Source organism: Eptatretus burgeri, chromosome 6 (genome assembly GCF_056783735.1).
Source record: "Eptatretus burgeri isolate ZD-2024b chromosome 6, Ebu_testis_v1, whole genome shotgun sequence".
Lineage (NCBI taxonomy): Eukaryota > Metazoa > Chordata > Myxini > Myxiniformes > Myxinidae > Eptatretus > Eptatretus burgeri.
In genome coordinates this window covers 39,949,106-40,021,194 of record NC_140966.1, presented here as the reverse complement: position 1 = coordinate 40,021,194, position 72,089 = coordinate 39,949,106, and the positions used below count along the sequence as shown (strand labels likewise).

At 41.0% G+C, this 72,089-nt stretch overlaps 1 protein-coding gene and 1 pseudogene across 1 annotated transcript; both read left to right on the top strand.

Annotated features, from left to right (window-relative positions):
* Nucleotides 1–28,823: 28,823 nt before the first annotated feature.
* LOC147024601 (uncharacterized) lies at nucleotides 28,824–38,355 on the top strand. The gene is made up of 2 exons (XM_085884658.1): nucleotides 28,824–37,154; nucleotides 37,314–38,355. The coding sequence occupies exon 2, from the start codon at nucleotides 37,380–37,382 to the stop codon at nucleotides 38,016–38,018; it is 639 nt and encodes a 212-aa protein (XP_085740784.1). The 5' UTR covers nucleotides 28,824–37,154; nucleotides 37,314–37,379; the 3' UTR covers nucleotides 38,019–38,355.
* Nucleotides 38,356–45,308: 6,953 nt separating this feature from the next.
* On the top strand, nucleotides 45,309–53,359 carry LOC147024600 (uncharacterized; annotated as a pseudogene).
* Nucleotides 53,360–72,089: the final 18,730 nt, after the last annotated feature.

Genomic DNA, 72,089 nt, shown 5'->3' with positions numbered 1-72,089 from the left:
GCCAGACCTCTTCCTATCAGAGTTTCCTCCAGTTTCCAAGTGCCTTTTGATGGTGTAGGAAACTGTACTCACTGACACCTTGGCTTACTTTGCAATTTCTCTAAAGGAAAGAGCTGCACTTTTAAGGGTTATGATGGTCTTTCTGTCTTCCTTTGTTAATTGTCTTTTTCTCACCATTATGATAGCAATATACTAATTACTGCAGTGCAATATTGTCCAAATAATGCTTCACAGGGTGTAGTAACATGGTCTGTTCCAACACTGCTTTTATACAGAAAGAGGGTTTGTAACTAATCAACAAAAGTTTGGACACTTGTTAGAATTGTTTGCATCAACTTTCAAGGCTTAATTTACTTCCATTGCTGCAGAACAGCTGCAGTTGCTAACCCATTATTTGTTTCCTGAAAAGGTCCTTTTTTAACAACTCTGAAATTACATTATTTTTCAGTGTTTGGGAATCTCAACTTTTTTTTAACCTCTGGCAGTTTACCGCTTAGCTTTGTACCTTTTCAGGTTATTCACTGGGCTTGAACTGCTTAAATTTCAGTAAAAACTGAAAGATGGGGGTGTTCTAAAACTTTTGACTGGTGGTGTCGAGTGAGTGTATATGTGCAAAGTAGGATTATCAAAGGTGGTTATATTCAGTTAGGGGTCTGTATGGATGCTGTAAAAAAAAAACCAGAAAACCCTGTTGTAGTGATCACCTCTCAATAAGGAACATATATAAATTATCCTTGCCTAGCAACCCATAATATAAACAATAGTTATGCTTTCAAATATTTGACCTTTTAACATTAAAAATTACAATATCTGCAAACTTTTAATTGAAGAGCTCATTCTGATCACTCATTCTTCATTTACTTGATTTATTTATCTGCTTGCAAAGTGCAAGCACAATCCACTTCATCAAATATAAATGGCTTTCACAATCCGTTTCATAAAATCTTTAAAGCTCTATCGCAATCTGTTTCACCAAATATATAAAGCTTATATTTATTATGTCTGCATGTGGGATGCGTCCCAGCATCTGCTTGCAGTCTGCAAGCATGCCCGCCAAGTAAATAATGTTTTCACGGTTATTATTTATTGAATACCATTTGGGATCATTCATGCTTGCCTTTAAGAATATTGTCGTGCATATATATATATATATATATATATATATATATATATATATATATATATATATATATATATATATATATATATATATATATATATATGAATACTGTCATGTCTTTAAGAAATGTATGCCTTTAAGAATATAAGAATACTGCCGTGCAGTTTCTTTTCACAAATAAACTTGCCACACCATTCCTCTCTAAGCAGCAGGTCCAATCACAACCATGGCTCACCTTCTTCCTCGAACATGCAACAGGATAATGCCGAGTTATCCTGAGAGACGCACTCCTCTTCTTCTCTCTGACTCATAAACATACAATTTTGTCATGCCGCTGCTATTTCGTCATGCTGATAGGAGAGCCAAAATGAGACCCTCTGTCTCAAATGCATATCTCGCCCCACTATCTGCTCTCTCACGTCACACTGACCAATCCCAAGCCTCAGGGCATGGCCTGCTTGCCAGTTGTTGTTGTTAAAGCGTCATTCCTTTTTATAGCCGGTTTTGTAAATGCAAAAATGCAGGAAGAGGTCACAGGGGGCAATCAAATATTGGGAGAAATTAGCCTTAAACCCTACCTAATTAACACAGCACCACCCCCATGTGGTGACACATAACAACATTAAGCTGACAGTTTTCCATACTAAATTTACATTGAGTTGTCTCCTTCCTGTCCACGGACCATGCTGCACTATGCAATCCTACTTTTACTCTGAAATTCCTCCATCTACCCCACAAACATAACAATATGTTTCACTCTGATCACTGTAGGTTAACTTTTTGCCAACTTAGCATACATCTGACTCGGTGTTTCAATATATTGATAAGTTGATAAAAGTAATTGTACCACAGAAAAGCTTTTGTGGAAAATGTCAAAGTAAGGCATTGTTACAATGAAGATTGGAAAATTATCTATTTATAACAACAATATAATGTGATACTGTACGTATTACCTACCCCACCGAAGGTGGATGGAAGTTATGTTTTCACCCCTGTTTGTCTGTCTGTCTGTCTGTCTATGATGATGATATCTCAAAAGGTTGTGGTCAGATTCGGACGAAATTTGGTGGAGATGTTGGGTGTGTGATAAGGTCGAAAAGATACAATTTTGGTGAAGATCTGAATCTGGATCCGGACACGAGAATTTTTGAAGTGATTCTTCATCATTGAGTGATCGGGCCAAAACGATATATAGCACGATATCTCAAAAGATTATAGATGGATTCAGACGAAACTTGGTGGGCAGGTTGCGTGTGTGACGAAGGCGAATTGATTCGATTTCTGATTCACTGGTCACGTCACCTCACTAAATATTTCTGATATCGAGCAGTATGCAAGTCGAATTTACATTATTGAATTACGAATAGGATTTAGTCTAACCAGTTGTTATTGCCAAGTCTTCCTTCGATGTCCTCCCGATCATCATGAACTCCGGGAATTTCATCGCCATTTTCCTCTGCTTGTCCTGCTTCGGGCTCGAACTGGTAAGGCCGTCCTTCATTTCCAGCTGCCTGAACTTCACCTCCCGCGACTACGTTATCCGACAATTCTCCATGTGGTCCAGACCAAAATCCTTCATTTCTCACACTCACTGTCGTTACCAGACAAATCAAAGTCCATGTCATCCATTATTCAAAACCAAACGTTCGATTTTTTTTTTTTTAAAGCAGAAATGAACGAAGTGTTTGAGTCGACCAATCGAATGTGGAAACACACAGAAAGCCAATACAATCACATGGACCACCAACCCGAGTAATTTACGTGCAGCCTTTGTAATCCTGTAGTTGACGTCATGTGGGTTACGCCCCTTTCAGGAGAATTTTAAGGGGCATTCCCGAAGAGGTTTGTATTTTTAATTTTACATTTTACAGAATCAGTATTGTGAAAAAACATTGTCATATCTGAAATCATGATGAAAAACTCCTATAGGACATATATAAATGAAATTTCAGTACTTTTGCATGTCAGGGGACCTTTAAATAAATAATGAGTCTTGTAACTAAGCTGATATAACTATTTACTTTAAGCAAGCAAGGTTATGTTCCCTCCTTCTCCATACATACACAAGAAAATGTGAAATTTCCAAAACATTAAACTTATCTTTTTCTCCTGTTTGGAGAATTATATTGAGTAAATAAAAAAATTAGGAATGTGCCAAAATTAACCAGCTTCATTGAGCGATATGAATGAATGCATTCACTGCTCGACCTCTCGCCATGTCCCCCGGAGGGACTGCCAATCCATAGTGTCTGCCAAATCTGTGTCTATCTGCTCTACAGGGAATCAAACCAAATCTGGTGAAAATCAGACGTTTTAAAAAAAAAACTTAGAACGTTTGTAGTATGACCTCGTCTGGGCGGCGTTTGTGTGAATCGTAATTAACGCTCCGCCGCATGTCTGCCTTCCCTTCCTCTCACCTCACACAATCTTCCCTTCCCCCACCCATCCTCGCTTCCGCACCCCTTCTCTCTCCTTTCCCCTCCACCTCTTCACTCTCCCCACTCTTTATCCCTCACCCCTTTCTCCTTCTTCCCCCTTCTTTTTCTCTCTCCCCTCCCCCCTCCCCCCGCACCCTCCTTCCTAAATATTCCAGTTAGCAAAGCGACGGGTGGTGTTTGCTAGTTTATAATAAAGTGAAGTGTGACTTTGGTCTTCCTTTTTTCATTGCAGCTCTTTTGGATAGATGTCATCAGGAAACGTATTGGTTCACGAGTCAGGAAGTAACAGTAGGGTGAGTATACTGATTCTGGCTCACTTTTCCCCATGTAAGTGAATAGGGGATTTTCAGCGATTCATATTTTTTTTCCCTAAAAAATAAACCCCCTTTTTAGCCCAAGGTATATTTATTTGTCTCCCCTTTTAACCTAGGGGCACTCTATTCAAATAACCAATGCAACAAGAGAAAGATTTGTTCAAGTAGCAAAGTAGTAATGTGATTTGTTAAAGGTGATTCTGAAATATCTGAAACATGTAAGCCGAGGGACACTCTTTTTCAAATAACCAATGCATATTGTTTAGCTCACTCATTGAGCCTATAAAGATTTGTTCATTCTGAAATTCCTTCAATAGTTTAATTTTCTTTGCACAATAATCCCCATCTAAAATATTTAAAAATAAAACTTTTGAATCTTTATATTTTTCAAGATACCCCTTTTGTGTCATTATGAAATGATATACTTCTCTCATTGATCTCATCTGACAACCCCCTGAGTTGCATATCATTTTGAGATTGTAGTAAATTATTTTTCCATTGTTCAATTGATAACCATCAAAGTTTTCAGTCCATTTAAGGATATTTATTATTTTCTTTACATCCTCTAACTTATTGGTTTTTAAATTGATTCGCTTATTTGTTTTATTTACCTTTGTTTTAGTTATTTTTTCAATAAGACTTATTTGATATTTTTCACATTCATTATGTTTTCCATTTATATACCAAGACTGAGATTTTCTCGACTCTTTAGTTTGATTAATACTTGGTTCGACCATTTATATATTGTGAAAAACGCGGCGGTAGCCCTTAAAAACCCAAACCCATCTTCCCATCGTTAAAACTTGTGTTCCATATGGAACACAATCTATTTTATTCACTCTATTATACAATATCCATATGGAAAACAATCTATTCCATTATCTAAAATAAATCTCTTATCATCAAAGGCTCCTAATGCCTTTTTATTTACTTCTTCACGATATATCTTATGTTTATAACTTCTTGTTGTATTCATTTTCCTATATTCTTCTTTCTTATTCATCAAACAATTATAATAATTTCTAAAAGTTATTGATTTCTTTATTACATATTTCTTTATTCCCTTTAACCTTTTATCAATCTGATCACCATACTTATAAGCATATGCCTTTGCTCTCAATCCAAAAAACTCACTCATTACTTTTCCACCCAACTCATCCTTAAACTTACCAATAACCTTTTCATTCTTTTTTTTAAAATAACTCGCTCTTCTTACTGAAATGACTTGTATCATATACTCCAATATTTTCTTCATATCTTTATAAACATCATCAGTTTTTATATCCAGAATAAAACTATCAGTGTCCATAGACAACAATGAAACATTTTCACCATACTCTTTCTTTTAGCCATTATACAAATAATCATACATCAATATCTTTGATAAATCAAGAACTGCTGTTCCAATATAAATTCGTTTATCCATTACAATACTTTCCTTTACCATATGAATAGCAGAAAAGTTCTCTGAAAAAAACCTCTTCTCTCTTAAAACTTGGTTTATTTATCAATCTCGAAGCTTCTTTCCAAGATGTTGCAAATCTAATGTTTTGTCTGTTTCTAACATTTTCCATAGTCTTTCCAAATACAGCATTATTCATTAATTTATAAAAGTCCCCTTCAAATTTTACTTTTGTATTTGCTCTCATATCTGTATTGAATTTAATATACTCTTCCATCCAAGGACTTTGTTTAAGTTTTAAAACTCTATGAATTTTTGCTACTCTCAACCCAGCAGATAAATATTCTCTCAAGTTCCTTTGATGCAAAACATATCCCTCTTTATCATATTATGTTGTTAATAACTTTTCTGTTGATTTACCTTTTGATATTAAAACTTTTATGATAATCACTTAACCATTCTTTCTTTGGGGTTTCTTTCTCACATGCAAAATGAAGGTCTTTATGCTTATTATGAAGATCACTCGGGTATCTCAAATCAACTTCAAAATAATAACCTTCTTCTTCCTCATTCAATTCCTCTTGAGAAGAAATAACAATATTCATCAAAACCTTTTCATAATCCTTTTCTTCCACCCACTCTAAGTTACTATAAGGCAGAGATTGAGACATTGCCCATCCATACAAATTATTAGCATCAAAATACATCAAATAATTACTATCTTTTTCACCCTCATAGTTTGGAAGATATTTATTATTTGCTTTAGCATATCTTTTTGAACATACTTGTGATATTCCACCTCTCTTCGACTTCTCAATCATCAAAAGCATATCGACATCACTGATTAAATCTATATCTTGTTTTGTCATTTTCAACATTGCACTCCAAGCTAAACCAGGAGCTGTGAAATCGTGGGCAGGATCTAATCCATAACAATTTTTATGATGACAGAGTGATCTAAAAGCTTCAAACACATCAGCGAACAATAAAATATCTGTTTTTAGATACAAATCATGATATTCTCCAAGGTTCTTTGTCTTAAATATTTTCCAAATTTCTTGTGCGTGTTTATATTCCTTATCCCTTATCTCTTCTTCATAAAGGTTATTATAGAAACTTTCTTTTGAAGGAAGTTGTGTTTCTTTAAATCTCATAAATGAATCCATATAATGATAAGGATAAATTCCCTTACTTGTAAGAATTTTCTCTTTACTTTGAATTTCATTCCTTGTTTGAATTTCCTCTCCAGTTAGAATTCCCTCTTTAATCAGAATTTCCTTTTTAGTTAGAATTTCATTCATTGTTCAAATTTTCTTTATAATTAGAATTTCATCTTCAGTAAGAATTTCTTCATTAATTTCCTCATTAATTAGAATTTCATCTTTACTTTGAATTCTCTCTTTAATTTGAATTTCCTCTTAAGTTAGAATTTCCTCTTTTGGAAAGAATGAATTAAGATTTGGAAAAGAGCCCGTGGAGCTTAGATTTGATGCTTGGTTGGTTCGTGGTGTTCCCATAAACTTGTGAGAATCTAGAAACCTAATACGAGTTAAAGGTTTTGTGAGTATCATTTTTGTAAATGAAATATACTTTTGACTTGTGTTTTTGAAAGTTCACTTATAAATAGATGTGTATCATAGTTGGTGCTGTTGTGAAGAAAGACTGGAATAAAAGAAGGTAACTTATAATTAAGATTACAACAGGAATGAGCGGGACCTCTATATTTACCAGTAAGATGACAATGATCCCTAACTTTAGACTCCTCAATTTCCTCCTCACAAATATGACAGATATTGTTCTTTCTAAATTATAATTTTTCTTCTTCGGTTAATTCCATCGGTTCATTTGTTTCTTTCATTAATTTAGTTGGTCTTATACAATCCTTTTCTACAAACTCTTGTAAAGCTTTTTTTCCAATATAATGTTCAAGTTTATTATACTTTTCTCCAACAGATGATTTGATATAATAACAGAAACAACAAGGAATATGTTTTTGATGTTTATTCGTATGTGATTCTTTTGGATAAGGAGAAGCAGAATTTATCTTTTTAAGGAAACATTCAAAATCAGCGTATATCACAAATGGGTGCATGATAGATTTATTATAATCTTCAAAAGAAATGTTTTCACCAGGTGTAGGCATTGTAATTACTGCTGATTTATGATTACTACAATATTTTGAATGTTGTTCTAATCGTTCTTTTGTATGAAATGAATTTAGACATCGCTTACAAGGATATATTTTGTTTGCTGTTCTGAATACCTGAGAAGAGATTAATCTTGATAAATTATTGATGTATGTATCATGTGATTTCTTTCCAACACTGAAATATAAAAGATCAATGTGTGTTTCTTCATTTTTTATAGTTTGAAATTTTTAATATTTGAACTTTGTTTGTATTCATTAATCCATATACATGAATAGAAAGATTATTCTTTTTCTCAAATTTAGGAATATCTGTTAGTGGCATTGTTATTTTAAAATCTTTAATGTCCAAGGTATTCTCATATTTCATATATTGTTTTGCTCTTTCTGAATTACATTTTGGTGGATGAAAGTGAGCAAGAACAGACCAGAGAAAACATTTATTATCATTGTTCTTAATATTAACAACTGCGTTCTTTAGTTTTATTTCTTTTGGTAATTCAATAAAAGAAGAAGCTTTTAGAGGGTTTGATTTTAGAATGTGTATATCTAAAAAGATGATTTTTAAAAATATTAAATCCACTTCCTACCACTGTATTGTCAACATCCTCCTCTTGTCTTGATAGTTTTTCATAAACCCCACTATTCAAAAAATCTTGAAATGATGTTATAAAATGAAGATCTGTTCTCATGTAAGGAGTTTGTTCTTCATCTTATCTTTTCATATTCATTTTCACTCCCATATAAAACTTTAAAGTTTTCATTTCTTTTAATGTCTTTTTAATAACTTTTTCAACATCAGGTTTCACTATTTCAATTGATTCAGCTACTGATGATGGACCGGGTTCTCCAAATTGAAAAATCCTTATTTTTACATGCCCTTTAAATGCCCCATCAGTGTTTTCAATATAATAGTCTCCCTTTACTTTAAACTCATTTTTCTTGTGTTTTTGTGATTGAAAGCGATTCTTATAACTACTCTTCAAAACATAATTTGAGCAGATATCACAATGTTTTCTTTCCAACTCAAGAGGAGATATTTGATGAAATAGATTCAATGTGTGTTTGTTGGTTCGGAGGTGTTTTCTATAATGTTTATATTTGTGATTACAAACATCGCAGTATGTTGTATTCACCATATTTATAAAATAAAACTTTGCTTAAACTAAAATTTTCTTGATGAAAATTTTGTTTAATTTATAGGTGAAATTGTGCTTTTATAGGTGAAAACCATTTTATCCTCCAACTTTTTCACTTCATAAATACAATGTTTCAAGACACAAAAGACTAGTTTCAATCAATCTCTTCATTTGTTAAAGATACTGAGAAATATGTCAAGGATGTAAAATTGAACAAAGATAAATATAACAACTATTGGATAAAAACAATTATAGCGAATAATATGAGTTCTTCAATTTCCTTCAGTGGAAGGGCTTTTAGTATACCTGGAAGAACATCAATTAAGGTATCTCGAACAATAGTTTCCCCTCTCCTTCTGGCAATATATTCAAAACTAGAAAAAGCAATGAAACAAGAAAAAGTATGAAAAAATAAAAACCTTATGGATGAAGCTTTTGAAAGAAACGATAAGACCATCTGAAATATGCAAGGAGAAATTTGTATTTTTTTCAACAACCCTAAAGATATAAATCCTGAGGAAATAAAGGATGTTAATATATCAGGTGAAATGACATTTCGTTCAATTGTAGTTAAGGATCATTTTAAAATTACCTTTAATCTAAAAAAATGTCGCAGTTGAATCTGTTAATGAAAAAAAGTAGATAGATATCGATGGTAATGTTTTTTTTCTACGAATTAAATATGAGTCAATATTCAACTGAAGATTTTGAAGATTATGAGAGTGATTATGATACCGAGAGTTTGCATTCAAACGATAGTAATGATACCGAGAGTTTGTGTTCAAACGATAGTTATGAAAGTATAGATGATTCTGAAAGTATCGAAGATGATATCGAAGATGAATTTCAGTTGTAGTAAAATTTTACTTTATATGTATGAACAGTTTACTCGATTTTGAGCCTCTTGAATTCCCTGATTCTCCATATGACAAATTTGAGAATTATCCTACGTGTGAAAGACTGGGATTAACACAGAGTCAAAAACCTAAAAACAATGTATATTCTGTGATTATCTTCTCATTAATGATAATAAAAAATATAAAAAGGAAAATAATTATTTGAGATTTACACCAAAAATGAATTACTTTACAAGATTGATTCGAGAAATGAATGTAAAGGATGAGGGTGATAACACACCTTTCCTTACAAGGGAAAAAACTGAACGTATTCGAGAAATGTTCAAAGGATTGTTGTTATATATTATTCATGGATGTGGTTTTCAGGGAAATATCAACACAAGATATTGCATAAATAAAATAATGGATTATCTTGAAATTAAACCTGAACTGAGGATAAAATATTGTTTCTAAAAAAGCCAATAATAAATTAAATAACCTGTTTATAAATGAATGATTTTTTACCCATTTGGGAAAATAAGATAAAATTTAACAATCATAAAAATCTTCCAAATTCATCAAGCTGTCTCATAGTTGGTTCAAGCGGATGTGGAAAAACCTGCTTACTTTTAAAGATGCTCCTCACTCCCAACTTTTTAGATTATGATAATTTAATAATTTTCACTAAGTCGAGTTTTCAACCAGAGTATCAACGACTCTCACAAGGTTTTAATGCTGGTCTTCAAAAAGAAGATATAATCGGTTTATTTAAACATCAAAAAAGGCCTAAATGATTATAACATTGAAGATATAATACAACTATTTTGTGATACACAGAGATGTAAAAAGAAATCAAAACCGATAACTTCTATTCTTAGTGATAATACGGATGATATACCGTCTCCCCAAGATTTGGATAAATCTAAAAAGAACCTCGTTATCTTTGATGATTGTGTTAATGAGAGAAACCAAACGGTAATGGACACCGACTGCACAAGAGGGAGACATTCTTCTTGTAATTATATTTATCTTAGTCAATCGTACTTTCAACTTCCTCGTCGTTCCATCAGAAACAATGCTTATACTTTTATTTTATTCAAGTTAAATTCAATAGATATAAACAATTTTTGGAGGGACAATTGTTCTACATTATGTAGTAAAAAGGAATTTGGGGATTACATGAAACACACGACTGAAAAATATAAATATATTGTTGTGAAACAAGATGAGATATTAAATGATATTTTTCAATAAATAAATGGATGCGAAAGAAAGAGCAAGAAGATTTTGGGAACATCAAGAGTTGGTTTCAAAAGTTGTAAAACAACAGGAAGACATAAAGAAGAAACGCAGACAAAAACAAACGGGTGAAGAAGCATTTGAAAGAAAACAAGACAAATTTTTTAAACCACTTTTAAAAACTTCCCAAGAAAAAATTATAGATGTTTCCACAGTTCCCACAATAAACTATACTCCTAGAAAGCTCCAAATGTTAAAAGATTTCAGTCAAATGATGGAGGAAGAATTAGAGCATATAGGAGAATTAGAATATGATGATGAAGGATTATTTCAACAACTGGAAGAGATGAATCGACCCCTTGATTATATTGTGAATGCTCTTCAAAACAATGAATATTCAGCGGATTCAAAAACCAAAGCAGGACTCATTCCAACAGAACAACCAGCAATATTTCATCTTGTTCAAGAAAAGGTATTGATATTTAATGATAAATTAAGGTTCTTGAGTTCTGCTCCAACCTCCTGTCAAACAAACTCTGAGATTAATGTTTCTTCTCACAAAAGATGGAAGACAAGGTTCAACTGTGAGGGATGACTCAAAGTATATTGATAAACCATTGGATCTGAAAAATAATGATGATAAAGTATATATTGATCTGCTGAACTTTGTTGATTATAGGGTTATTCTTTCTGGTAAAAGTAGGAAGAATGAGAAGGAGAAACACATTATTCAGGCTTCAAGTATCAGTGGTTCAGGTGTTACTTTTCTTCCAAATGACCCATCACAATTAGTTAATAGACTGTTATTGTTGTTAGGCAGTAAGATGGCTGGAAATAACAATTGTTTTAATGAAGCATCAGCCATTTTCGACCAGTTGATGAACATGAAAATAATTAATAAATATCAATATAAAGACATTTTATCTCATATTAAATAAGATGAGAAGCACAATCCTTAGTTTCAATTTCACAACAAGCGACCACACATCTTCATTCCCATACCCACTACAACTTGACACGACAAAAGAATATAAGGCATCTTTATTGTCCATGGAAACTTATAATTCCTAATTTAATAAAACCGAGAAAAATGCAAGTTTAGTTATAATCCGGGAAGTGGATACAAAACGATAACAGTCTCACCCGGAGCATATGAGATTTCTCAAATATCTTCCGAAATTGCTCGTCTTATGAAAGAACAGGGTGATGAAACAAAAAATATTGTTATAGACATTCAAAAACATACTTCAAAATCAACGACTAAACGTAAAAATAACGACAAAGTTGATTTCACAATTGATAATTCATTTAGAGAGTTATTGGGTTTCTCCTCAAAAAAAATTGAAACTAATGGGACATTTTACAGTGATAATGTCATTCAAATATCCTCAGGAATAAATTCGGTATGAATTCACTGTGATTTGATTGATGGTGCTTGTAATGATGGAATAAAAACAAATACAATATTTTCATTCAGTGCATACTCAAACCCAATTGGTTATAAATTCAATATGGAACCCAAAAATTTGGTTTATCTCCATGTGTCAGGAAAAACGATACACAGAGTAAATTTTAGGATAACCGACCAAGATAATCATATGATTTCTTTTAATGGAGAAGTTATATCCATCAGAATTCACCTACGTGAAGTTTTCCAATAAATAAATACGATGATTATTGTGAGGAAACACGAGTTGGGAAAATATTAAATAATTACAGGGGATGGGATGTTCCTTTCCCCATACTACAAGGGCGAAGGTATGTATCTTGGTAGAGGATACAATAAACCTACGAGACAAAGGGGTGTCCGACATCAGTTTAGAGGAGATGGGATAATTGATACTCTAATGGGTATTGGTTCAACAATTCTTAAACATAAAGACCTAATTGGTTCAACTGTTTCTGCTGTGGGAAATGTAGCAGGTGCTGTAAAGAGCATAAAAGATGCCCACAAGGAATCTCATAAATTACAAGCAATAAAAGAAATTAAGAAAGGCAAAACTCAGTTGTCTCCCCAAGAACGACAGAAAATAATTTAAATACTTGGGTCAGGGTTTCAAAAGTTTTAACATCTTTTTTCCTCAATAAATACAAGTATGGAAGCAATTGATAGTATCTATGATTTGGATGATACTATTATTATCTAAAACTCCACTAAAAAAGATTACTTCAAGGTAAATGCAAAAACTGGAACAGACTGGAATGCAAATGGTGCAAAAAGTTTTGAAATAAATAATCAACAAACCTATTTGAATCTATCCAAAAGTTTCTTGTTGTGTAAATTTAAATTCACTAAGGCTGGGAATCACACAAACGCGACACTCGTAAATGATTTCTTCTGGAAAATGTTTGATAGTGTGTGTTTGTACATTGGAACACAACAGGTTGAAGCGGTTGATTATGTCTCTGCTGTTTCAGAAATGATGAAATTTACACAAATTCATTCGGTGATAGAATGGGAAAGGGGGCTGTCGAAGGTTTTATTCCTGATATGTCAACGGGAACAAACACAGACCCTGGATACAATCAAAGGAAAGGAATGTATCATGATGATACAAAAGCAGGTAACAGTTTTACTGTGGCAGTTCATCTTAAAGGTATATTTGGATTTTGTGATCATGATAAAGTTCTGTATGGTCTTAAAATTAGATTTCAACGACAAAGGAATGATAATGAAAATATATTACTTTTTGGTGTTGCTCTTGCTTTTGGTGATCAGAATAAATTTGTAATTGATGAAACGAGTTGGTATATTAGTGAATATACTCCTAATCTTAAAACAGAAGAGATGTTGAAGAGAAGACTTAACTCAAAGAAACCACTCGGTGTATCATACCTCAAACGAAGATGTCAACACGTTAAACTCAACCAAACCACTCACACATGGAATTTGGGTGTTCTGGAAGGAAAGCCACGATATCTGTTGATAATTTTAAAAAAGCCAGATGGTGATACTGCGACTGATAAGAATAATGCATTGAGTGATTATGCGAAGGTGAAACAACTTCTTGTTTCTCGAGATCGAACATTTTACCCACGAGACAGATTGGAAACTAATTGGGGAAAAAATGATTATGCTGAAGCATACAAGTCTCACCAAAAGGTGTGTGAAAGTAATGGAAATAAAGAACCTATTTTGGATATGACAGCATTTAAAAGTTTGTATACAATCTATGCGTTTGACCTGAGTGCTCAAAAGGAAACTATAAAGTCTAATCGAGTGGATACTTCCCTATATATTGAAAGAGGAGAGAGTGAAGAAGTTGATGCAAATTGGTTGCTTTTGGAAGAAACAGAATTACAGATTAATACAGATAATGGTGTTATGATTAGTCTCACATAATTTTTTGTGAAATAAATGAGTGGCAAAGTACCAACTGGGGTATATGTTAATCAAATTAATCTTCATAAACTAGCATCTTTTGTTCAAAATCAAAATCCTTGGATGATTAACGTCAATACAATTCAGAGAAAAGGAGCAGTAAGAATTTATGTTTTGCTCACAAGAGAACAGGTTAAAATCTTGAACGATACTGGCTCACTTAAAATTAAAATGACAAAACTAATGTTGAAAAGATATTCAATAAGAGAGACGAGTGGAGGATTTCTCCCATTTCTAATTCCTTTATTTGCTGGTTTAAGTGTGGTTGGAGCATTGACGTGTGGTATTTCAACAGCGGTGAAAACTGCCAACGAAAGGAAGGCTCAAATCCGGGCTCAAAAAGAATTGGAAAGACATAACAAAGAGTTGGAGAGAGAAATTAGTGGAAGTGGTGCAATTGTAGATTTTGCTGAAAAACTTGAAGGTCTGCCTGATAAAGTGAGATTGTTAGTTGGAGATATGCTTTCTTCTATCGCACAAGCAGGTGTAAAATTAACTAAAAGGGGTAATGGATTATATCTTTCTAATAAATAAATGAGCATAGATGAGTGGTTTAAAGAATTTGGAAAGAATACAACATCAAATTTACAACTTGTCAAATATTGTAAGAAATTAAAACTTCATAATGTGGTTATTTGTCTGAGAGATGAATTAACAAATGTGCCTAAACATACAAAGAATATTATTGTGAACTTAGAAGATAATAATGGGAATGGTTCTCATTGGGTTTGTATTTTTAATAATCAAGACAAATATTATTTTGAGAGTTTTGGTCTTCCACCACCTGTTGAAGTCATAAAATTCTTTCAGAATGGTGTTTATCAGACATTTCAAGTCCAACAATTAAATTCCAAGTGTTGTGGTCAATTATGTCTGTATGTGTTACTTCAACTCAACAAAAATAATTTTTTTATGACATTATTTTTAATCTAATATAAATGACTTATGTTGGGAAAGATGGTTCTATCTTTGGTGTATCCCAAGAACTGGATATTGATTTATCAAATTATTACACAAAGGCACAAGCTGAACGACATAAATATAATATAACCAAAAATATTAATATGAAAAATGCTTGTAAATTTAAAAAAATTATCCAAGCCCGACTGACGCGAATGACTTGGTGAGATTAAGCGATTTATCACAATATATATCCTTAAATAAAACGGCCATGTATTCCAAATATGCAGAAGTGTTGATTTTATCTCCAGGTCATACAGAATTCACACTTAGAATTAAAATAAATTTTTATAAAGAAGAGCATATCGTTTGCATGAGAATAGAACAATGGGGGTATGATATGAATGATTTAGGGTATAATTGGTCATTTAAAATTGACCTTGAAGACCTGGAACAATTAAATCAGTCTCGTAAGGAAGAATATTATCCACTTGGTATAGAGAATGAGTTTTGTGGAGCCACGATTAGTAAACAACAAATAAAATAATTTAATAAGGGTGAATATAATAATGGTTTTGCCCGAGTTTATATCATGAAAACAGAAAAAAACAGGATTACATATAATAAGTAAGGTAATACAAAATTATTTAACTATGGGGATGTGTTTCGTGTCATAATATTATTCTAACATATATTTCCAATATATAAATGAGGGCAAGAAGGCTTCAAGAAAATTATCATTTCTGTGTCCAAGCATACCTTCAAGAAAAGGGTATTCGGTATTTTAATAAATATGTTCTACAACATAAGAATGAGGTATTTTTAATAAAAGATTGTCATTATGCTGATGTTGATAAACCGACAACTTTAGATTTAATTGGAATGTTAAATAATGAAAAAATTATAAAGTTAAGAAAACGTAAGGCTCTTTTAGAAATTGAAAAGAAATTTTATTGCTTTGCTGTTGTAAAAAAATTATTTTGGATACAGGAATAACAAGAAATCCTGATGAATATATGTATGATATTCTATGGGGTGTAAGCGATTCAAGGATAGTCAGGGATGAGGAAGTTGAAGAGAGAGAACAGAGAGAAGGAGGAGAGGGAGAAGAAAGAGAAAGAGGAAAGGGAGAAGAAAGAGAAGGAGGAGAGAGAGAGAAGAGAGAAAAGGAGGAGAGGGAGGAAAGAGCGAGACTGAATAAATATGAAAATATGGAAACCAGTGAGATTAGAAAAAGATTGGTAGTATTTCAGAAAATAACTCAACCCACCGAGGAGGAAAACAAAGAATTGAAAAGTCTATTAGCAGTATTTTCGACAAAACCATTGACATCGTTTTCATTGAGAGGATATTGATGTTATTTAAAGTTTTTATTTTTTATTTTTTCTTCAATAAATGGAGGAGAGAGTGAAGGCATTTCTCATGATTCTTTATGTTTTAAAAATTAAGATTCAAATGTGCATGTTGGAAACCAAAAAGGTTTTTGCACTCTGTTGGAATTTTTCTCATAAATAAATGAGTTATTGTCTCAAATGTAAAAAGAAAACTAATACTAAAAATATCTTATATTTTAAAAGTAAAAATAACAGGGTTATACAAAAGGGTATATGTTCGGTGTGTGGTTCAGAAAAAAAATCAATTTATCTCCAAACACAAACTCGGAGGAGATATACAAAATTATTTATCAGGAAGTAAATTTACAACTACTGGAATACCGGGGGAATTACATCTACCAGGGTATTCTTTCTGTGGTCCAGGCACAAACTTGGATAAAAGATGAGATGAGGCAGACAATCCTAAACCATGGAGCAAACCCATCAATACGGTTGATGAAGTGTGGCTGAGGCACGATATTGATTATGGGAATATCACAACGTTGGAAGAAAAGCATGAAGCCGACAGAGAAATGTTGTATAATTTGTCTCTGATACAAAATCCAACCTTGAGAGAAAAAGTTGATCGGTTCATCGTGAAGAAGATGATCAGTGCTAAATTGAAACTTGGACTTGGAAATTCAAAAAACTTATAGGCTCTAATGATGTCATTAAGATTGAAGAGCAATTTGCTGATGAATTACATAAACCAATATTCACAAAGTTTCAGAGAAGGAAGGTTTATTCCAAGGAAGTAGATTATATCTGGTCCGCTGATTTGATTGAACTCAATGATAAGGGGTACAAGTATGCTTTAACCGTGATTGATTGGAGGAGTAGATACGCGTGGGTTGTCCCTTTAAAAAACAAAACAGGTAATACTCTTATGTTTGCCTTTAAACAGATATTTAATAAAAGTAAGAGAAAACCTAAACAAATTGTGGACTGATGAGGGTAGAGAGTTTTATAACAAGGCATTTATGAATTTTCTAAAAAATAACAGTATTACATTATACAGTACCTTTAATGAAGGGAAGGCAGTTGTTGAACACTTTAATCGTACCTTAAAAGAGAGACTATATGAAAAATTCACACAACTCGGTTCACAGCAATGGTCATCTTTTATTCAGGATATTGTGGATAAGTATAATGACACGATTCACATGTCAACAAATATGAAACCATCAGAAACATTTACAAAATTAAAATATGAAAAAGAGATTAATGTCAGAAAACCTAAGTTCAAAGTTGGTGATATCGTAAGAATATATAGGTGGAAATCTCATTTTGAAAAAGGTTATATTAAACGATGGACGAACGAACTTTTTAAAATTGTTGATGTAATAGATACGGTTCCTTGGACTTATAAGATATATGATTTGGAAGGGGAAGAGATTTTAGGTTCATTTTATTCACAGGAATTACAAAAGACAAAACTAAGCAGATAATACCCATGGGAGCAATGGGTTGTTCCTTCACTCCCTCCTACTATACACCTTTGTGGACACTAGAGGGCCAAGTCGTAGGTGTATAACAGTATATAATGTGTGTCAAGGGGGGACGTTCTTAGATCTGTGAACCCCAAACACAGAATCCTCAACTGAATAGTCAATGCTTAACTTTTGCTTGTTGATGTGTGTGTGTGTGTGTGTGTGTGTGTGTGTGTGTGTGTGTGTGTGTATGTGCGTGTGCGTGTGCATGTACGTGTGTGTGTGTGTGTGTGTGTGTGTGTGTGTGTGTGTATGTGCGTGTGCGTGTGCATGTACGTGTGTGTGTGTGTGTGTGTGTCCCAACCCTCACATTCAAAATCTCAACCCCAACCCTCACATTCAAAATCTCACCCCCAACTCAATCCTTGCCCAACACAATGTCTTTTTCAAAATGAGATTTCCACCTATATATATTTTTTACATTTTTTTTTTCTATTCTTCCAATTCTGTCTTTTAAGGCTTTCAGGTTTTATGACATAGAAAGGGGGAGTGAGCCTGCACTTTCTTCCCAGAACTAACAATATATATTTTTATGTTTTTTTTTGTCTTCTTCCAATTCTGTCTTTTAAAGCTTTCAGGTTTGATGACGTAGAAAGGGGGAGTAAGCCTGCACTTTCTTCCCAGAATTTTCTTGATCTTGCTCCCATCAAGCACCATCCGACAAAGAACTACATCGATAGGTTTAGATCCCAAAGAGTGATAGCATTTCAAGTCTCTAAAATAAACCCAACTTTCCAAGTCTTCAAGGTATAACCACATTCCTGTTGAGTTTCCAAGATATGCATCACATTGTGATTTATCAAGCCAGAACCCACATTTCAAGTCTCCAAAATAAAACCAACTTCCAAAGTCTCGAAGGGATAACTCATTTCCTGATTTTTTCAAAATTTGTCAGTCTCCAAGGTAGGTCCCATATTTAGAACCATCTTGGCAGAACCCTTTTCCTGAGTCTCCAAGGTAGTTATTTAAACCATCAAGGCAGAACTCATTTACTGATTTTTTTTCAAAATTTGTGAGGTCTCCGATGTAGGTTTCATATTTAAAACCACCAAGGATAACTCATTTACTAATTTTTTCAAAATTTGTGAGTCTCCAAGGTGGGCCCCATATTTAGAACCATCTTGGCAGAACCCTTTTCCTGAGTCTCCAAGGTAGTTATTTAAACCATCAAGGCAGAACTCATTTACTGATTTTTTTTCAAAATTTGTGAGTCTTCAAGGTAAAACTTGTATTCTGGCTCATCAAGGTATAACTCGTTCAGTGGGTATTGTCTTGATAACTCGCAATGAGTACTATTGCTGTAAAACTCTTTTTCAGGAATTTGCTGGTCTCCAAGGTATAACTCTTTGGTTGGGCCATCAAGGTCGAGCTCGTTCTGTGGGTCTTGGTCGCTCATAAGGTCTTCAACCAAGCCAACAATTTCGCCCCAAGTTCTATCAAAAGCAGTATTTTCATATTGTATTTCAGATACAATTTCCTGTGAGAGAAAATAATAATGTATTAAGTAAGTTATTTAATTATTAAATGAGTCGATGCTTAAAAGGAACTGAAAATAGGAAAATAAAAATCTTACCTCAACACATAAAAGGTTTGAATCCAGTTCATCAACTTGAAGGTCTAGTTCCATACAAATACTCGATCTGCAAGCAAGCTCATCCCACTCAAGGCCTAGCTCGTTCTGTGGGTCTTGGTCGCTCATAAGGTCTCCAAAGTATAACTCTTTGGTTGGGTCAGCAAGGACGAGCTCGTTCTGTGGGTCTTGGTCGCTCATAAGGTCTTCAACCAAGCCAACAATTTCGCCCCAAATTGTGGCAAAATCGATATTTTCATGTTGTATTTCAGATACAATTTCCTGTGAGAGAAAATAATAATGTATTAAGTAAATTATTTAATTATTAAATGAGTCGATGCTTAAAAGGAACTGAAAATAGGAAAATAAAAATCTAACCTCAACAGATAAGAGGTTTGAATCCAGTTCATCAACTTGAAGGTTTAGTTCCATACAAATATTCGATCTGCAAGCAAGCTCATCCCACTCAAGGACAGTACAGCACTCCATTGTACATTTTTTTTTTTTTAAATGGAGTCTGGGTTGAACCTTTTATAGAGAAAGACTGGTGCGGGTGGTTTCCTTTGAAAATTCCCTGGGCAAGCCCAGGCAAGCTTTCGTTCAGAAATTTTCAAAACCATAACATTGTAGAATTTTCTCGTGATTTCTTTGAGTCAGAGATGAACTGGAAATGATGTAAGAGCAGGCAGGGCGTAGTAAAAGTGGGCTTGGCTTATGAAAATATCTCGTGAAAAGTGGGTGGGGCTTATGAAAAAGTGGGCGGGGCTTATGAAAAGTGGGCGTGGCCTATGCAAAAAATAATCTGAGGCTCAGGAGGTGGTCAGATGGGATCATTAAGAGAAGTATATCATTTCATAATGACACAAAAGGGGTATCTTGAAAAATATAAAGATTCAAATGTTTTCTTTTTAAATGTTTTAGATGGGGATTATTGTGCAAAGAAAATTAAACTATTGAAGGAATTTGAGAATGAACAAATGTTTATAGGTTCAATGAGTGAGCTAAACAATATGCATTGGTTATTTGAAAAAGAGTGTCCCTCGGCTTACATGTTTCAGATATTTCTTCAGAATCACCTTTAACAAATCACATTACTACTTTGCTTCTTGAACAAATCTTTATCTTGTTGCATTGATCATTTGAATAGAGTGCCCTAGGTTAAAAGGGGAGACAAATAAATATACCTTGGGCTAAAAAGGGGGTTTATTTTTCAGGAAAAAAAAAATATGAATCGCTGAAGATCCCCCATTCACTTACATGGGGAAAAGTGAGCCAGAATCAGTATACTCACCCTACTGGTGACCACTATATTCGTTATTGGTGTGTGTCTGTCTGTCTGTCTGTCTGTCCCGAGCATAGCTCTGTGGGTTTTGATCCGATCTTGATAAAATTTGGGTGGGAGGTTTATGTCATGATCTAGTTGTGTTTTCCTGAGAATGGGCATGGTGCGCCCATTATGGGCGGAGCCACGCCCAAAAAACGTGTTTTTAGGGGGTAGCCACTTTCAATTTACATCTTCTCCGAGGGGGTTTGTCGAATCTGGCAGGGGTTTCGGTATTTGGTTAGCCCAACGGCACCTGCATAGCCACACGGAGCTCGATTTTTCATTTTTGTCCCAAGGTCAAGGTCACGAACTTAGAAAATTGCGAATTTTGACATAAAAATCATCCGACCGCCCAAACTTTCAGAGCTAGGATGACAATATTTTTAATGCATAATCTTGAGGTCATTTCCCACCTTAAGTCTTGAAACCATTTTGCTCTATCTCGAACACCTTGCGCGTGGCGCCCCCTTCAAGTTTGTTTTTACACTGATTTCATCAAAGTATGGATAATTATCCGAGGAGTGCGAAATGCCATATAGCCTATATGATGTTATATTGTTCCTGGAATGTTCCAGAGGAAGTTTTGCACCAATGGTCATAATCCTTGACCTTTGACCTTTAAAATTCACAAAGGTTAAATTTTCAAAGTTGTGGGAATCGAACCGGGTTTTCGACCTTCTTCGATGAACTAACTCCAATAAGCTATAGCACGTATCCTGTTTCCTTATTTTATTGTCCACAACATTGTTTTGTGACCTTGAAAGGTTATGCAAAGGTCAAATTTTGAAAGTTGTTGAATGAAACCGTGTTTTCGACATTTCGCAGCTAATAACCTGTCACTTGTACCACATCATGTTGATCATTTTTATAACTTGGTCAAACATTTTCACATTGTCTCATCCTTGACTTCTGAAACAATCTACATCGTCAAATACCGCTCGTGAACCATTGCCGTCTCCAGACTTGTCAAATATAAACTCATTATTAATTGCCAATACATCATGAATGACTTTAAATATATTTCCACAACCTTCTCACAAACGTTACTCTGAGTTTATTCGTGCTCATATTGTGGATCGGATCAGACTTGTACATGTATAGGAGCGGATTTGCAATGAAAGTGGCTGGATCTTCGGTTGTGGGGTCTACTGCATTTATTGGATTGATCAGCAGTTGCTATTTCCACTTCATCAACACTACGTTTTCTCGACCAGATCCATTGTGACTTTGTTTTGTTTTCATCTCTGTGTCGTCATTTGTTTTCTGCAATTTTTCTTGTTAAATCGTACCTTTTTAGTGCTGTATTGTCGAATCCTTGTCCGTGCGACTCATTTCTACTCGCAGGAAAACCGGCTTGCACATCCTGTTTGTTCTGAAGATGCTTTCCTCGTTCTGCTTCTTTTCTCACAAGTATTGGCCTTCCAGCCTCCTCAACATTATCCCTTCCCCCTCATCAATTCAAAAAATTAAAAACAAAGAAAAAAATATATATATTTTACTCCAAAATATGAATTTCAATCTGTTTGTAATTCATTCTGCCTGTATTTCCTATATTTCATTCTTTATCTCTTCCTTGTCTCAATACCTCCAAACTGAATCTTCTTTGAATAAAATGCTTCTCCCTTCTTTCTTTAAAAGTTTTTAAATACATTTTAAATTTCAGCCTTGATTTCACATGCCTGCAAGATCTTACTAAATATGATTCAAATCTTTTGTTCCTCTGTTTTTTCCCCACCTGTGGAACAAACTTCCACACTCTCTTCAATCCCACTCTTCCCTCCAGGTCTTCAAGACAGCTGTTCACCACTATCTCAGATCATCCCCATCCAAAACCATGATCTTTTCTACCCCAATTAACTCCCACCCCACCCCAAAGCAAACCTCCTCCCAAATTCCCTGTTTTGCCTTTCTGAGAGTTTGCTTCTGTATCCATCTTGTCTAGCCTATGCATCCTCCCTTACCTCTCTTTCCTCCCCATATCCATGAATTGTCCAATTGTCCCTCTATTTTATCCCCCAACCCTGAGTTCTCAAGGATGTGTGGTTCTAAAGGATGTGAGGGTTTAAAGGATTCTGAAGTGTTAAGAGGATCTTAAAAGGACTAAAGGGTTGTAGAAAGACTGAAAAGGTCTTAAAAGGACTAAAAAAGTCTAAAGGGCATAAAGGGTCAGAAGGGGTCTAAAGGGCATAAAGTGTTGAAAGGTTCTTCAAAGGACAAAAGGGTCATAAATGGACTTAAAAGGTCTGCTGGTATAAATGATGTAAAGGTCTAAAGCAGGGGTCTCCAACCTGCGGCCCCTTAGACGGATTTATGCGGCCTGCGGTGCCATATTAAGTTTACATTACAATGCGGCCCGCGATACTGCCAATTTGTCAGGGTCAATGATCAAAGCGTTCTGTAATTTTTATGATGATTTTGATTCATATTAGACACATGTGTTTTTAACACGATTATTCATTTATCATATTCGTTGGCAAGAAAAATATATTCAGCACTAATTTTTGTTTAAATTTCCGCATATTAATTATATATTTTTTCGGAATTTAGCGTCCTTTTTTGGGTGCGGCCCTCCGCCCCTCACCACTTTGGTTTTGTGGCCCTCCGCCCAAAAAGGTTGGAGACCCCTGGTCTTAAGGGTCTTAAGGGGTCTAAAGTTTCAAAAGGGTCTTAAAATGACTAAAAGGGTAAAATAACTAAAAGGGACTAAAAAGTACTGAAAGGACTGTCCCTTCTCTGCCACCCCTCACCCACCTCAACTTTCTGTCCTCCCCCCCCCTCTTTCCCGTTCTTCAAAGCAAGAGCACATTCAATTAAGAACTTAAAATTTCATTAAGAGACTGAATTAAATTATAATTAACATCAAATGAAATTAAGGGTTTAAATTAAATGAACTACTAAACATCGTTTTTTGTTGAAGTCACAATCTCATAAAATGACAATATTGCAATATGTGATGGGCAAACGAACATAGATTACATTTTGAGTTAATTAGTTAATTATCTCACCACCTGGATGTAAATTTTAAAAAGGGCTCCTTTAGTTGTTGCGCATCGAAGTCATGAATCATCATGATGATTTTCAAAATGATCCGTTGAGTCGCCTTAGAGGGATAGGGAAACGAGAAATTGTTCATGTCGGACCCACTGACTGACTGACTGACTGACTGAAGGACATTGTTACAGCTTTAACAGCTCATCTTGACTTCATTGTCCACGAGTCAAGAACACAAAAACATATTTTGTAAAAGAAAATCATTTTTAAATTACATATAAGTGGATCATTTTGTGAGGTTAATAAGAATCTATATATTAATACTGAAGGACCAATTTTGTGCTCCTAGCGGTTGCGTCACGTTTTTCTCAGTACTGTGACCTGGACTGAAAGAAACTTCGTACCTGTAAGAGTGCATCGCACATAGTGGCAATAGTCAAACTTCAACTCTGAAGCATCTATATATTAATACTGAAGGACTAATTTTGTGCTCCTCCTAGCGGTCGTGTCACGTTTTTCTCGGTACTGTGACCTGAGAAGTTTTGACACGGTGTACGTCAAAGTAGACACGTGCACAAATCAGGGGACTTATTCACAAGGAGTAGTGTACACCAAAAATGTCGTGTACAAGGACGTTTTGTAGGCCTCATCAGGTAAGGCCATGGAGTACATCGACTGGGATCCAGCTCTTACAAGAGCCGCCACTGGTTGTCATATTGGGCTCATGGAACGGAATCAGTCTGTGACAGTGTTTCGGCGAGTAATGAATATTAACGATAACAAATAGTTTACGAATAAATATAAACTTCAACATTGCAAGAGATTAACTTTACCAGGTTGAAAAAAAAATTCACCTTGTCGAGTTTTTCATCATTGTCAGCTGTAAATGATTCACAATCATTTACAAATTGAGCCAAAACTTCGATTAAAATGTGATTAATCAAGAAAGCAAAATAAGTGTAATAATTAATCATTTCAAATCATTGAAAATAACCTCTTTAATTACATTCATATAAGTGTAAAATTTTCTTCTAGCCTCAGGAAAATATACAAAGTTCAGTAAGGATAAAATAATATTCCAAATATATTCAGACATGTAATATTAAGACCAGTTTGGAAGTTCAATAATCATAATAATATTCTAAATACTGCACATGAAAATAGCGAATGGAGAAATCAAGTTAGACCAAGTTACCTTCTTCGAAGTAATGGTTGGCCACCTTTAAGCCATAAATCAAGCTGGAAAAGGATGATAAATGTGCACTTACATGACTGTCGCATTTTTGTTTTTTGTGCCATGGGATTAAAAGATGCTGAAGTGTCCAGTTATATGGGTGGTAAATTTATTTAATGGCTGAATAAGACCCTTTAAATCAAAGCACTTGCATTTTTTTGTGGTTGAGTTTGTACAGAAAAACTCATATACAACCTGCTCTTCGGAGCTTTTCGGAGCTCTTTAGCCTGTCCTCCTTTAGTCACCTCACATCTGCCTGGAAAATACTAACATTATTTCAACTTACAAAAAGAGTGTAAAAACAGATCCCTTCAATTACAGGCCAGGAAGCTTACTTCCAATTTTAACTAATTAGGAATCCATCCATCATCGCTGCCAGCATTGTCTTTCCTCCTCACAATAAAGTGATTTCTGACCATCAGTTTAAATACTTTTCCAGTCACTCAAATATACATGCTGCTGATTCTCTATCAACAATGGTTGGAGGCTCCACATCTTGGACAACAACGGTTGAAGGCTCTACATCTTGGACAACAATGGTTGGAGGTCATTCAACACAGTCTGACATCCACCATTGCTTGCCAAGCTCACTGCCTGTTCTATGCAAGACTGTCTTCATAACTGGCTTTCTGGCTTCCTCCCCTCATGCAGCCACACATTGCTATCAAAGTAGTCATTTCCTCTTCTCTTTTCTTCCATTGGAGGCTGGAGTGTCCTAAGGCAGTTTACTGAGCCAAATCCTGTTCCACATATGCATAGACACCCTCGCTGATGTTTTGAAAGCTCTCTCTTCTCTTTTGCCGTTAACTCCACATTGTGCTGTGCAGTACGAAAACCCACTGACAAGCAGAGAGAAATCATGTCACTCACTGCTTATCTGAGGGAGACAATGTGCGAGTCTAACAAATGGAGCATGTCTTTCAATCTTGGAAAATCCCACAATCTCATCCTGTTGCTCAGTTTATAAAATGAACCCACTTATCTATTTAGATATTCAGCCACTTTAGAGGTAAGGTATCTTGAACTCTTAGGCCTCACCATCAGTTGTAACATATCTAATTATCTGACCCTGTACAAAAGCGAGTATCAAAAACCAGCCACAGACTGAGCCTCCTCTGGCATGCAAGTTAATCTTGAAAAATCAGACCGACTCAGCCTCAATAGTTTTCATTAGTTGCTTAATTGAGGACAGTGCTGATATTCACTGTGGCCAAGCATCGCATATGACTTTAAGATACTGCATAACTTAAAGCTCTCAACATTATTGGTATCTCCCATGACGATTTCAAAGCACTAGACCAGTTGCTCTTACATCAAAAATAGATTGGTAGACTTTTTTTTAACAATCTCATATCCTCCAGTCCTGCTTCATCAACTGAATCCTTTGACCCTCCATGGCTCCTCCAGGACATACGACTTCTAACAGTAAGCGCCTCCTGGTTAAACTTCCAAAATCCAGCCTTTACCACCCACCTCCGCTCTTTTGTTCCTCGTTTTCCCATTTCTGGAACTGCCTTTCAAAGTCGGTTTATCCCATCCTTATCTCCAGGGCTTCAAACCATCTCATTTCATCCCCTGTTCCTACCTGCAATATTTTCTACCTCCATGAACCATACCTAACCCAAGCCTCTTACCTCCAGATTACTGTGTTTCCTCCCCTCTGCTTTCCTCTTTTCCTGTTCATTCATTGCCTTGCTTTTTTCATGGACCTGTGCCCCCACCTCCTCACTGTCATTATTTAAAGATCATGATTATTTAATTATCTTCATGAAGTCAAGTTTTTAATTTGAATGTTATTTTTTAGGTCAATCTTTGAAGGTTTGTCTATGAATAAAAGATGTCATCGGTTTAATAAGATTACAAAGCAAATTAAATATATATGCAATGAGAGGGCTCTTAAATTTTAAAAGAACTTGTTCAGCCAATATTAGGGAAGAGAGTAAAATTAACTGTGTTCTTAATCATAAGTAATGATGATATTCCTCAATCTCAAGATTTAGTTAATTCAAAAAAAAAATGTCATTGTCGATGATTGCGTGAATGAGAAAAACCAATCTGTGATCTATTCCAATTACAGCCAAGGGAGACATAAAATTTGCAACTGTACCTATCTATCATTATCATATATTCAGCAACCTCATAAATCATGAAGAAAAATGAAAATTAATCTATTTTATTGAACCTAAACTCTACAGACATACAGCTTTTGGAGAGATAATTGTTCAACATTATGCGATTAGAAAGATAATGAACAGGGTTGGAAACAAATGAGAAATGCAATGACATCATTGTGAAACAAGAAACAGTATCAAAAGACATTTTCTGAGTGAAAATTTCATTATTAATGAAATTCCATGGATGCAAGAAAATGAGAAAGGAGGTTTAGGGAACATCAAAAATTAGTCTTTGCAGTTTCAAAACAAATCATTGACATTAAGAAGAACACAGACAACATACAACATATTATGGTAATAGGTGTCCAAAACCATCCTTGACTGTTGCAAAACATCAGCCGAGGCGCTCACTTTTTTTTCCCCTTCCGCCCTCACTGCCGCTCTCAATTACATCTCCAGGTGCTGCATGATGTCATCGCCAGACGATGATGCGTACCAAAAGGGTGTACTCAGTTTTCACTGCATTTGTTGAACTTCCCTAAAGTTTCTAATTCCATATAAAGGTGATGCATGATATCATCACCAGGTGTCGAAAGAAGAGAGTACTCAGTTTTTACTCCATTTGTTTTCTTGTTTGTTTGTTTTTCTTGTTTGTCTGGGTGATAGCTCAGCTATCTTTTGATCTAAAAGCTGAAATTTGGGGACCAAAGTGAAGATGTGCTTTGGCAAAAACAGCATTTATTATTTTTTATTAATCAATTGATTGATAAATTACTTACTTTTACTTATCCAGAGATAAACACCTCCAGGACTCGTTTGGAGGCAAGCACTGCCCAGAGATAAACACCGTCTGGGCACATCTGGAGACAAACAACTCCCGGAGATACGAGGTGTGTTCAAAAAGTATCCAACCTTAATTTTTCGTGCGTAAACAAATGAAGCTAGGGAGGCGTGGTTTAGTGCACTATGTAGGCGATCCTAATCCGTATGCGTGAATATTTTCCCGCCTGCAGAAGCTGTCAGTCGCCGACAGACCGCTGATGAGTGAGGAAGTGTAAGTGAGTGCCGTCGGATTTTCGTTTTTGACAAAATAACGGATCACTGTGGTCTCATCGCCAGTGATTACTGTGTTGAATAAGTTGGAATCCCTGTTCACAGTCTTCAGCATGTCCTGTGCGATCTCCAAACGGAGTTGCTTCTGCTCGATCGTTAGCAGCTTTGGCACGAACTTCGCTGAGATTCTCCTTAAGCCCAAATCCTCAGTCACAATGGAATGAACGGATCCAATGCTGACGCCCGCCTCGTCTGCAAGTTATCTGATCGTGATTCGATGATCCTGCATCAGCAGGGTCTTCACTTGGTCAATGACGATCTCATTTTGGGATGTTGAGGGCCTACCAGAACGTGCTTCACTTTCCACTGATGTGCGACCATCTTTGAAGCGGTTGTACCACTCTTTTATCTGTGTGGTGCCAATTGCTTCATTCCCAAAGGCCTGTTGAATCTTGCGGATCGTTTCCACTTGGGAATCACCAAGCTTTACACAAAATTTGATGCAGTAGCGTTGTTCAAGTTTTTCCGTCATTTTGTCAAAAACGAAAATCCGACGGCGCTCACATACACTTCCTCACTCATCGGCGGTCTGTCGGCGACTGACAGCTTCTGCAGGCGGGAAAATATTCACGCATACAGATTAGGATCGCCTACATACGTGCACCAAACCACGCCTCCCTAGCTTCATTTGTTTACACACGAAAAATTAAGGTTGGATACTTTTTGAACACCCCTCGTAAATACCATCCGGACACATCTAGAGAAAAGCATGGAGATGCTCCCACACCACTGCCTCCACTCTCTCCACTGCCTGCACTCGCCGCACCCTCTCCACTGCCTGTACTCACTTTCTCACCACTATGCGCACTCGCTGCCTCATCACCAATGCCTGGACTCACTGCACCCTCACCACTGTATGAATTCTCACCACTTCCTGTTCCTGCTGCATCCTCACCACTTCCTGTTCCCCACTGCACCCTCACCACTGCCTGTACCCACTGAACCCTCACCACTGCCTGTTCCCGCTGCACCCTCACCACTGCTTGTTCCCACTGCACCATCACCACTGCCTGTTCCCACTGCACCCTCACCACTGCCTGCTCCCACTGCACCCTTACAACTTCATGCACTTTCACCACTTCCTACACTCGCTGTATTCTCACCAATGCCATTCTCCTCAGCAACCTCACTCAACAACCCCAACCAAATATTATCGAGAAATTCCTCACATTCTGCTATTTGCTGCAAATTATCTATCCGTTTCTTTAACCTTGTAATAACTATCCTCAAGTGAGCGATTTCCTCACACTTCCTACTACAGTGAGTATACCTTATGCTCCCCCTATTCTTGGTATGGCCCACATTGAGCATCAATCACATACTCCTCTTCCTTTCTCCTTTGCTCTCTATTTATACTCCACCCCCCCCCACCATATTCCCAAGACCCCAACTGACTTAAATGCTTGCCTTAAATGCAAAACTTAAACACTAGGCTTCACCTGGATTCTTCCAAAAAGTAATGCAAATACCCGCTAAACTATTATGAACACAACTACAGCTTTTATAGATACAAAACGCACAACCCCTAACACAAATGTCGACAACAAAATTTGCAAAACAACACACAAAAAACACTTGTCTTGATCTGGTCTACAAGCTTACACAGCCACATGCAAATAACCGGAAGTGACATCGCCCCCAAAAAAACATCCAAATTCACGAAGTTCATTTACATGAGTCTCATCAATTTCTCTTATTACCTCTACCACCGAAGGTAAAGGAGGTTATGTTTTTACCCCTTTCTGTCTGTTTGTTTGTTGTTGCAGACGGATTTGGATGAAATTTTGTGGACAGGTTGGGTTTGTGACAAGGATGAACTGATGAGATTTTGGTGAAAATCTGGATCCGGATTGAGCTACTAGAATTAAAAAAAAAAATTCTTCACCATTGAGAGGGAGACAAAAATTATAGAAAGCATGATATCTCAAAAAGTTTGGACAGATTCGGACGAAACTTGGTGAACATGTTGGGTGTGTCGAAAGGACAATTGATTCGAATTTGGTGAAGATCTGAATCCGGATCCAGATCCGGATACGAGAATTATTAATTTTTTTATGTGCTTCCTCACCATTGTGAGATAGGGCCAAAACTGATAGCATGATATTTGAAAAATGTATTGGGCCGGATATGTTCTTGTGGATCAGGAATTGTATGTGGCGGATGTATGCGCTCTACGGAGTGCTCTTCTCGTTTATCAATTTTTATTGTCAATTTCTCTAATGCTGATTGCCCTCTTGCTAACATCTCCCAATCTACAGCACCTAGCCCTCTCCTTATACCCTCAAGGTTTGTCATCCTGAAATCCAATAGCCTTCCTCTACTATCATAATCTCCAACTCAATTCTTGCACACATTATGCTTTGGTCAGTTGATCCTAAATCAGTGCTTCTTAAACTAGTGAATGGTTCACCCTCAGGTGAATGGAGTGACTGAAAAGTGAATGAAATATTAAGGGTGAGAACGTTATAAAGCCATGTTTGAAGATCGGCACTGATCTCATACATGGCGGAAAAACAGCAGTCAGTAAAGGTTGTACAAATTCCTCTCTCCAACGACACAATGAAAATCCGACCTACTATGATCGCTGGAGATCTGAAGTAGCAGCTGATAGAAAAACTCTTTGAAGCACCATTTTTCACTCTACAGTTTGATAAATCAACAGTTATAAAGAACGGTGCACAACTCATTGCATATTGCAGTTTCCCAGACCAAAAACTGCACAAAAAAATGGAGAGCATTATCTCTTTTTGCCCACCAGTCACAGTTGATGTAACAGCTGAAGCAATTTTCTCGAAGCTAGACGAAATTATGAGGTGCAAATGACAACAGACAAAAGCTATGACAACAGACGGTGTTGCAGCCATGATGGGAAGTAAAAGAGTCTGTTCTGGGAAGATCAGAAGATCTTCAGAAGTCTGGGAAGAAAAATAACCTGATCTGGAGGAATCACCAAAGAGCATAATTGTCCAACCATCTGCAGTTGCTCTCTCGATATTTTGAGGCATATTTTCCTCAGGACGGTGTGGATAGATAGAACTTCATTGTGACTTCACCCAAAAAGCATCTTTTGAAACGTATTCCTACTATGGACACTATCGGGTTGGATTACTTGAATTTTCAGAATACTAATTAATTGCCATGAAGACCCTTGAAGTACTTGTGATAATGTCAACTACTTACTTGTTTGCACAAGGATTTTCGACCTTGGTAGAATTGAAAAACAAGAAACAAAATTCTCTTCTAGTCATTGATTCGGTAATGCGGGGTGCTTTGGAGATGGAAATTGATCCTCGATTTTAGAACCTTGTCACAGAAATGCAGGAATATTCTAGTAAATGATGTTGCAAACATGTTTAAAAATGTGAACTGTTATGTGTGATACTTGCCAAAAATTCATTACCTTTGTTTTGGTCAAATCATAAAGAGGTGAAGTCGGGTGTGAATTAAATTTTGTGATAATGACTCAAGGGTGAATAGCATTGAAAAAGTTTAAGAAGCACTTTCCTAAATGGTCTCCTCCCTCCACCTCCTCATCCTCCACCCTATTGCAAGCATTACTTAAAAGGAGGTTTAACACTATACTCCCCTTCTGTGGGCTTATCTATAAACTGAGTTAAAAAGCAATGCTGGTCTACATCTAGGAAATACCCATCTGCATTGCCCTTACCTTTGTTTCTGAACCCATATCTATCCCTGGCAAGTTAAAATCCCCCATACTCAATACTCTTCCCTTACACATGCCTTTCTGAATTCTTCAAGCACCGTACCCTTCCTTCCTCCCCTTCCCTCACAGCAAAACACTCATGAAAGCATCCTTCGAGTATCTTACCGTTTTCCAATCCATAATATCTTTCCAAACCGAATCCTCCACATTAATTATCTCCTTCCTTAAGGCCAAATAATAAAAATACCAGTTGATCGTCCACACCTGCTTCCTTTTTTGAAGCCGCCTCCTTTTTAAAATTATTATTTATTATTTTGTCATACATCCTGAAAAATATCTATATCTTTGTGCATGACTCTTGCACCATTCTTTGAATTGATCATTTTCCCATTTAGTGTACATGACTCTTTTAGAGCGTCACCCTATTTTTTTTTGTTCTATATGCCAAGACCTTCAAAAAAAGTTTTGGTAACACCTCCAGATCAAGTACATTTTCTCTGTCGGGTCCATCTTGGATTTGCACTTGGCTCGCAGCAAACTATAATTGAACCAAAATGCCCATATTGGGTTTAGATGGAATAAATCATTAGTATACATCCATAAATTATTAATTTTGATTTACTTCAATTACTTATGCATTGCTTAACACATTTTAGCATGATTTATTCTCTTAAAACTTGGTTCACAGTAGAAAATGACCATATTTTATGTAATTTTAGTCAAAAATAGTCAAAAATAGCTTTCAACTTGAAAGTAGCTCAAAGTTTGATGGTCTCTGAATTACTTAATTGTGTGTGTGTGTGTGTGTGTGTGTGTGTGTGTGTGTGTGTGTGTGTGTGTGTGTGTCATTGTCGGGGGAGGGTGGTGACTCACTCCTTGCACTCACTATATCCTCACCACTGCCTGCACTCGCTTCAGCCTCGCCACTGCCTGCACTCGGTGCACCCTCACAACTGTGCTTTCACACAACACCTGATGCAAAATCAAGACAACAAATACGAAAAACAAAAAGTAAGCACTTGTCATGTTCTGCCGCACGGAGCACTAAAAATTCCACGTTCACTCAACAAAATCTGACTTGATGGTGGATTTGATAAATGATGGAATGCTACTCTAAAAAATGATTGGTATTGGTTTTCACAAATGCCAACATTTGTGTCCCTTAAGGCCCGGTCACACCTTGACGTTTTAGCCAACGTATGCCGATTTTTGAATTTTTTTTCTAAAACGCTGGCACACGTTGAATACGTTATGGGTAAGTTTTGATAACATTGAGAGCACGCTGAAAAACACTGCCATACGTCGTTGTACGTTGGCTTTAAATGTTGTACTTTTTGGTTGTCCTCAAATTTTTTCATGCTTGAAATTTCACGACGTATGCCGGCGTATGACTCACACGTTCCGCTACGCTGGCCACAAGTTGTATGCACGGTCTGCGATCGTTGACAGACGTCAACACATGCTACTTGTAAGTTAATCATAAGTTGAGACACGCCAAGGTAATGTTTAGCGTACCCAAAACTTATTTCTAACCTATGATTAATGTGTTGTTGGCACGTTACGCGATCGTTGCCACACATCGACAGACGTTACTTTTAAGTTACTCATAGGCTGAAAGACGTCGGTACAATGGATCGTCCTTGCGTCAGCGTCCACGGCCACGGCCAGGACACTTATTTGCAGCATTCTTCAAACTTTTCTTCGGCATGACGAGGATGTTCACACTTCGATGTCTAGCTTGGCTATGATTCCAATTGTCCATCGGCAGCGTCTATTTAAAATAGTCGAGTTTGAGCGTTTTAACACGTTCAGAAGAAACGCTTCAAATTTCCAAACCCCAGCGTCAAAAAACAAAGGCGAGTGACAGCAATTTAAATCGTTCATTGTAAACAATGAAAATAGCTGAGTGGTACCATTTAAAAGTCGTTGAGTGTAAAAAAAAATCCAATTGTTGAGCGCAAGCGTCTACTTTCAATAGTGGGGTTTGAGCGATTTAGCACGTTCAATAGAAACGATTAAAATTTCCGAGCGCCAGCGTCAAAAAACAAAGGCAAGTGACAGCAATTTAAATCGTTCATTGTAAACAATGAAAATAGCTGAGTGGTACCGTTTAAAAGTCGTTGAGTGTAAAAAAAATCCAATTGTTGAGCGCAAGCGTCTACTTTCAATAGTGGAGATGCAGCCATTTAAATCGTTGAGTTTATCATTTAAATCGTTAAACGCAAGGACGATCCATCATAACCCACACCCTCCCCCTCACACTCACCTACTACTGCCAACATGAACAAACTACTACTAATACTGATACTGATACTGTTACTGCTGACATGGACATCGACTCAAAAAGGACTCGAAAACACTGTTGGGTTCCCCTTTTATGAGCAGCATTTTTATATACCAATTCCCAAAACCGCTGGGAACACGTCTTTATATGGCAGTTGTAAGCTAGAAGCACGTTAATTTTTTTTTTTTTGTCGACCGGAAGACGTCATTGGAATATGTCTACATACGTCGATGTGTGTTGGGACTACGTAAAGAATTGGTTCAAAGCACGTCAAACATAAGTTAGAAATAAGTTTCGCGTAAAGGCCCGGTCACACCTTGACGTTTTAGCCAGCGATGGCAACGTATTAAAATGTATCTAAAACGCTGGCTTACGTTGAACTTTTGATGTTTTTTTTTAAAGATTCGGACGTATTCATAGCGACTTGGTCTTATGTATAACGCATTGGTAACAACACAGAACGTTTCGTTGTGTTATAGATAACTTATACCAACGAATGCTGAACCTGTTGTCGGCCTACACAACCGCTGCCCAACGACAGTCTAACTCAGGCATAGCGCGTTGCACGCATCACCGACGATGTCGTGGCGTAGCCTATTAAAAGGCTGACGCACAACGATTCGAATCATAACTGCCGTAGAAATGGAAGGGTCAAAATCGCGGTCACACCTTTGCGATCTTGCCAGCGTATGCCGACGTAACAAAAAGTGTGTCTAAAACTTTGGGGCACGTCGAATACGGTATGGGTAAGTTTGGTATGCGCGAGTAGAACGCTAAATACGCTATCATACGTCGTAGTAAGTAGAGTACGTCAAGAAATTTTGAACATGTTCAAATTTTTACGACGTACTCGGCGTATGACACACGTTCGCATGTGATGGGGATAAGTTTTACACACGATATGTGGACGCTTACAAAGGCTACTTATAAGATACTCATAAGTCGAAACACGTCGCGGTAATGTCTTTTTTACGCGAAACTTATTTATAACTTATGTTTGACGTGCTTTGAACCAATTATGTACGTAGTCCCAACCAACATCGACGTATGCACACGTATTCAAATGACGTCTTCCGGTCGACAAAAAAAATAAAAGAACGTGTTTCAAACTTACAACTGCCATATGAAGACGTGTTCCCAGCGGTTTTGGGAATTGGTATATAAAAATGCTGCTCATAAAAGGGGAACCCAACTGTGTTTTCGAGTCCTTTTTGAGTCGATGTCCATGTCAGCAGTAACAGTATCAGTATTAGTATTAGTATTAGTTTGTTCATGTTGGCAGTAGTAGGTGAGTGTGAGGGGGAGGGTGTGGGTTATGATGGATCGTCCTTGGATCCGCGTGTCCACGAGTAGGAGACATCTTTTCACCATTGTTCGAAGTTCTTCGCGGCTAATTTTTAATGGGACTTTTTTCAACAATGAGCTATTGCTTGTTTTTACGATTTAGGTCTATTCATAACGGGTTGGACAAATGCACAATGAACTAATAATGTGCGTAGAGCGCTTTGATTACTTATAGATACGATATACCAACGAATAATTATCGTGAAGCCGGCGTTCACAAACTATGCCCAACGATAGCCTAACTTATCCATATCGTGCGGCAGTTTATCTTTGCCGGTGACGTAGGGTTTGTTATTCGTAGGCTGACACTCAACGATTTAAATGGCTGCATCTCCACTATTGAAAGTAGACGCTTGCGCTCAACAATTGCATTTTTTTTTACACTCAACGACTTTTAAACGGTACCTCTCAGCTATTTTCATTGTTTACAATGAACGATTTCAATTGCTGTCACTCGCCTTTGTTTTTTGATGCTGGCGCTCAGAAATTTTAATCGTTTCCATTGAGCGTGCAAAATCACTCAAACCCCATTATTGAAAGTAGAGGCTTGCGCTCAACAATTCGATTTTTTTTTCACTCAACGACTTTTAAACGGTACCACTCAAGTATTTTCGTTGTTTACAATGAATGTTTTAAATTTCTGTCACTCGCCTTTGTTTTTTGATGCTGGCGCTCAGAAATTTTAATCATTTCCATTGAACGTGCTAAATCGCTCAAACCCCACTATTGAAAGTAGACGTTTGCGCTCAACAATTCGATTTTTTTTACACTCAACGACTTTTAAACGGTACCACTCAGCTATTTTCATTGTTTACAATGAACGATTTCAATTGCTGTCACTCGCCTTTGTTTTTTGACGCTGGCACTCAGAAATTTTAATCGTTTCCATTGAACGAGCTAAATCGCTCAAACCCCACTATTGAAAGTAGACGTTTGCGCTCAACAATTCGATTTTTTTTACACTCAACGACTTTTAAACGGTACCACTCAGCTATTTTCATTGTTTACAATGAACGATTTCAATTGCTGTCACTCGCCTTTCTTTTTTGATGCTGGCGCTCAGAAATTTTAATCGTTTCCATTGAACGTGCTAAATCGCTCAAACCCCACTCTTTTAAAAAGACGCTGCCGATGGACAATTGGAATCATAGGCAAGCAAGACATCGAAGTGTGAACATCCTCGTCATGCCCAAGAAAAGTTTGAAGACTGCTGCAAATAGATGTCCTGGCCGTGGCCGTTGACGCCGACGCAAGGACGATCCTTCATCACCAAAACCCTCCCCATCACGCTCAACCTCCGACGGAGAGGATGCTGGCTCCAACGCCTCTCGGGCATCGTCGGTGGCATCGATAGTTGCGTGCGACGCCTCCACGTCCCCTCCACAAGCCGTTGCGAAGAAGAGGGCCAAGAAGACAATGTATTGTCTCGATTTCGAAGAGGAGCAGCTCATGTGTGACTTCCTTCGCGACAATCCATGCATCTGGGACATCAAGAAGACGGACTACAGAAGGGTGGACAAGAAGGTCAAGGTCTGGGAGGATCAAGGCAAGGCCATGGGAAAGTCTGTGGAGCACCTTCAGGGGTGGTTCAAGTCCCTGTGAGACACCCACACCCGTCTCGACAGGAGCAAGAGCGGTGACGGCGCCACCGAACTGGCGGAGAGGGAGCAGTGGGTGAAGGCAAACTTCGGCTTCCTCAAGCCTGTGGTCCGTCATCGTCCTTTGCCCGTCAATAGTGTAAGTGTAAATACATAGTATCATGGATACTATTTTTTTCCCCCATGCCTTTAATTGTACTAAAGATCTGTAAGGAAATTCTTCATATATTAATGCAAAGCATTACATTTGCCTCAAATTTTTGCATTGTCATTTAATATACACTTGTTGTAATTGCAGATAAAGAAAACCATAGCGGCACACAGCGGGGACCTCGCCGCTGCAGAGGCAGTTTGTGCAGAGCTCATGGTCCATGAAGACAGCACGCCTTCCCCTGTCCCACATTCATCCGCACAGGGCAAGGGGAAGCGTGCACACGACGATGACCAGCTGCTGCAGTCACTCGAGGAGAGGGTACACGAGTCTGGGGAACTCCTAAAAAGTCTCGCAAAACCTCAACCCATCACAGCCGCTGCAGCGTACGCCAAATACGTGCATGACATCCTGCTCGGTATGTCCAAAAACAAGTTTCGGGAGGCAAGGGCAAGCTTCAACGAGATCCTCAATGTGCTGCTGGATGAGGACAGTGAAGAGGAAGAGTGCCCGACGGCTCACAACGTCCCTGCTCGTGTTTTAAGGTGCAAGTTTGCAGCAACAGCTAGGCACCAGCCACCCCGCCACATGTGGGGAAACAAGCCATCGACTGTGTCAGCATGGACCTCACAGACTACCGGCGATGTGGACCCACACATGCAGCATCCGCAGTGGCAGCTGATGACGCCTCATCCCCCTCAGCATGGCTTTTTGCTTCCTCCCCCTGTGAGTACACAGCAGGCAAGCTCCGCATCTGCATCTGATGTGCAAGAACTGAACCAGTCCCCAAACGAGTTGGACACATTCGCAGTAGGAGTAATGTCGACATCTCTGGCTTCTCAGGACTGCTGAGCTTGACCAGCGATCTGATTGTCACAAGCACCCCTTGTGTGGAGGTTAACAAACCTCCACCACCTGAGAAGAACAAGTAAATAGAGTGACAGTGTCGTGGTTTACTTTTCAAGTTTGGCAAATACATTGTTTGGGCCATATTTGTGCCATTTTTTTTATATACGTTTGACCACTGTACTCTTTTTCAATTTTTCCACAGAGCACTGAATAAAAGTTGAGCAAACTCTTTCTATTTTGGTTGGAATTGCTTCATTAATATTTAATTCATAAACAATAATGCTAAATATGAATCCGTTAGGCGCCATCGCTGCTCGCTCTACTTTGGGAGCTGGGCGACGCCACTTGTCCTTTTCATTTACATGGTACCAAGCTGTTTAGTACAATAAATATGTTCATCACAACCCTCCTAGTTTGCGGCCAGAAACCCGCCTTGTGGAATACTAAACATGTATCCAAAGGGACTGTAACAAATGTCAGCCATAGTGATCCCATTTGCCTATTCGCTAAAACACTTTTTATTAATAGGAGTTTGTTACACTTTCTCCTTGTTCACATTTTAAGTCGCGTCTCGCTTGCGAGCCGTGGTTCATGGAGAGCTTGGCGCTGTTCTTCTTCTTGTTGTGAAGACAAAACCTTTACGTCACGGCTCTTTCACATACACGATCCGGATCTCCAAAAATACCAGACACATATACACATTGTCACATTGAGGTTGCCTTTTGATAGTGTCTAACGTGGACTTTTAAATACATTCGGAAATTTGCTTACAAGTTTGGGGAAGTTCGTGTTACAATTAAAAAATTATTCCATTTAAATTGCGTAAATATACTTACAACTTAAAATTAACGGAAAACGCCATTTACGGGCGTGAGGCGACACCACGTGACGGTTTTTTGTAGTTGTTGTTGTTTTTTCTTTCCTTCAATTATATAAATAAATGTTTTTCCCTATTGTCCTGGAGAGGACAAAACCTTTAGGATACGGCACTTGGAGACATTTGTCCTTGTTTATTTTAAAAAGACCCCTCGGAGGTGTACTTGTGGAGGTTTTTTTTTGTATTTTGCACACTTCACAATAACTATATGTTTTTCGATAAAGTATATGAGCTATTCCGAAGCAACGGAGGTGTGCAGAGCAACCATTAAATTTTGTGCACGAACGAACAACATTGCACACCATTCACCCAAGTGTCTTGAACAGCATAATGTTCTTCTTCAACATATTAACAATTTAGCATTCGTGAGGCTGTTAGAAATGTACTGGGCCATAAACTATATCCTCCTCGTCGTTTTGGGTGGTTAAGCCTATAAATTGGCATGAAGGGCCATTTGTAGATTGCGCACAGACTCATTTTTTTTATTTTTTTTGAAAAGTTTTTCTTTTCGGAAAAATTAAAGGGGTCGCTGGCAAGACTTTGATAGGACCCGTGGTGCTTTATTGGAAAGAACACGATTCACACATATATTGAGCGTAGGTAGCAAATTTCATAGGAATCCTTGAAGTGGTTTAGCTGTTAGGCTTGACAAAGGATTTTGGGAAAGGCAGTCATGGAAATACCCTGAAAAAGGGTGCTGGAAGAGCACCCAATACGTTATGTTGTCTTCCCTTATGTATTTGTCCTTTGTAATAAATAACAGAAACGATGTTCATTTCAAGAGGAATGTTAAATCCTCTGTGGTCCTTTATTGCATGAACTTTTGCATCAACACATATCTATAGCATTTTTTGTTGCCATGGAATTGAACCAGCAGGGGAGTTGACCCAGTGCTTGAGGAGATTCCTCTGTTTTTTCGCATCCTTGGAGGCAGTGTTGTTACCAGTAGCTGTCTGCGTATCCTCCAAGTGGCGTCCCTCTCGCCATGCTCCTGGAACAACGTCGCATTTCCCATTGTCTTCCCGGTCAAGTTGCTGGTTGTGTAGTCCGGGGTACCTTGGAGTCAAATTATATTTTATTCACTTATAAAGCACAGCTTTTATAAAAACACGTATCCAAATGCGCTGTGCAATAACAAACAATATAATGATTCATATAACATCGAAGGTAAGTCATACATTTTTCGAAGGGTACGCTAAAAAGTTCTATTGCATTCTATACTGGTTAATATATGCTATTTAAACATGGATTACCTTGTCTGCAAGAGGTTGTGCAAGATCAAGCATGCTTTCACAATGACCTGCACATTGGAGGGTTGATGCTGCATTGCACTAAGCAGAACCTGGAATCTGTTCGTCAAAATGCCGAATGCATTTTCTGCCACCCTCCTTGCTCGGCTAAGCCTGTAGTTGAAGATGCGCTGGTCATTATTCATACCCCGGAAACTGTATGACTTCATCATGGTGGTTCTTAAGGAAAACGCATCGTCGCCGACAAAGAAGTACGGTACGTCCTCGTTGTCGTGTGGAAGAGGCTCAGGGTCAGGGAAGCCAAGTGTACCGTCTTCCACGCATTCCTTCAACTCAGAGTCATTGTAAGTTTGCGCATCTGATGCGGATCCGGCACCACCGACATCTGCCCAAATGAACTTGTAGTCAGCATCTACAAGCGCCAGAACAACAATGGAGTAGAATCCTTTATAATTGTAGAAAAGTGATCCACTCCTTGGAGGACAGCGGCAGGCCACGTGCTTCCCATCAAGTGCCCCACATGTATGGGGGAAGTTCCATCGTTTGTAGAACTTGTCGGCTATGACGCGCCAACCATCAGGAGTTGTTGGGCAAACAAGTACCTCATCCACATATTCGTCAACAATAGCTTGACAGACGTCTCTTACCACTCGGGACAGGGTGTTATGAGGGACCCGCCATCCGAACTTCATCGAGCGATACTTGCATCCAGAGGCAAGGTGACGCAAAGTTAGTGCCAGCCTCATGCCAGGCTCAAGCGGAGCCCTGAAGAAGGTGTGCCGCTTTGCTATCCGTGGACCCACTCTGGCCAGCAGCTCGTCAAACATGGCTGGGGGCATGCGGAGAAAGTTGGTGAAGGCTGAATGGTCCTCCTTACGGAGTTCCACCATGAGCTGGTTATATAAACCAAAATGCCGTCGCCTCCCAATCCATGGTGTCACCCAGTGCCTTCTCCTCCGTTCACGTCTTGTTTTCTTGGTTCTATTGGCACGCAAGTGGTGCAGTGCCAAATTGATGAGGGTATGCTGATGTTGGAGGACAGGAAGGTATTGTAGTGTCATCGTTGCTGGATACTCCATCTCTCGTAATGTCATGGACGTACTCACTATGTAGTCCGCAACACTGACGCGTTCCTCCTGTGAAACCTCTTTTTATTTACCAGTTCCCCTAATCACTGCCATTACATCATCATCTGGTATCAGTACGTTCGGAACTCGTTCCTTATGTTCTGTAGTCGTCCGGCAAACGCCAAATACATCCACATACGTCAGTATGCGCAAGAGGTGCGTTACACACAGGCGCAAAGTACATCACTCATTGGTTTGATAAAAGCCTCTTTTGTCCTAAACAATAACTCGGCATGATTTGACATGTAAGTAACTTTTAAGCAAGGAGTGTCGAAGTGTGTCAACGATCGCGAAGCTTGTTGGCAACTTGTCGCTGATAGGTTATAAATAAGTTTCAGGCACGCTAACCATTATACCGACGTCTTTCAGCCTATGAGTAACTTAAAAGTAACGTTTGTCGACGTGTGGCATCGAACGCGTAACGTGCCAAACAACACGTTAATCACAGGTTAGAAATAAGTTTCGGGTACGCAAAACATTATGCCGGCGTGTCTCGACTTATGATTAACTTACAAGTAGCATGTGTTGACGTCTGTCAACGATCGTAGACCGTGCATACAACTTGTGACCAGCGTAGCGGAACGTGTGCGTCATACGCCGGCATACGTCGTGAAATTTCAAGCATAAAAAAATTTGAACACAACCAAAAAGTACAACGTATAAAGCCAACGTACAATGACGTATGACAGTGTTTTTCAGCGTGCTCTCAATGTTATCAAAACTTACCCATAACGTATTCAACGTGTGCCAACGTTTTAGAAAAATTTTTTAAAAATCGGCATACATTGGCTAAAACGTCAAGGTGTGACCGGGCCTTAAAAAAGACATTACTGCGACGTGTTTCGACTTATGAGTAGCTTATAAGTAGCCTTTGTGGACGTGTGTAAGCATCCACATATCGTGTGTAAAACTTATCCCCATCGCATGCAGAACGTGTGTCATACGCCGAGTACGTCGTAAAATTTTGAACATGTTTAAAATTTCTTGACGTACTCTACTTACTACGACGTATGATAGCGTACTTTAGCGTTGTACTCACGTATACCAAACTTACTCATACCGTATTTGACGTGCCCCAACGTTTTAGACACATTTTTCTTAGGTCGGCATACGTTGGCAAGATCGCCAAGGTGTGACCGCGATGTTGACACTTCCATTTCTACGGCAGTTATGATTCGAATCGTTGTGCGTCAGCCTTTTAATAGGCTACGTCACGACATCGTCGGCGATGCGTGCAACGCGCTATGCCTAAGTTAGACTATCGTTGGGCATCGGTTGTGTAGGCCGACAACAGGTTCAGCATTCGTTGGTATAAGTTATCTATAACATAACGAAACGTTCTGTGTCCGTTACCAATGCGTTATACATAAGACCAAGTCGCTATGAATACGTCCGAATCTTTAAAAAAAAAACATCAAAAGTTCAACGTAAGCCAGCGTTTTAGATACATTTTAATACGTTGCCATCGCTGGCTAAAACGTCAAGGTGTGACCGGGCCTTTACATTTTACAATAACCCAAGTCATAGCCAGAAAATGAAACTGCCACCTCGTGATCTTCAAGGATTTAAACCCTGTTGAGAGCAAGCATGGTTGTGTTTGGTTTATGTCTCAGTGTTTTCATATAATGGCTGTTCTCTGGTTTATGTGAAAGGACTCTTTTCTAGACTTCACATTTCTGACTGTGTAACAGCATCTTTTTTTCAGGAAGAGATAAGTTAAAGCATGAAAGACAGTTTCTTTCACTCAGTCACATTCAATTGTTTGTTTCGTATATGATTGGAGAGATAAAGTAATTTATTTTGATGGGACTGATGAACCATACTGTGTTTTGGAGCTTTGGTTCTGCCGGCTGAGGGTCATGCTGGGTGGTTTTCCATCCCTTTCCCAGCAGTAGTAGGGCAGGAATTATGTTGATGTAATCAGAGCCAAAATGAAAGCTCCATTGTTTGTTATCCCTTATAATCTCGCATAATCGTACCATCAAGCTTTACTCAAGCACTTCGCAACATCATGATTCTCCAATATGAGTAATGTTTTTCTTCCCTAAAGGCAATTCTTCAAGCATTCATTGGGCAATGTCACAAACTGAGAAAACCATCAGTGGAACAGATAATCTGTATCCTGATGATTGGAGGCTGCAGATTCCAAATATGATGATCCAGCTTCTATATATGCACTATGCTGTCATATTTAACCTTCATCGTCTGCTCCGAAGCAGTTTCCCGACTTCAGCTGACCTTTCTATTCTGGATAAACGTAGTGGCTTTCGACATGAAAGAGTGCAGAAGGACCTTTTCCGTGAATATTGTTGCTGCAGGTTGTAAGGGTTTTATATTCCAGACACGTAAAAGGCGAGTGTCCTTCACATGATATTCAATATCTACGGAATCAATGTGTTGTGACACATTCTGGCTATTTATTATTATTTTTTGCAACAATGCGTGCGATGTTTTTCCTTTACGTATTTAATATTTTATGTTCATGTAAGAAAGAAACAATTCTTAATTTTGTCGTTGGGACCATCTATAAAATATGTGCACAAAATGGTAGAAATGTTGATCTCCCCCTGAGCTGGACTCACTGGCCACAATGGCCCAATTCTTTCAAACACATGTGTTCTTCGAAGCTGTATTTTATTGGCAACTAGCAAATGCAACCCGTCACTAACACTCGGTCAAGAGGCAGCAGTTTATCCAAGAATCCACTATGGTCTGTAATAAATTTGTAACTAGCTCCACCACCCCTCGCATCTGACAAAAATGTATCACACACCTGGGTGCAATTCCAATGAGAAACTTGACCCTTTTATGATGCTTGTAGGATGAACAAGTGCCTGCTCTGGCAAGAAGATTTGATGGTGGTTCAAAAAATTTTTTATGAACCAATCATGAATGACTGCTACTTTCAATCCAAAATGTTTCTGAAACTCCATTGGCATCGTTTTATGAAGCTCTTCCTTGTCCGGCCATAATACAAAGTCCTTCAGGCGTATGACTGCAAGAAAAGTTTGTGACACTGTTGCCTTCAACACTTTAAACCTGTATGCCAAATCCTCCACCGACAAATCAAGTCATAGTTTCATGAGCACAAGAACAAGTTTATGGACCTACCAGATTCACCAATATAATCCTCAAGAAAACTTAAATGAGTCATCAAAACCACATAGGAATACAAGCCTGTGTAGAACTTCAACCTCTCATCATTACTCTCAAAAACATCTCACTTTCATGTGTCTCACGTTGAAGGTCCTGTTTCTCAAAGGTCAGTCTGTTTAACTCATCGGACACTAGTTTGTCCATCTGTGACTTTCGACTGTCACCAGTATCTTCAATTGTAAGATTTTCATGACTTTTCTCATGCATTCCCATCTCATAAACTTGACACGGTGTTTCATTTTCCTCTTCTTCTGGTGATCTTGGATGGGTATATGACAATGTCATCAAGGCATCACAGCAGCGTCTAACTTCTCTTTCTTCTTCTTCTGCTCTGTAGCTCTTACATAGCGGACACAACCATCGCAAGTCTTCTCACACCTCAGTGATAATGAAGGAGCTTTGTTTGGATTGTTAGAATCATACAGCGGCTTTCCTGCAACAACAAAAAGAAGTACATGAGAAAATATACTAAACTGATGTACAAGTATAATGAAACTATCAAACTGAAAATGTGATTTAAAATTTTTAAACTGGCACTAAAATAAAATAATAACAGCCCAGACAGAGATCGCATGAACCACACCACGGGAAAGGGGTCTTAAAACCTTTGTAACAAATCTAGATCCAGACCAGTCTATTAATCTGTGCAGCTTGGTCAAGGTCAACATTGTTCACTAGTCAGTCAGTCAATCAAACCTCCAATAAGCTTTCATTGAACAGTGTAGACCTTGATCAGACTGTGAGCAGACACAGGCTGGTCTGGGTCTACTCTGGTGGCAAAGGCAACAAGACCCATTTCACCATGGTGTGGCTCACATACATATTTATGTCATTACTTTCTGATGATTAATGCATTAAACCAATAGAAGTATTAAATATAGATATGGAAGAGAACTGTGGCCAGCATTCCAGTTTTTCATGTTTATGCAGTAACATGTCTAACAACTTATTGGAGCACTGCAACATGTGGTGGATTGTTTCCCATACACCTGTTATATTGCTGTCCACAGCTGTGGTCATACGGTATGGTACTCCACTGGGCCATAGACCCCATACCTCACCTCTTGAGAACATGGCTGAGAAATACTGTAACACTCAAAACTTAATATCTATATGAATATGTTTTTTAAAAACTAGAAGGGCATTTGGTCAGGCACATACCTCCTCCAGGCTGATTAGTTTACCTTTTGTATCTCACTGATAGGCCGGATCTGGATTCGGACCTCAACTAAAAATTTGATGAGCTTGTTCGTTTCACTTAACCCACTCACCCACCAAGATTCGTCCAAATTCATAACTTTTTGAGATATCACATCGTACTATATATTGCTTTAGCCCTATCACTCAATGGTGAAGAATCACTCAAAAAATAATTATCAGATCCAGATCCAGATTCGGATCTTCACCAAAATCTAATCATTTCGTCCGTGTCACATACCCAAGCTCTCCACAAAATTTAGTCCAAATTCGTCCACAACCTTTTGAGATATTTTGTTCACAAACAAACAAACAAACAGACAGGGGTGAAAACATAACCTCCATCCACTTTCGGTGGCAGAGGTAATAATGTTTAAATTTCTTGCCAGATTGAAAATGATCAGAGCACATTCTTGTCTGCTTCAAAGTAACTAATTTGTTAGCCTTGTTCAATTGAGACAGCCATAACAATCTCCGTTTCTCTGACAGCTCATCAGTCGCTTTTCCTTGATGGCTAATCATGGCAGGAATTGAATACTGTGATTTTTTTTGTCCCGATTAGATATATTGTGACAACCAACAACACTGCATGTATTCACCATTGTTAACGATCTCCTGCGGCTATAAAGATTAGCATATTGTGCTATCGATCAGTTTGTTTGCCCATAAAGATGGCGGTACATGTGAAGCACCCAGATGTGTGATGTCATGTGAAGTCCATCAATTGCAGGGCAAACAGTGCCCTAATGGACATATGCATTATATTAGCCTGTTACAAACACATTTACATGCTACCAACAAGGGGAGCAAACCTACTTGTCATTTTGGTAAAGTTTAGATGAAGATCCAGTTGGAAATTGCTCTCGGCCAAACAGCGTGTTGCATTGGAGATGGCGTAGGATGACTCAAGAGAAGGAGATAAGACGATACAACAAACATGATTATGGGAAATATGTAGATAATCTACCGATATAAAAACCCAGTGTGTATTTGTGTATTTGTCTGTCCCCCTTCATAAGAGCGATTTAAGAAGGATTTTAAAGGCCAATCTTTCAACATGACTGTGTGGGATCACTGCATTCTATTTTTGAGGATTAAAAACAAACAAACTCGAAAAACATTTTTCATAAAAGAATAATTAGATCTCTTCTGTTGGAAATGTAGACAGTGACTTGCGATTGGGCCTCAAGAGCGGTGTACAGAAGCGTTAAAAAAATTAATAAATACAAGGCGCAGAGACATGAAATTAACTGCACATGATGTGCAACACGCACAGAGTAAAACGAGTGTTCATTTATGTTCGGAGGATGTCTAATAAATAAAGAAGATAGTAACACACCCGACACTAGGCCGAGGCTTCAGACGTTGACACGCTCACGAGGCTGTACCATCAAAATGAAGCATCCCAGAAGATAAAGAAATTAGGATCACATTTGTACATGTCGTGTTTTTAAATAACGCTTCCTGCTACGAAATATCATATCTTCCAGTCTCCTTGACTATTTCAAATAAAATCATTCCAACCCATCATTTTTCACAGGCTTTTGTACCAGTTATTTTATAAAGTGGAATAGAAAATCCAAGAAACCAGCACCAAATATGTACATTTTGATGAGATCTAGAACTGCAAAGATTGTTTCATGAAAAACTTTATCTATCAAGAAAACTAGCATAGTACCTGCCCTATGGATGATCTTGTCCCAAGCATGTAACATGTTCTTCTGATGCATACCTATATTTGGGCAGTGTGTAGGCAACTGACAGCTCAGTGTAGGCAAAAAAATAAAACCCAGTTATGTGCATGAAGCAAAAACATACATACTGCTTATAATTCAAAACACCTCACTGCACTGGAAAAACGTGGGGACAAGAATACTGGACTGTAAATGGTGGAGACTTGTAATACCCTCCCACGCCTGGAGGCAGCGCTACATGATACACATTTACTTTGAAAATTTGTGTCCCCCCCCCCCCCCCACCTCCCAAGACCACTGGCAAACATTAAAAAAACACCCCTATAAATTAATTGGGGTCATGCTGATCCTCTGTAGTAAGCCTGGGCATAATTGGTCCAGAACTGTAGGAGGATTAGCATGATAAACAAACACACAAACACCGATCCATGAATTATACTAAGGATACTTTCAAATATCTGACTATCTCTGGAAACCATCGATGATTCAAAGCAAATCTCATATGCATGATTGATGTATTCATGAACTCCTTTACACTTAGATAAATAAGGAACTACTGTTCATATGTCCTGGGGGCACATATGGGGTGTATCATGGAGTACAATCATACTCCATAAATAGGGATGGCACAGGAAAAAATGGAAGTGCACAAAAAAATGCAGTTAAAAAGTACTAAAGAGCGAGTCCCTAAAATAAGTCCACTAAAAGTCCCTAAATTAAGTTGTCAATCAAGGAAGCCAATATGATCACTAAAACTCCAGTCCAGGCTAAAATACAGACAACATCGGTGGGCTGTCAAACCGAGACAGTAGATCAGGAATGCCAAATCAAGATCCAAGTGGTAAAGTCGATATTAATTTTTCCGAAATGGCTTCATTGGATTGATCATGGAGGTCATACATTGTGCTGCTCAAGTGAAAAGGAGGTCTGAGAAAATCAACATAATATCTTTACAGCCAGTAAACATCTGGGTTGGGAGGGCTTTTCCTCTTAGGATATTTACAAGATATTTAGCAATACGGGTAATAAAATTAGAAAATTATGAGGCCAAACAGCCTCAGGACTCTTCAATGGAGTAATGTTAACAATTCAGTGGAATGATAAATGTCTCGTGGCTCATGGGTCAGAATTTTAAAAGTTTATTTTCGCATTGACAACTAAACCTGGCATAATATATTTACAAGAAACATGGGTCAAAAGTCAAAATCAATTTCAGATTCCGGGGGAAACCTTTATACATTGGGACTTAGTCAGTGGGGTTGTGAGTGGATGTAGGATTCTTATTAAACTTTGTATTCCCTTCATGGTAATAGAATGCATGGTCGAATTTGAGGGTAATATTATTAATATTCATGGCTCAAGGGGAAAGCTCACAATTATAAACTTCTATAATCATTGCCAACAGTTGGTGAACAACATGTTTCAGAAGGTTTTTCGAAGGTGCGTTGGGGTGCTCCTTTTATGTGGTTACTTTAATAGGCAAAACATTATTTGGTGCTCCAAAAGCACGGATAGAAATAGCAGGTGTATTGAGGAATTAATTGATGAATTTGATGTGGTTTTATTAAATGACGGAACGGGGACTTGTATTAATCCGTCTTCGGGGAAGATGTCCCTTTTGGATCGCATCTTCATTTCATTCTTGGTAGCAGCGAAATGTGAATGGAGGGTTCGCGATGACAATCTGAGTAGTGATCACTTCCCAATGATCAGTGATCTTAAATTAGAAAGGGACTCTGTGGACTCAGAAGGACCACCTTGTTGGAACTTTTCTCAGGCAGACTGGGCTCGTTGTTCAAGTCGCTGTTCTAAGGAAGTAAAGGAAGAGATGGTTAATTGAAATATTGATAACTTTAATAGGAATATTGTCCAAATTTTTAATGACATTGCGAGTGATACAATCCCAATCTCCTGAAGTTCATGTCGGCATGAGAATTAAAGTTCCCCGGTGAAATGAGTGTTGCAAACAAGCTATCTATGAAAGGAGGGCCACTGTTAAAACATTAAGAAGAACCCTAAGGATGGAAGACACCATGAAATATAAAAGGAAAAGGGCATATGCTCAAGTGATTATCAAACGAGCCAAGACAGCCACTTGGTAATAATTTTGTGCATCTATTATTCCCGACACCACTAGTCCGGCAGCCAAAGACCAAATTTTCCCCTAACCCCAAAATGTCTGATATAGTTTTTTTCTCTGCTGATTTTTTATCATTGGGGTATATATAATGAGATCTAGGGTGCTGTGGACCAGTCACCCTTGAGCAATTTTAAATATTCAAGATGGCGTCCAAGATGGCTGCCGCGAAGGACCAAAATTCGAAAATTCCCATTATTCCAATGTTTTCTGCCAGAGATCAATGATTTTTTTGTATCAAGATATATGTTTTGGGGTCCAATAATTTCGATAGAAAGGGTTTGAGAAGTATTGGATGTACCGTTGCTATGGTAACTAGCAATATGGCTACCATTAAGTCGGTAAAAGGTGGTAACAATGGCAAAACTGCCATAAATCTCAAGAAAATGTTTGTTAGAGCATTGTTTTTATTTTCTAGATATATGCTAATGACCATAATGTATTGGATGAAATAGGTTTGATGAGTTACGATTTTCTGTTGCCATGTAAACCATCTAAAATGACCATTCGGATGTTTGAAATAAGTGTAAAAGATATATAACATAAAACCGTACATTTATGGCCTCAGTTAAATGTTTTCTTACCCTTCGATCATGATGGGATGGATATAATAAATAAACTGTTTGATGTTGCCATGGTGACCACAAAGATGCTACCATAATGGGCACTGTAACGTTTTGATAAACATGTTTTTTTCTACTAATATTACATTGATTACCATTATGTTTCAGATATTCTGATGACAATGGGAGTCTAAAGTTGGAATGACATGATGTGACGTGTACAGAGCATTCTTTCTCTCCCTAAAATTGTCAACATTAACACTTAATATTTTCTTTCTTTGATTTAATCTAGAGCTAACCATGGAGCAGGGGTGCGTTTTTAAGTTCCGGTATGGCACTGTGATGAGAAGACATCGCTCTCAGAGACTACTGGTATGGCACGAATAGAAACGATTATCAATGCGAGCAAAGTTTATGGTGGTGTAGTAGATAGTAGAAAAATCGTGCAAATTATGATACAATCATCAAATTTGGCATTTCTGGTCTGCAGGGCTTTCTGATCAAATTTGCCTGATTGGCCATTTGAAAATCCAATTTTTGAAAAATTTGAAAGAAAAAAAATAACTTCAAAAAAATTTGAAGTCATAACTGGCTGAAATTCTTGAAGTGCAAGTGAACATCCCAGACAGAGAACCAAGGGGAGATGCAGTCATCATTGATGGCTCAGCACTTATCAATGCCCTACCTCCACGCACTTCAAAGATAATTGATGACTATGCGAAAGAAGACATCATCCCAAAGGTGGAATCCTATGGTGCCAGGTACGAGAGGGTGGACGCAGTGTTTGATGTGTACAAGAAGTCAAGTCTGAAGTCCGTGGCAAGGTCGAAAAGGGGGCAAGGAATCAGAAGAAGAGTGACAGGAACCAGTAAGACCCCAAGTAACTGGAGAAGCTTTCTTCGAGATGACAGCAACAAGACTGAGCTGTTTCACTTCCTTGCGGAAAAGATGTGTGAAGCACAGACGATAAGCACAGTCATTGTCACAAAAGAAGAAGATGCCATCAGCAACACAAGGAAGTCACTGGATGCTGTGTCTCCATGTTGTCATGAAGAAGCTGACACTCAAATATTTGTACACGCCACGGATGCAACGACAGATGGTAGCAAGTCCATTATCATAAAGGCTAATGACACGGACGTACTAGTCATAGCAATATCTGTACTGCCATCCTTACAGGAACTAGGTCTTGAGAGCATGTAGATTGCCTTTGGACAAGGAGCCAAGGCGCGATGGATTCCAGTCCATGAGGTAATTTCTGCAATAGGGCCTGAGAAAGCTAGAGGGATCCCATACTTCCATGCGTTCACTGGATGTGACGTCTTGTCTGCCTTCCACGGTAAAGGGAAGAAAACTGCATGGCAGACTTGGAACGTCTTTGATGATGTTTCTGAAACATTCACCAATCTCAGCCAGCATCCAACATTGATTCGTGATCTTGACTTTTTCAATTTTTTTTTTCTTCAAAATTTGGATTTTCAAATGGCCAATCAGGCAGATTTGATTAGAATCCCCTGGAGAACAAATGTGGCAAATTTGATGCTTGTATCATTATTTGCACGATTCCTATCAAAAATTGCTGTTATCTGCCCCACTATGGGGACACCTTGCATGTAGAACTTGAAACACAGCTTGCTGAAAATGAGAACTTGAAGATCTACTTCCATAGAAACTGCGTGTCTCGGTATACATCAAAAACCAACCTTGCCAAGTCTAAGAATAATGAGGGTGCCCCTCCAGCCAAAAGATTACGACGGTCATCGTCAGTGTTTGACTTCAAGCTTCATTGCCTGTACTGTGACAAAGCCTGTGAAATAAACAAGGATCCAAAGAATCCTCAAAGATGGAGACCAGCCTTCCTGTGTTGTTCAACCCATACTGAGTATGGTGGTAAGCCCTACAAAGAATATCTTCTTGACAAATGTAATTCGCGTAACAACCACTTGGCAAATGAAGTCCAAAGTCGCATTGAAGGTGCCGTCAGTGACTTGCATGCAGTTGACGCTCGTTATCACAAGGACTGCATGAGCTTGTTCTCACTAGAAGTGACCCTGTGCCAGCTGAGATTAATAGTGGTGTCATCATCAAGTGCCAGGACATGAAAACAATGCAGGAGGAGGTGGATAACATGATTGTTCAACAAGTGGCAGAGGTGAAGGCTAAGAAAGTGCTTGTGGTTGCAGACGACACTGATATCTTTGTTCTTCTGCTTCACTTCTGTTGCCAAGGTGGCATACCAGCTTCAACCTCTGTCTTGATGGTTTCGCCAATTCATGGTCGTGCAGTGATTGATATCAATGCCACCGTTGACCAGCATCGTGAAATCATCCCAGACCTGTTAGCAACACATGCACTCACTGGTTGCGATACAGTGGCAACATACTTCGGAATTGGAAAGGCTGTGGCACTCAGAGTCCTGAGAGCTGGCGTTCATGCCCTAAGCTATATAGGTGACACAAGTCGCATTCTGTCGGAGGTCACCTCACAGGCAACACCATTCACTCTGGCCTGTTATGGCCAGACTAAATGTACGTCATTGACAGAGGCACGCCAGAAAATGTGGGTAAGCAAAGTGGGCCGGAGTGTGGTTGGTGCACCAAAGCTGGCTACCTTGCCTCCAACAAATGAGGCATTCAAGGAAAATGTGGCCTGCGTTCACCTTCAGGTAGCAGTCTGGAGGAATGCACTGCAACCAGATCCACCTAGAATGCATCCAACAGCATTTGGATGGTCACGGGAAGATGGCTCCAAAACATTTTCCCAACAACTCTTTCCAGTGACATCCCCCTAGCACCAGATGATTTACTGAAACTCGTCAAATGTTCTTGCAGTAGTGAGATCCCATGCAAGACACAAAGATGTGGTTGCAACAGTGCAAACCTTGCCTGCTCAGTGTTCTGTGCATGTCAGGGTGGCCAGAGTTGTTTCAACGAAAGAACAAAGCAGATTCTACAGGCAGACGACGATGACGAAAATGACTAGATGTCTCTCAACTGAACCCAGGGACGTATACACATCTGTTTCCATCTGCAAATACCCAATGACCCATTGTGTCAGAACATTAATTTTGTGACACCACTCGAAACTGAAATGCCTGCAAGCCAAATCTTGAACCTGTGCAGATAATGAGGGCTAAGATACATGTAGATACATCTTGACTCCTCTGACAGCTGAAGATAGATTGTTTTCTAACATGAACATTCGTGTGTGCTCACGTAGTTTCTTTAATGGTAGTTGTCACCTACATGTAATCTATGGTATTCTCGATGCAATTCCATTTTTGATATTCCTTGCAATCTCTGTGGTCAATTTGGTAGCATTTCCTGTGGTCATCTTGTATGGCCCTAAATGATAATATCCAGGAACAAATCGTACTGCTCTTTGTTGTTCATCTTTGTTGTTTAGTTTCGGCCATCAAAGCGGTCGTTTTGGAAGCTATTTGAGGTGGTTACCATGGCAACAGAAAATCTTAAACTCATTCATCCTTTTTTATCTAATTTATTGTCGTCAATGTTATATTGCTAGGAAATACAAAGAATGTTCTATTCATATTATCTTGGACGTTATGGCAGTTTTGTCATTTTTACCGCCTTTATGATAGCCATATTGCTTATTTACCATAGCAACGGTACATCCAATACTTCTCAAACCCTTTCTATTGAATCCATTTGACACAAAAACATATATCTTGGCCAAAACATCATTGCTTTATGGCAGAAAACATACAAATAATCGGCATTTTCGAATTTTAGTCCTTCGTGGCAGCCATCTTGGAAACCATCTTGAATATTTAAAATTGCTCAAGGGTGACAGGTCCACACCACCCGAGATCTCATTATATACACCCCAAAGATGAATCATCAGCAGAGAAAAAAAAACTATATCAGAGAATTAGGGGTCACTACCCTTGGCTGCCGGACTACACTCTTAAAATCATTTGGAAAAGAGATAAAAGTATGCAGGGAATCAAATTTGGATGGAAATCTATTCTGACACTTATTTTCCTGAACAAAACTCTCTGTTCAAATGCAGACAAGGTGGAGGCCCTTGGCCAACATTTTTCTGGGAGTTTTGGTGACAATAATAGAGTTGAAGCACATATTATTTAATTTGCAAATCAATATCAGGACATCGTCAATGATGGTCAGCATCTAAATTCCCCTCTTAAACTGGACTTCACTCTTTGGGAACTTAAGCAGGTCATTCAAAAGGCTAAGAATAGTTCCTTAGGTCCAGATTAGTTTATCCTTTCTCTTGGTCAAGCACTTGGATGACAGGGTTTTGAGAATATTCCTTACACTATTTAATCAGGATTGGGAGTTAGGAAAACTTCCTTGTGATTGGAAACACTCCATTGTAGTCCCTATTTTTAAAGATGAGAAAGAGGGTACAGCTCCATCCTCACATTGTCCGATCTCCCTCACTTCGGTTGTCTGCAAATAAATGGAGAAGATGGAAAATAACCGCTTGGTCTACTTCCTGGAAAAGAAAGAACAACCTCCTGTATAAATTTCAGAGTCGGTTTAGAAAGGGACGGTCTGCTATTGACCTTATCACTACACTGGCAAACGAGGCCAGGAAATCTCTAAATAGTTAGGAGTCGCTTCTGGGGGTGTCCTTGATATTCATAAGGCATATGTGACTGTTTGGAAAGAGGGCCTTCTTTATAAGATACACAACCTCGGGATTAAACACCTGTCTGTCCGTCTGTCTGTTTATTACTTACGAAAAACATTTTTTGCTAAGTATGTTGGTCTGTAGCGTTTGTCTATCTGTCTGTTTGTCTATCTGTCTGTTTGTCTGTTTGTAACACGATTTTTGGCCACAGTTTTCAAACAATCATTCTGAATTATTTTATGTGGAGGTGACTGGCCAAGGACAGCAATGCTTAGTTTTGGTGAAGATCCGAATCCGGAACCGGATCTGAGAATTTTTAGGGCGATTCTTCACCATTGAGAGATAGGGTCAAAAATTATATATCACACAACATCTCAAAAGGTTCTTGATGGATTCGGATGAAACTTGGTGGACATGTTGGGTGTATGACAAGGACAAATCGATTAAATTTTGGTGAAGATCCGAATCCGGATACGGATCTGAGAATTTTTCAAGTGATTCTTCACCATTGAGAGATATGGCCAAAAATGATACATAGCACAATATCTCAAAAAATTATGGACGTATTTGGATGAAACTTTGTGGGCAGTTTGGGTTGTGAAAAGGACGAATTGGTTCAGTTTTGGTGGAGATTCAAATCCAGATATGAGAATTATTTTTGTGATTCTTCACCATTGAGAGATGGGGCCAAAAACTTTGTATAGCATTGTACAGTATCTCTCCAACTTATGGGTGACTTGTGACAAAAGGAGGTGGAAGAGTTGGTTAGGTGACCAGAACAATTTTGGTTAAGGTCCGGAATTAGATCTGACCTATCAGTGGCATACAAAATGTAAACAATTTAGCCTGGTGGAGGTATGTTCTCCATGGAGTGACGTTCCATTTCACCAAGTAAAAACGGGTTCTACAGGATTGACATATCAGGATTGACCTATCACTGATATCAAAATCAAACCTATCCAGACCCTGCCAACCGGCGGTCAACCATGTTCCGGACCATTCCCTCCAGCTCCGCTCGGGTGCCAAGACCAGTCCCAGCTCCAGGCTCACGGCTGTCCACGGGGCCCACCTGCCGGACAGTTATCGCATGGCGCTCGGACCCTCTGGCTGGCGGCTTCGCTGCCTCCCATCGGGCGGCAGTGTCAGCTACCTTCTGAGGGGTTTCCGGCCGAAATGTCGTCAGCAGGGCCCCGGTGTCGGTGCCCGCAAGAGCCTGGATAAAATAGTCCAGGGAAAGGTCTTCCTGGTAGGGTGCTGCCATGTTCGCATGCGCGATCCCCACTGCATGGCGAATGTCATAAGCTAAATCCCCCATTTTATCATGAGGCTGCCGTTTTCGCCCATCGAGCTGAGCTTTAACAAGCTCACTCTGCTGTTTTATTCCGAATAGATCACTTAGGGCCGAACGGAGGCCTGCCAATGTCATTGCTCCTGGGGGAATTGTGGTCAGGACCTCAGCCGCCACGCCACGCAGTGCCGCCACGAGATGGATCCCACTCTCGTCCATGCTCCAGCCATTACCCCTGGGCACGTGGTCAAATTGGGCCAAATACGCCCTCAGGTCGGTCTTCCCATCGTACGGAGCTAGCAGCACCGTCCGGCCTCCCGGGTTCCTAGCCCCACTCACCGGTCCTTGAGGGGCAAGTGCAGGGGCGGACCCTCCGGATTCCGGCGGTGCTCTACACCCGCAGAGCCAAAGCCACTCACCTGGACAATTCATCAACCCCGTCTGGGTCGATGCGTGCCCCGCATCATCTTGTGCACTCGACCATGTCATATTACTTGCACTCTGCACATACTCCGGCGCAATCACACTGGGGGCTTGTGTTAGCCCAAGACACTGCGGAGCTTCTGCCCCCCCCCCCTCAAACTTGGCATGTACCCTTTCCCATCATGCTCCTGCTTCACTTCGCACAGCCTTACCTTCACTGGACCCACCTGGTCACGGTCTACTTCGAGGGAGCGTATTCTCTCCCTCTCTTCCTGAAGGAGGCCATCCTGCTCCTTACATCGGGTCTCAAGACACTCCAGAAGCTCCACCTTAATGTCCCTTACCTTCCCCTCTATCTGTGTTTGCTCCTCTTTTACTTTATGTAATTCATCCTTTACCCGTTCTATCTCCCTTTGTGTCTCTGTTAATTTCCCCTTTCCTATGCTAAAACACTCCTTTGTCTCGTCCTCGTGTTTCTTAAGGCCTAAGTCACATTTGCTCCACGGCGACGATACGGCGGCAGTACGCCCTCTGAATTGACAGAAATGTACGGCGGCCGCAGAGTTTCTTAGGTGGGCTCAGGGTGGCCCTACGCCGTATGGCTATATTTTACAGGCCGTAGGGTTGCTGTGGAATTATAGCGCGGAGTTATAACTTTTTTCATTTCTACGTTCGCCGTAGCAATTCAACAAGCCGAAACAAAAGAACTGGTTAAAAAAAAACCCATTCGTTACCATCCGTCTGGCCGTACGTTCACCTTAGGGCCCCCCTACGGTCGCCTTGTGGGCACCTTGCTTCTGCCTTGAAAATTCTATGGCCGCAGCAGGAACGCCCTAATGTCACTGTGCGACATCAAATCAAAGACCGTACAGAACCACCACGTTTTCAGTCTCCACAATTTATAAATACCCCGTGCGGCTACCCGAAAAATAAAAACCTATGTGACTGCTACATTGTGTGACCGTGGAAATACTGCGGCCACCGTATAACTGCTTATGGCCGTAGATTTTGGAGACCCCACGGCCGCTGTGGCAAATGTGACTTAGGCCTTAATTGCTTCTCCATTTCCTGGTTCTTCGTCTCATTTTTCTGTCCCATCTCTTTAACCATTTTCGTCATTTCTTCGTGTCTCATTTTACACTCTTCCTTTACGGCCTCCAATTCCCCCCTTTGTTTCCTGCTGGCCTTGTTTTAAATTTTGTATTGCGTTTGTGTTTTTCCCAATCTCCACTCTTAATTGCCCTTGTCCTTTCTTTATTTCCATCATCCCCTGTCCAAGTTTATCCACTTCTCGTCCAACCACCATTATTTTATCCGTCACTTCTTCCTTACCCGTCTTCATTGCGATCCAAACACCTTCCACACTCTCTTTCAACTCGGTTATTTATTCACGTACAGTACTAATCTTATCCGCCATTTTCCGGTCCATGTTTTCCATTTCGCCCTTTAACTCTGCCAGCTCCGCCTTCATTTCCTCCTGATCCGCCTTCAGTGTTTGCATATTCCAATCCATTTTTTTCCATATCACCTCTCAGTGTTTGCATCTCTCCTCTGTTGGTTTCGCCCCAGTTCCATGCTTTCCATAATTTGTTTCATTATCTCCATAAACTGGTCCGTGTCAAATGGCTTTGGCGGAGTCGATCTGCTATGATCGGGTGTAGAACCAATGGGGATCACAGGGTTCTCTGTGAGGGAAATTTGATGCAGGGGGTCCTCAAGCATTGTTATAGACGCGGTTGCCCCCATTACCTCTGGGTATGGCTGCAGGGAATTATCTCCCTCAAAACTGTTGTCCTGAGCCACGGAGTCCTCCAATATTGTACTCTCAAAACCCACCTGAAACAGCTCATCTTGGTACACCATGGTCCATACCGATAAATAAAATTTGAATCCTGCTCTTAATTTTGGGGGGAGGGGGGGTTGCGAAGCACACCCCTGGCTCGAATCCCATTCCAAATACCAAATTGTTGCGGGTTCGAATCATGCAAAATTTTTATGGGTGAATCCCACTCCTGACACCAAACTGTTGTGGGTTCGAATCCCACAAATTTTAATATGGTTCCATCCCACTCCTGACACCAAACTGTTGCAGGCCGGGGGGGTCTGGTGAGAAGACCACAAGGTGGGGGAAGGTATGTCTATTCCCACTAGACTTCCCGGAATTGTAGGCCGTCGCACACGGATAATTCCGTAACGTGGCGGGTCGCTTAACCGACCGTGGACACCAATAACTCAACCGCATGACCTAGGGTCCTCCCTTCTATGGGTTAATCTGGTTACCTAATTAATCACGTGGTTTAATTACCGGGGAAACACGCTCCCGGTACGCCTCGTCCGAACCGGATCACTCTACCGGACCGGATAACTTTACCGGATCGGATGCAGGCGAGCGATACTGCCAAGGACGTACCGGCTAAAAGGAACGGATCGTTGGGAACAAAGTCCCGGCTAAACTTGGATTCAGACCATGCTGGATCAATGGAAGAAAAGACAAAAACGAGCAGGGAACATTCCTAATGATAATTATTTATTTACAAATAGGCGAGAAAAGCTATGTGGCACAGTGAAGATTTATTGGGTTGTGCTGTGCAGGGATAGAAAGAAGCGTGGTGCGACAATAAACAGGAAACTTACACAAGGGGACAAAGAGCAGACTTAACGCGGAAATAATAACAATAACAATGATAACAATATTTGACAGTCTTACTTAAGCAAACAGGCGCCAGCACACAGACATAGAAAACCCGATGAAGAGGGAGTTTTGCAACCGGGGGGGCGGGGGGGGGGGTTTGAGGCTATGATCGGTACCTGTGCGCCCGATGGCACGACGTGCCACCAATACGTTTTTGGGGGGGTGCTCCGTGGTGCGGTCCCGGACATTGAGCGCATTGCCTCTGGCCCAAGCCGCACGTGTGGAGACTGTGATCATGAAGGAGGAGCTTGAGTGGAGAAGGGGCAGGGTCCAGAGGGTGAGGGTGGAGTAGTAGGCGGGATCAGGTAGGCAGGTGGGGTCGACGAGGCGTGGGCGGAGACGAGGAGCTGGAAACACAGACCACCCGGCGGAGGAACTTCTCCGTCCTTTAAAGGGCCCGCAGCTCAGGGGGAGGGCCATGCCTAATCCAAACGTCATCACCCGAATCGGGCGCTCCGATTGGCCCCTATCCCTCACGTGGCCCGCCAGCTTGGGCCGGAAAACGCCTCACTTCGTTTCCGGCAAGGCCATCCCAAACAGCGGGAATATGGCGCTCCGACCCCAGGAGATGTCATGAATCGCCCACACCGAAATTGGCACGCAAATGATCCTGCAAAAAAACCCGGGCGACCGGTCGAGGGCCCCGCATGCCCACTCGGGCGTCCGACCAGCTTCGATCAATGCGTTCGTTTCGCGCGCGCGCCAACGTGGCCAGCACTGCACATTGCCTGGCTCAATCGCAGCCTCGCTGGCCGCAGAGACAAGAAGACGTCCACCATCCGTGGAGAATCCACTGCTGCCAGCGAGGACCAAAGGTACATCGCCATTGATAAATCCATGCACATCTCACGAGCGGCGTATTTGTCTGCTTTCGAGCACATTCCATACAGTGCATGCGGCTCCGCCATTACGCACATGGCCGGCGCTCGTGTTCACACGACTCCGCCAGCGTGTGCGCGGGGCGAACACCAATATGTGTTGGGTATCGAGGTAAAACAAAGAACAAGCCGCTTCTACCTGCACACTCGTATCCTGCCCAGCATGGCGTGAAGTCGGCTTTATTGGCCTCGGTACGTGTTTTGTGCGGCGTGGATCGTCGTGCTGTGAACACTCTAACACGCTGTGGTAAACGAGACGAGGGGCAAGTGTGGCAGAGGGTACCGTGGATTGTCGTGCTGTGAAAAACACCACTCGTGCAGCCTCCCAAGAGGTATTGTTTGCATGCCTCCTTAATACAATTGGCAATTCTCCCCAGCTTACAACGAAGGCGCACGTGGCTGACTTACCTCAGGAATAATCAGAAAAGAAGAAGAGTGGGGATGAAATGAAAAAAAATGATTTAAGCAACCCAAGTTATTAGATAATCACAACGCACTCCCTTGTGTCCCGCGAAACAAAAGGAAGGGGACCATCTACACATATAATAATGGAATAACTGCCTTGGGACACCTATCTGTTGAATGCCTGCGGTTCCAAGAACCGCAACAATATGTATGTATGTGTACATATATATATATATATATATATATATATATATATATATATATATATATATATATATATATATATATATATACAAATATAAATATGCATATATAGTGTAATAAATATATATATATATATATATATATATATGTATATATATGTATATATATATATATATATATATGTATATATATGTATATATATATATATATATATATATATATATATATATATATATATGTATGTATGTATATGTATATGTATATGTATATGTATATGTATATGTATATGTATGTATATATATATGTATGTATATATATATATATATATATATATGTATGTATATATATATATATATAAACCTGGTGTTGGCGTAGTGGTTAGGGGTAGCGGCTTGGAATCCAAAAGGTCCTGAGTTCAAGCCCCGTTGGCCGCTTGAATTAATACACATCAGGAGGTTGACTCAACCAGTGTACTGGGCCCGGTGTATGCCCTGGTTAGAAGAGGTGTACCATATCCCTGTGTCGTAAGAGGCGACCAGGGTTGCGTCAGGAAGGACATCCGGCGTAAAACCTGTGCCAAATCAGTATGCGGATTATAACAGATGATCCGCTGTGACGACCCCTAACAGGAGCAGCCGAAAGTAGAAGAAGATATATACAAGCATATATATGTACAAACAAATATGTATATATATATATATATATATATATATATATATATATATATATATATATATATATATATATATATATATATATATATATATATATATATGTATTGTGACGTCCACGGGACTTGAACAGTCCCGCCAACGTAGAATGAGCCGAAACGATGGAGGCGGTTTATTGATTTATAACCCAAAGATGGCGGTTCTAATTGCTCCACCACAAACGGGACGAGGAGGGTGGCACGAGTCGCTTTTCACTGAGTTGATAACGTTTATTCCTCTAACCAGAAATAACAAGACTCGGCAAGAAGAGGGATCCGGGGCGATTCGACGGGATGGTGTGGGATCGGGCGTGGGGAAAACACAGACAATTCCAATGAATATACAAATCCCAAACCCTCTAAGGCGCCAGGTATACACACACACACACACACACACACACACACACACACACACACACACACACACACACACACACACACACACACACACACACACACACACAACGTAGCTATTCCTGGTGGTCAGGCTGGACCGTGGTGTGGACGCAACAGCCCCTGGATTGGCGTCGGACGAGCTGGCCTTGCTCTCGTCAGGGGGGGGCAGGAGAAACCGTGGTGCTGTCGACCTCCTGGTCTTGGCCCAAGTCCGCTCACAGCCGCCAGGGAACCAGTTCTGGCGCCAAGTTGTGAGCAGGAGAGGGAGGCAGGTCCGCCCGCCATTCAACCCCGTACTCCGAGCCAGCAGAACCCCAGAGCCAACCAAGGTGAGGCACGAGGCTCAGCAAGGCTCCAAGACACGATGAAACCAGGATCGAAAACAGCCCAACAAAAAGCACGCTCCCAGCACAACAGCCTCCACCAGAACAGTTTTTCTGTCCCGATCTTCTTCTTCTTCCTTTTCGACCCCGAACAGAACCTTTTTATCCTCCCGTCCTCGTCACTTCCAATCGAGCCGTTTTATTGGCCCTGCGCCGTCGCCTTCCACCAATCGCGATCACGGGGCAGAGCCATCCGCAGCAGTGTCCTGTGACGTCACGGCAAGCCTCCAGGGACTACTAAAAGGGGTTTACGCAGACACATTTACCCTATCCCGTGTCCCTATCTAATTACGTGACAATTATCATTTCCCCCTTGAAGAAATGGACATATACTAGACAACTTATCACCACTGAATTGCTACTTATTACATCAAGATCCTGGTAAACTCGAACAGCATGGCATACCTAATTAAACATCCCAATTACCCTTTGAATGCATACCCCCCCCTCAAACGTAACACTGCCCCCTCCTCTGGTACCGCAGCTCCTGCAAGGTATATCACAGGCACTACCGTACCAGCCTTGACACTTACTGACTCACACCGAATTAACCTAACAAAATAAAGTAGGAGGGGCAATGGGCAGCGAGTCGCAGCTAACTTACCTATCCTGCTTAATGTACTACCCCCTTATGGCCTTATCCTCGCCTAAACAATTATTCATTTTTTTATTTTATTTTTTATTTTATCACATGAGAGCATTGAGCGAAGTTGCACTCCATCCTCTGAACCAACACTCTTCCAGTGATCTGGGGAGGGGAAACAAAAGGTTCCACAAAAACACAACACTTATACTTTACATTCCTACTCTAAGCCTTAACGGCACTATTCATGGGATATTTACACTTGACCGCGTCCCCCAGTGGATGCTAATAGACCCAGCGTTACCTGGGGAGCCAATTTTCAAATTTGCTTGCCCCAAAATTATGCGGATCTCATGCCTTTGCTGCACATGTCAAGTTGTGCGGGATCGAGTGGGACTCACACATCTTCACAACACTCACACCATGGTCATCATCACATTTCGAGGTCATGGTCCCCATTTTAATGGTGCAGGCTGAATCCCGTCATGGCCGTGGGGTGGGTTACCACAAGATAATGGGGGCATCTCAGGTGCAACCATGCCCACAGGTAAGCTTTAGTCCAACCCGGACGTTTCTCCGCCCCGCTCCCTTTGATTCCCACCCCCCTGGTAGCCATCAGCTCTAACCCGTACAACACACTGGAAGGGGTCTCACTGGCTCCTCTGGCCTTCCTGGGTCGCCAAGGTCCAACCCGCCTTGGTCGCCCAACCAGACCCTCTCCCAGTTGCCTCCAGACACGGTCACCGTGACCCACCAGGGGTGAATCTCCTTGAAGGGGGTCGCAATTCCCGCTCACAGTGAGCTTCAGCAATCCCTGTGGACAAGCACATCATCCCCACCCACAAAACCGACATGACTCCCCCACCCCATCGGCCTTACATGTGACACCTGCATTTCTAACACTTCACCGACCATGACCTTCCCTGTTACCACACCATGTCCAATAAAAAAAATCAATGTGTGCACCATACATTTCACTTCTTAACTTGAAACAACTCACACAGCACTTTTCCTCACCCGATCCACACACCAGCCATTGGACAGCCACTTGTGCCCGCTTTGTGACCAATTACCCACTGTCCCTATTGTCACTATAAAAGCCAGCAGAACTTACAAACACATGCCAATTTTCCCACAATTAATTTTTATTTTTTTAACCAAAGGAGACACTTCGCCACTATCTCAGCAGCTGAGCATGGCCCTATATGCTCAGCCCAATCTAGTCTCCCCGACCCCCGACAGTGATTTCCGGACTCGACCTATGTAAGGGCACCTTGGATAGTCCTGGCGGTTCAGCAGGAGGATTCATCCTCTGAAGCATTTGGGTAATGCCAATTTCTCCCAGCCCCCCTCCCTGATCCTGGATCTCCGCCTGTTGGATCGTCACCGATGGCCTCTCGGGCACCCGACCCGGCCGACTCCACGAGGCCAGCCTGGCCGCGCACTCGGCCGCTCGGTGCACGGTGGGTGGATCCTGTAACTCCACTAGCGCTCGGACCTCAGGGTCAGGAAGAGCAGCTAAAAATTTCTCGAGTGCCAGTCTGTCCTATGCCTCCACTGTTAGGTCCCAATACGCGATCCTGACTGATTGGTAAATGTCCTGTGCCAGCTCATGCACTGTCTCACCCGGCTTTAATCTGCGGTGCTGGAGCTGGGCCCGCACCAGATCACAGTTCGCTGCAAACCCAAACCGATGGCTCAACGCCTCGCAAATGTGGGAGCTGGTCAACATCCCCTCCGCGATCACGTTTAACACATCTGCAGCTGGTCCCCGCAACGTTGCCACCAAATTCCATGTACGTTCCCGCTCATTCCACCCGTTTAGTCGGGAAATACACTCAAATTGCGTCAGAAAAGCTTCAAGGCTCCCTGACCCGTCAAAATTTACCAGGGGGATCACTTTTACGGTGGCCCGCTTCTCAGTTTCTCCCTTGTCCGAATCCAGCCCAGGGATCAAACACCCTTGTGGCTGCGTATCCAATTTCGGAGCCCACTGTGGCCAAAGATGTTTTGTGGTGAGGGTCTCATGGGTCAATTTTGTCTCTTGTTCCAAACGTTGAATGGACCGATTCACCTCCTCCCGCAGGATCTTCTGGGCCTGCACAACCTCCTCCAAGGCTCCGTCGCGAGTTTGTAGCTGCTCCTCAACCAACCCGGACACTCTACTTACAAAAGACGGCTCTACCAGGCCTTTATCCAAGACTTCATCTTGGCTCATAATTTTATCTTGTTCGTCCAAACGAGCCTCCAATCCTTTTACCTCCTCCGCCAAATTCATCCCTTGCTTCCGTAGCTCTCCCCACTCTTCTACTTGCAGCTGCATACGAGCATCCACACAGGCACGATGACGTTCCAGGCCTTCATCCACTTTATCAACCCGAATGTTCGTTGCATCAATTTTATCTACCAATTTTTTCTGTATATTTTCCCTCTCCAATGTAATTTCTACCTTTGTTTCCTCCAATCTATTCTCAAATTTACTTTGTATTTCCCCCAATTTAACATCCACACACTCCTGCATCTCAGTTTTCATTTTCTCCATCTTTTCCCCCAATTCATCCCTCATTAAATCTATCCGTGCACCCAACTGTACCCCCATTACCCCCAATTGATCTGTCATTTCTGCCCTCTGTGCCGTCATTTCTGCCCTCTGTGTCACGAATTGATTTGCCATTTCTGCCGTCATGTCCCCTATTAAACGTTCCAACAGTGTCTGGATCGACATCGCGCCGGTTTCCGGCGCTGCCGGCTCCATTACGGGCAATGAAGCACGGTCCACGCTCGGAATGGAGGAGGTTCCAATTCTACCCCCATCTCTCCCTTCTTCCCCCGACTCGCTGCCAGACACGTGGCCTTCCTCCTCAAACATCTGCACATCCGCCATGGTGCAGAAGTCCCGTTTGCCGCCAATTAAATTTAATTTGAAAAATCCCACCAAAATTTTCCCGCGCTTTTCTGTCGTAATTTTATATTCCAATCCGTGGCGAGATTTCAGTTCTGGTATATTCTCCCGATACCAAATATAATTTAGAGGGGTTCGAACATCCAACACCCTGACACCAATGTGACGTCCACGGGACTTGAACAGTCCCGCCAATGTAGAATGAGCCGAAACGATGGAGGCGGTTTATTTATTTATAACTCAAAGATGGCGGTTCTAATCGCTCTACCGCAAACGGGACGAGGAAGGTGGCACGAGTCGCTTTTCACTGAGTTGATAACGTTTATTCCTCTAACCAGAAATAACAAGACTCGGCAAGAAGAGGGATCCGGGGCGATTCGACGGGATGGTGTGGGATCGGGCGTGGGGAAAACACAGACAATTCCAGTGAATATACAAATCTCAAACCCTCTAAGGCGCCAGGTACACACACACACACACACACACACACACACACACACACACACACACACACACACACACACACACACACACACACACACACACACACACACACACACACACACACACACACACACACACACAAAACGTAGCTATTCCTGGTGGTCAGGCTGGACCGTGGTGTGGATGCAACAGCCCCTGGATTGGCGTTGGACGAGCTGGCCTTGCTCTCGTCAGGGGGGCAGGAGAAACCGTGGTGCTGTCGACCTCCTGGTCTTGGCCCAAGTCCGCTCACAGCCGCCAGGGAACCAGTTCTGGTGCCAAGTTGCGAGCAGGAGAGGGAGGCAGGTCCGCCCGCCGTTCGACCCCGTACTCCGAGCCAGCAGAACCCCAGAGCAAACCAAGGTGAGGCACGAGGCTCAGCAAGGCTCCAAGACACGATGAAACCAGGATCGAAAACAGCCCAACAAAAAGCACGCTCCCAGCACAACAGCCTCCACCAGAACAGTTTTTCTGTCCCGATCTTTTTCTTCTTCCTTTTCGACCCCGAACAGAACCTTTTTATCCTCCCGTCCTCGTCACTTCCAATCGAGCCGTTTTATTGGCCCTGCGCCGTCGCCTTCCGCCAATCGTGATCACGGGGCGGAGCCATCCGCAGCACTGTCCTGTGACGTCACGGCAAGCCTCCAGGGACTACCAAAAGGGGTTTACGCAGACACACTTACCCTATCCCGTGTCCCTATCTAATTACGTGACAATTATCATTTCCCCCTTGAAGAAATGGACATTTACGAGACAACTTATCACCACTGAATTGCTACTTATTACATCAAGATCCTGGTAAACTCGAACAGCATGGCATACCTAATTAAACATCCTAATTACCCTTTGAATGCATACCCCCCTCAAACGTAACAATATATATATATATATATATATATATATATATATATATATATATATATATATATATATATATATATATATATATATATATCCTTTATATTTTTCTGTTAACGTCTGTGCATAATGTGATGTTTCTCCTCTGAAACTGCTGGACGGATTGTCGCCACTTTCGGCATGTGGGTGGTCTGTGGTCTTAATGAACAGCATAGGCTATGTGAGATCGCGCCAGACGGAGAGGTTTGGGAATTTTTGGCGATTTTCTAATTTTTACATTTGTTTGCATGGCGATGTGTGACGTTACCGCTGAGCGTCGTAATGGCGTCATGACATCATCGTTCATTCGCTGACGTCATTAAGTCTGTCGTCGACATTCCGTCACTGCTCAGAGTCAAAATGCCACTCCGAGAAAACAGCGTCTGCAATGTAAAATCCCCTTCTGCACATGCTGACGACCTCAGAAGGTGAATTTGACACAAAAAATGTAACAAGAAACATTGTATTTAAAGAAATTCGATAAATCACATTGTGAACACTGGATCTATTGACGTCCTAATGAACCCTCACTTTAGAAACTTCACACCGAGCACGGATTTGGCTCGTGTATGTGTGTGTGTATATATATATATAGCCTGGTGTTGGTGTAGTGGTTAGGGCAGCGGCTTGGGATCCAAAAGGTCCTGAGTTCAAGCCCCGTTGGACCACTGAATTAATACACCAGGGGGTTGACTCAGCCTGTCATCCTTCCGAGGTCGGTGAAATGAGTACCAGTGTACTGGGCTGGTGTATACCCCGGTTAAAATAGGTGTTTCATATCCCTGTGTTGTAAGAGGCGACCAGAGTTGCGTCAGGAAGGGCATCCGTATGTATGTATATATATATATATATATATATATATATATATATATATATATATATATATATATATATATATATGTATATATATATATATATATATATATATATATATATATATATATGTATATATATATTGTTGTGGTTACCAGATTCGCAAACCACCATTCAGGTCCCTTAGGTGAGGTATCTCGGTAAGTGCATGTGTAGTTAGGCCCAAACCCGTTGTCTCGTGGGAATACATGTCATTTATGCGAGCTGCGACTCTTCAGGATAGCCGTTTTTCTTTTACTATCTTTATTTTGGACCAACCGCCAGGATTACCATCACAATTACAACCACAACCACCGCTTCACCACAACCGCCACGACCTTCCCGTCACACCTCGCCACCGTAGCATCGCCACCGTTCTTGCCCCGCTGTGGGTACCGGTGTTGGACTCATGCAGAACGCGCGTCGAACAGCGTGTACAAAATCACGGATTTTGTACTTCAAAAACGGATCAAAAACGACACACGCCCACTTTTTGCCGTCCAATCGGTGAGCGAGGGGCGAATTGGCCCCGCCCCCAGGGCGATCGATATATGCAAATTTGTGGATCAAAAAGCCTTCACGCCCACTTTTTCTCGGGCCAATGGGGAGCGAGGTGAAAGGTCAAAGGGAGGGGGTCAAAGGCGAAGTTACGGGGGGATAAAAGGACGGTGTTCGTCAGTCAGGGAGAGTCAGCAGAACGAGAACGAGGAGTCGGAACGAGGGAGTCAGCAGAACGAGAACGAGGAGAGAGTCGCAAAGGAGAACGAAAGAGAGTCGCAAACGAGAACGAAAGAAGTCTGGAGCCCGAAGCCTGCAGTGGCTGGAGAAGCTGAAGAGAGTCGGACGAGGGGGTGCTCGCGTCGGTGCCAGGAGCTGCACGCCCGAGGGAGGCCGGCAGCGCGACCTGGCCGAGGTGGAGACGCACACCAGGGATAATAAAGATCCTCTATACCCCGAGCATCAGCAACCCCCTCCTGTTTCCCCCCGCGCTGAGATAGTGCGACCAAGGGGGCCCCGTTCCCACTCCCTGCCAGGCACTGTCCACGAGGCCTGCGGGTTGCGGGGCCATCGCCGCTCCGCGTCTCATCACCAGACGGGTAGGCCCGACCCGGTCTCGGCCTCAGGCCTGCCCCATTCTTGGGGGATTTCTTTTCCTTGGTTTTGGGTATGTGTTGTCGGCGCCGTCTGTGAAGTAGAATTGTATAAGTGTTGCCGTGTGCTCGGTAGTCGGTATTAGCTCTGCACTGTGTTTTCACTTTTATGTTTGCTTTTTGTGTAAATGGAATTGTGTTTTCTTTTTTTTGTGTGCATTTGGTGGAATTGTATTTGTGTGCTTCCCGTGTGCCGAGAATAAATGTGCTTTATTGTTGAACTGTTCTCCCGCTTCGCTTCGTCTTTTCCTCCATTGAATCCCCATCTTGCTTCACGTAAAGGGTTGGTAGTGGGCTGAATACGCCCGATAATTAATCGAACCGTCGAGGTCGACGATAACACCGCTCGGTTATTCTGATAGTACGGAACGGGTCGCTTAAGTGGCCCGTGTCCGAAGTCGACCTGCGGCGAGGTGCGATCGCCCGGTCTACCCTCCGCGTGGGTACTTAGGTAGTTCGAATTTGGCGAGCAACCCTATCCCACACGGGGGCTGATTGGCTCGATCGCGGTGAGACCGAAAGGTCCACCCGTGACTGGTTCCCGGCGTTAGTCCGAGAGGGTCACGACTGGATTGTCCGTCCGGTGGGCGACGTGCCGCGATTCGAGTTACGTGGCCGTTCGCACGCCGGCGGGCGCGAAGACCGCAACACTGGTGTCAGGTCGTGCGATACAAATTCATCGCCCTCCTCGCGGCACTGGTATCGGAGAACAGGAAAACGGGCTCTCCTGTCTCCGGCTAAATTTACGGGAATCGGTCCAGGGGTGAGAGAAGCGACCCCCGATTCCCTCCAAATTACGAGCGAGCAAATTAACCCTTCACGAGAAGCAAGATGGCGTCTCAAGGCGAGCGGGAGCCGGGGGTATTAGAAATGTATATGTGTAATAGTGTAGGATCCATGGTCCAGGATGGAATCCCTGAGCAGGAAATGTTGATTGTGCAGGAACACGGACTCGCCCAACTGAACCCAGAGCCCGAAATGGGTGCGGCAGCGGCCGCAGTGTATGACACCTCCCCTCCCCCTCTCCACCAAAACCCTTCCCCGACCCCTGCCGAAACGGCTCACCCAAGCGCACCCGACATGACCCAGCTATACACCATGCTGGCAAAAATGTATGCGGAAACGACAGCGAAGATGATTGCGAACATGAACAAGCAAATGGACGAAGTAAAAACGAATATGAAAAACGAAATAAAAAGCATGAACGAAAAGATCGATGCGAGTACACAGCAAATGAAGGAAAGAACGAAAAAGCTGCGGGGTGAGACGCAGAACATGGGCCGAAGCCTGCAGGCGGGCATGAAGGCCGTGACCGGGGAGATAAAAATGGCGACTCCACGTGTGGGAGCAAACGAGCTGGGTGGGGGTGCAACGGCTGACAGGCCCGCGGTGGAGGCGGGTGAAAAAATAATTCGTGGAACGTGTTGGGCGAGGGTCGTGACGATGACCGAAAGGGAAAAATTAAATGGGGAGACCAAAACGTGTGAGACGAGACACGAGGTGACGACAACAGAAATAATAGTTGAGACAAGGGAGGTAAAGGGTGAAGAGTTGGCAGAGACACGGGAGATGGGAACGATAGAGGGAAGACTACACGATGAAGACGGGGTAAGTGACGCGCACGCACACACGGAGGTAGTGGAGGACAATGGGGGTGAGCTCGCGGAGCGTGTAGGGACCCGGTGCGAGCAGCGGGATGGCCTCCTCCAGGAACGAGGGGAGGGAGTATGCCCCCTTGAGGCGAGTCACGACCAGGTGAGTTCGGTCGTGTTTTGCGAGGTTGAGGGGACGAGTGCTGTGGACGGGTGCACGGAGAGCTTGGGGGGTGTAGAGGCCCCGGAGACCCTTGTGGGGACACAAATCCCCAGTGTGGTTGTCCCTGTGTGTGTGGTGCAAGGTGTGAGTGCGTCCCCGTGTGTGGAAGCGACCCCGTGTGTAAGTGGTGTGGTGGCGATGGTGCCAGAGTACGTGCTTCCCAGCACGCCGTGCGTGGGTGAGGCACCGTGTGTGAGTGAGGCCGTGTGTGTGAGTGAGGCACCGCGGGTTAGTGCCCCCGCGTGTGTGGATGAAACGGCCAGTGTGGATGAGGCACAGCGGTTGAGTGCCCCCGCGTGTGTGAGTAGTATGGTTTGTGTGAGTAGTGAGGCACGCGTGAGTGAACGGCCGTGTGCAAGGTCGCTGTGTGCAAGGGAGACCGTGTGTGTGAGAGAGCGGTATGTGAGGGAGATGTCGGTTGGCATGCGGGAGCACGCAGCCGCGTCTCCCGGTGTGAGTTTAATGGTGTGGACTGTGTGCGTCGTAACACGCAGGTATGCGTGTGTGGAATGGCGACGACGAAGGCGACAGAAGAAAGAAAGCCGAGTAGCGGCTGTAGTTGTTTCGCGGACCGTGCCGGGTTCACCCAGCAGTGAGCACGCGGTTCGTGCTGTGCAACGCACGAGACCACCACGTGCTCGCTTGCGAGAGTGAAGTCCCAGTCCGGAAACGCACGCGGTGGATTTGCCGATCCCGCGGACGGACAAAGTTTAGGCAGGTAAATGGATTTGGACCGGACGGGTTCTCCACGCGATCGTGTGTGTTAAGCTCCAACGGGCAAAGCACATGTGTTCGCGTGGGGAACCCCTCGAGACGTGGGGCTTGTGTTTTTTTTTTTTGCGCACGGTGACGTCATGGCTGCACGTGTGGTTGGAATCCGGCAGGAGGGGTATCTCTGCCGGATGGTCCCGTCCAAGGAGGGACGAGGAACACGTGCAGCTGCATGACGTCACGGGCAGGTGCAAAGTGCGCGAGCTCTGAGTTGCCGCGCAGGTGCTGCGCATGGAAAAAAAAAAAAGCAAGCCTCACTTTCGGGTGTACAGGATTCCTGGGCAAGGGGTGAAAGACCCCCTTGGCCGGGGCACAGGATGGAAACTAGTTAGGGGGAAGGGTTAGCTTAGTTAGACCGACTTCATGGGGCAGGGGTAAGTCCTCATGGAGTCCGTGGAATGGATTAGGTAGAGGGATTGTAGCCAGATTTAGGTGGGGAAATAAAATGATTTATTTGGAGACAGTGACAGATTTTTGGATGTGTAGAGGGGACGTAGCTTAGCTACGTAGGTTAAAAGGAACGTGCTGTAGTTTAAGGGACGACGTGGGAGCACGAGTTAGTTAGGGGATGTAGTTAGAAGGATGGCAGAGTTCAGTGGTGTGTGTGTTGGAGAGTTGGTGAGT

What these genes read in the sequence shown, in the direction of transcription:
- LOC147024601 (XM_085884658.1), top strand. Translation starts at nt 37,380, where the DNA reads ATGGTCCATGAAGACAGCACGCCTTCCCCTGTCCCACATTCATCCGCA.